This window comes from Marmota flaviventris, chromosome 11 (assembly GCF_047511675.1).
Source record: "Marmota flaviventris isolate mMarFla1 chromosome 11, mMarFla1.hap1, whole genome shotgun sequence".
Taxonomy (NCBI): Eukaryota; Metazoa; Chordata; class Mammalia; order Rodentia; family Sciuridae; genus Marmota; species Marmota flaviventris.
In genome coordinates, this window is record NC_092508.1 from 104,716,850 (window position 1) to 104,788,781 (window position 71,932).

Here is a 71,932-nt window from a genome sequence, read left to right on the forward strand (position 1 = left end):
AATAGACGGGTCCTCAGGGTGCAGAACGCCCCGGGGGAACACTTGATTAACAACTGTGTTATCAAGTTCATGTGAAGTACGATGACTAATTGATGAAGATTTAGAGTCACTGCATGTGGGTTCATGGTGCAGTCAGTGGTGATGAGGTTGCTCTGCGTGACCACGTGCTGAGCTCCCTGTTTGGGTCCAAGAGCCGCCGCTGTGCGCTCCTTATCGTCAGCTGCACATCCCCAGCCCATTTCCTATTCCCCATGGTGACAGCAACGTGGTGATGCCATGTCAACCCACCGTGCTATGGCTTTTTGGAAATGGCATATGCTAAAACCAACAAACCCTTTGCCCCACAGCTCCCCCCTGTTATGTATTTGGTGCTGGTTGTCATTATTCTTGAGACTGTCCCCCGTGGTTCTGGCCTCCAGTACCGACTTCCATGATGTTCTCCGAGTTCTTATCCTGCGGTTACTGATGGTCACATGTGCAAGCCTCGCTCCAGGAGTGCAGGGGATTGTGAATGGCAGTCTCCTGTGGTGCGACATGTACCATTTGGAATTTTGTAGCACGAGTGTCACACGCCCCGTCTTCCACCCACGTCTTCCCTTGAGCTCATCAGGCTGGGGTCACAGTCCCTGCCCCCGCACGTCGCCACCAGCGTGGAGGATCTGAAACAGGTGAAGCAGGGAGGGAGAAGGCTGGTGCGTCTGTGCCGGGAGTGCCCATGCCCCTTCTGGCATGTCGTAAGATGGGCCAGGGGGAGCATGATGTCACCACCCCATCAGCAAGAGACACATCAGTTAGACAAGCTTCGTCTCCAAAGTCCTCTGAGGAGATGAGCACGTCCACCCACAGGGGGTGCCCGACATGGAGCTGGGAAGGGGGAGGTCAGGGCACCATCCCATCCCAGTGGTGGGAAGCGAACAAGGTGCCTGCCACCACCCCTGCCACCCCTGGATGCCACAGACCTGAGGCAACACCATGGTGGACACACTCAGCTGCTTGTGTTGCCCACCAAGGTGGCTCGCGGTCAAGGGCGCAGGGTAGATCCACACGGAGGAAGGGTCTGCGGGCCGCTCAGCCCTGAGTTCCTCCTCTGTTGGGCAAGAGCGAGAGTCCCCCAGGTCAGCTCGGCAGCACTGTTCTGGGGGCCCAGGCTCATGCTATCTAGGGAAAGGAGTGGCGTCCTGGCTAGCAGTGGCGTCCCCTCAGCAAACCGTGCCTGGAATGAGGGCCTGGGCAGGGGACCTGGGTCAGTCCCTGGGCACAAGACCTGGAGCTCCTGCTGCGTCTTGGAGACTTCACATGCAGGGTCGAGGGTCTGAGAGTCCCTGGAAAGGGAGAGGAGTGGACAGAGGCCCGAGCCAGCCCAGGCAAGGGGTGCCCTGCACAGAGAGCTCTGCCCGCCACGGGGGTCTCAAGGCCAGAGGGAGTCCTAGAAAATGTCAAGAGGTGCTTCTGGAAATGGGACCCACGCAGGACCCAATCTGGTCCTAGGATGCTCTGTCTGGGCATATCTCCAGCCCCTGCTGGCCCCAGGTACCCAAGGGATTTTGAGGGAAGCACCGCCAAGTGGGGACTCCCAAGGCACAGGGCCAGCCGGGCCACCCTGTCCAAGAAAATACTGGAGGGGATTTTAAACCTGTGCTGAATGGAAGGCTGAATTATCTGCCTTGCCCGGCATTCAGCCTAATGGCTGTGGGCTGGGCTGGTCTGCAGCCGGGCAAAGGGCTTGGTGAGGGTGGTGATGGCAGTTCCCTAGGGAGGCCACAGCTGCAGAGGTCACTCTACAGCCTGACAATTTAGTGCTTGTCCCTAGACCTTGCTTTCCTGTGACAAGGCAGAGTACACTGGAGTGAACTGGAGGTGGCAAACTCATGCCAGACCAGTTAAATCAGATTCTCTGGAGACTTCTGCATTCAGAAAATGGGCGAAGAGAGAGAATAAGGATAGCAAGGGCTTAGGGATCAGCAGGCCTGAATCCAAATCCTAATTCCTCCACTGACAAACTGTATGACCTTGAGCAAGTTAATTAACCTCTCTGAGATTTAGCTTCTTCCTCTATAAAACAACAGGCTTATGCTTCACAAAACTATCATGAGAGAAGTGATGGGAATTATAGACTGGGAGGTCAGGCAGCTGTGTTTTTGCTCTTAACTAGCTGTGTGACCTTGGGCAAATTACCGAACCTCTCTGAATCCTCATTTGTTTAGGTTTTAAATGAGCAGTTTCAAATACTGAACACAGCACCTAGAACATTACAAGGAATCAAATATGTTTTTTTTTTTTTTTTAAATAAAGATTGTTCACTTGCTTAGAAGAAGTAGATGCTCCAATTTCCCCTTCCAGCTTTTAGCTATCTCCACGGCCGCTCTCCTGTCCCCCCCACCCCCCGCCCTGACAACACAGACCTCATCAATCCTCCTCTCCCCTAACTGCTCCAGTCATATTAATCTTCCTTGTTCTTTCTTATCTCTGAGACTTGGCTCCTGTCAGGTGCGACTGAATGATCCCCCTCTCGTCTCTGCCAAACGGGGACGACCAGCACCTCGTTCACGCCTTTGTCAAATTAAAATTTTTCTCTATGGCAAAGAAATTCCACAAAGGACAAACCAAGGGAATGTGTCCACGACGTCCTCACAGTGGTGCAATGCGAGGGGCTCTTACAAATGAGTGAGAAAGAACAATAACTCAATTTTTCTAAAAAGGGAAATGAACCCATCTAGGCAATTTACAAACGGGGAGGCACACGTGGCCAATAAACATATGAAAAGGAGTCAGCCCGGCTCATCATTAAGAAATGCCATCCAGACAATGAGCTGCCGCCTTGCACAATCATGTTGGCAAAATAATGATGACAAGGTGACAAGATACTACTGTGGCGCGCGCGGGGTGTAGGCATGAGGCTGGGGAGGAGGGTGTGTTCAGGAGGTGGGCCAGGTCAGGCTTTTTGGAACCCTTGAGCAAGATTCAGTGCCTTGAATGCGCGACCCCTTTGAGAGGGCAACAGCCCCTGGGGAGCTATTTCACATCTGTAACCCATACGTGCCTCTATTCATTCAGCAAGTCTGTAGTAAACTCCCACAGTATGCCACACACACTCTCCTCGGCGCTGGGGACGTAATGTGGGGACACAGTGATAAGGTTCCACCAGTATAGGTACTCTATTGCTGCTGTAACAAGTTGCCACAATCCTGGTGACTTTAAACAGTACGCATGTATTCTTTTCCAATTCCGGAGGTCAGCAGTCTTGCGATGAAGCTGTCCGCAGGGCTGAGTTCCTTCTGGAGGCTCTCAGGAAGAATCTATTTCCTTCCCTTTCCCAGCTTCTAGAGACGGCCTGCATTCCTTGGCTTGTGGCCCCTTCATCTTTTCTCTGACATTTCTTCCTATTTGTAGGACCCTGTGATTACATTGGGTCCCCTAGATAATCCAGGATCATCTTCCCACCTCCAAGATCCTTAATCATCATATATAAAGGTTCCTTTTGCCATGTAAGGCAACCCATTCACCAGTATGGGGTCCAGGACATGGACACCTTTGGGGTCCATGGTCCTGCCTACCCCTCCTCATGAGTTCATATTGGAGTGATACTGATACCCAAAGGTATTTATGGCAGCATTATTCATAACAAGAAAGGACTTAGAAATTCTAACTGTTCTTTGATAAAGGACTAGTTAAATTGGTTATGATACACTCATTTAGCAGAATATCAGGCCTCCAAGGACCACAGCTGGGTAGAGTAATGAGTAAGTCATAGGCATCAATCTCCCCGATAGGTCATTAAGGGGAAAAGTGATGTGCACCGTGTTATGGTTTAGATGTGAGGTGTCTAAAAGCTCATGTGTGAGAGCAGGCAAGAAGGTTTAGAGGTGAAATGATTGGGTTGGGAGAGCCTTCACCTAATCAATGCATTAACCCCCTGATTGGAGTTAACTGGGTGGTAGCTGAAGGCAGGGAGGGTATGGCTGGCTGGAGGAGGTGCGTCATTAGGGGCCAGGCTTTGGGTATATGTTGTCCCTGGAGAGTGGAGCGTGTTCTCTCTCTCTCTCTCTCTCTCTCTCTCTCTCTCTCTCTCTCTCTCTCTCTCTCCTGATCGTCACATCCCAAGCTGCTTTGCTTCACCACACTCTTCTGCTATGATGACCCGCTTCACCTCAGGCCCAGAACAATGGAGCCTGCTGTCTATGCACTGAGACCTCTGAAACTATGAGCCCCCAATAGACTTTTCCTCTTTTCCAATTGCTCTTGTCAGTTCTTTTGGTCACTTAGATGAAAAAAGCAGACTGCAACAAGCCACGATGATCCAGAAGCTGACAGTGTGTGGAAGGTAAGCACAAGGGCTTTGGTAGGTACAGAATACATTTTGGATGAGACACAGGAAACTGTTCACTGAGACCAGGCATGTGAATCGGGGGGTTTGAGCGACACTTCTCCATATTTTCTGCCCTATTGCTTTCATTTTTCCCCGTGGTTGATAATATATATATATATTTTTTCAAAATGGAAGTGAGGCCTCTGGAGACTTTACTGCAACCCCATCATGTCCCAGAGACTCTATTCCAACTCTCTTCCTACCTGACGTCCCCTCCCAGGGGCCCTGAGGCCGGGGCAGGTTGCTGCCCAGGCTTGAAGCAACAGATGCCCCCTCTGGGAGGGCTTCCTACAGAACCAAGGGTTCTTAGGTCTCTGGGCCAAGGTGGCCAGCAGAGCTCAGAGGCAGTGTCTGAAGGAAGGGAGGCCAGGCCAGGAAAAGTCATTCATGCCACCACTACAGACAGGAAGCCGCCGCGTGCAGGCCCTGACGTGAAGAGCCTGACATGGTCCTGAGGTCATGGGGGGCATTTGCTGGAGCCCCACCACTTAAGGTCCCCAGATCTCACTGAGGGTCCCGGAGCATTTGTGGGATGCCCGCTCTGCCTGGTCCTGGGCTGGGCCAAGAGAAGGAGGAGGGTAGATTTTAACTGAGAAAACCCTTGGGCCTGCAGGGAAGCTGAGACCCCGCAAAGGGCAAGAAGTACGGCAGGGGACAAGCTGGAGGCTGGCTGGGGTGGGAGGGGACAGAGGACTGGATTAAGACCATAACCACTGGGAAATCAGAGAGGGTCTGAGGGGCACTGGGGGAACCGGACGAAGCCCCTTTGCTGGCTCTCTGAGAGACCACACGACTGGTGGCATCTGCCTCCACAGGAAAGGCAGAATGCGCTGGTGGGTGGGACGTGGGGAAGTCCCTAGATTGGGACTGTTGGCTTGAAGACATTTGTGGGGCGTCCAGAGAAAGAAGAGGGTGCAGCAGAGAGCAAGGGGGCCGGGGAGGCAGGAGGGAGGGCAGCAACCGTGATGCTGGGAGGCCACGGTTGGCTGGAGGCTGTGTGGGGGACGTGGCTCAGTCCTCAGGTGACATCAACAGCAAGGCACTCTTCAGCAGATGCACTTGCTCAAGCCTAGCTGAAGCAGGAGAAGCCACATGCCTGGCTAATCTTTTTCCTCTCCTCCTCTTTCATCATCATCTGCTTTGAGGGGAAGCAGGGAGAAAGTTGGGGATGACCCCCTCCTTCCCCTCCCTGGGGCGTCATCCCTGCTAGGCTACAGGACGGTGAAGAAATAGGAGCGTGCCCATCAATCTTTAGGGGCAAGAAAGGAGTCAGGACAGAGGGTTGAGGGGAGGCTGGGAGGCAGGGGATGAGAGGGCAAGAGCCACCCCAAAACATGGGGGTATATTTCAAATGCACGTGATCCATTGTGCATGGGAAATCGTTTGGTTTTTAAAGGGAGCAATGGTGAACACTGTCACATACCTCCTCTCTCTCTCCATCCATCTATCCGTATCTATTATCTATCTGTCTATTTATCTATCTACCTATCTGTCCTATCTATCTATCTATCTATCTATCTATCTATCTATCTATCTATCTAATCTACTTATCTATCAATCTATCTAATCTATATCTATCTTATCTATCTAATCTATCTATATCCTATCTCATCTATATCTATCCTATCTTATCTATCTATCCATCTAGCTATCTAATCTATCTATAACTATCCTATCTATCTTATCTATATCTATCCTATCTTATCTGTCTATCTATCTATATCTATCATATCTATCTAATCTATCTATATTACCTATCTATCTATTTCTATCATATCTATCTATCTATCTATCTATCTATCTATCTATCTATCTATCATCTATTCATCTAATGTCTATCTTTCATCTATTTATCCATCCTACCTAAAAATTGCTATCTATAAATTTATTAAATTATAAATTCATCTATCTATCTTGTACCTATTTAATTTCTATCTTTTATCTACTTATCTGTCCATCTGTCTTTCATCTACCTTACTATCAGTTATCTATCTATGAATCATTTAACTATTAATTCATCTACTTACCAATCTACCTACCTCCCTATGTGCTGGCATCTGCAGGCCTTGCTCGATGCAGCTTACACTTTATTCAGGTGAAAACTGAATGAGCTATAAAATATTTAAATAACAGCTTAACCCTGAAGCCACAAAGGAAAAGACTGATAAAATCAACTACACAAAAAATTAAAAGCCTTTGTAAAGAGGGGAGGGGATGCTTCAGGACAAACTGTAAAGGTATTTGCAATGCACATGAGAGATGAGAGCCCAATTTCCTTAATTTATGTTGAGAGAATCATTGAGGAAAAAAAAATATCTCAAATGAGCAGATGTGAACAGGAAGTTCTTAAAAATATGAAAGCGAGTATGAAAATACCTTCATCCTAACTCATAATGATAGAAAGGTAATTCAAAACACCAATGGGACTTCATTAGTCACATCTCAGATGGGCAAATATTAAAGTGCTCATTATTACCCAGGGCTGTCCAAGGTGTGGGGACATAGGCACTTCTTGGTGCAGCTGGGAGTCAACGGGTATAACCTTTTCAGAAGGTAATTTAGCAATAGGTCGGCATTTCAAATCCATATACCATTTAACCCAGTGGTTCCTCCAGCAGCAAGAAGCGGCCCAGGAGACTTTTTAAGGTGTCCTGGAGGGGACACTCATGGCAGTTCCGTAGGGAATGGCAAAGACTGCAGAGGACCTGATGCTCCCCATCCAGGGCTGGGGTCAGTGATTATGCTGCTCCTGTGCTGGGGAAGAGCACGCAGCATTGGGATGGATGAGGAGGGACTCATGCACCTGGCGCAGCAGAGGACGTGTTTAGCATGCTGCCGTTCATGTTAATAAGAAGCCCGTATACTGTATATGGGTTATGCTAAATGATTTTTGCAGGGAGGATACATGTGAAACTAGCTACCATTTCTAGCTTGAGATGCTTATGAATGGTTGAAGTGAGATAAGGAATGCAAGAGCAGGTCTTTGGGTAGAAATAATGCGTCTGGCTTTTGACTGTTGAGTTTAAAGAATGTCTGGGAGGTGGAGGGAGCAGGGCTCAGTGTGGCAGGAAGGCTGGGATTGTGTGTTTTATGGTCCCCAGTGCCCTTTGAACTTTTTACTCAGATGAATGTAGTAGTTTTTATAAGAAATATTAAATTATTTTAAATAAAATTTGTTGAATGGAGTTGCTGGCCCACGTATGAGAAAGATCTGGCTTAGCCACTAAAGGCCAGGGAGTCTCTCTGGCTACCCCTGTGGGCCGCATTATTTGTGTAGTTTGTGAAATCCTTTTGTCACTGCATCTATTCATGGAGGCCCTTAGGAAGTCCTCCGGTCAGGTACCACCACCAGCCCTCCCCCATCTTGCCCCCAGCCGCGGCCATGGCAGGAGTTAGTTCTGAGCAATTTCTGTTTCATTATTTTTTTTTATAAATTATAGATAATTTGCAACTTTTTAATATTTATTTTTTAGGTGTAGATGGACACAACACAATGCCTCTATTTTTATGTGGTGCTGAGGATCGAACCCAGGTCCCACCAGTGCTAGGCAAGCGCTCTACCACTGAGCCACAATCCCAGCCCAATTTCTGTTTCATTATGATCACAAAATATCACTGTGTTGCCCAAAGATAGAAAAATCACTAATTTGGGCAAATTTCTGTGCGTGTGTGATGTGTGTCTCCTAGAAAGTGCAACACAGCCCAGTAGGGTGAAGGAACCCTGGGATAGGAAACCAGGTGACCTGAGTTTCAGTACAGCCCAGCAGTCGATCTGGTATTTTGGGCAAATCTCTGGACTTCAGTTGTCTCTACAGTGAGGGACCCCAACTCAAGTCATGACCTTCAATAATCTTCCCCAGTCCGATTTCTATTTTTCTATATTTCTTCCCAGCCCCCAATTCAAGACTTGGCTACATTTCCTTCCATTTCTTCAGTTTACTGGTGGTGCCTCCTGGAGGGCTGAGCCTGCAGAGAACTGGAGCAGGTGGCACTGTGGGTGGAGAGTTTGGGCCCTGGAGTCAGATATCCATTGGCCTGAACCCCATTTCCATTCTTTTCCAGCTCTGGTCTAGAACCAGCCAGTTATGCTTTCTGGGTCTTGGTTTCTCCCTCTTTGAAGTGCCTTCTAGGTGGTGCCACAAAGAAAAGATGCTTCATCTCAGGGACTCAGCATATAGTAGGTGGTCAAGAAAAAGGGAACTTCTTATGAATGCACCAAAAAGTATGTTAGGATAGTACCTCATGCTTACCCTCCCTTCCTTCTAGTCTTCTCCAATGTTCATCCTCTGGGCATTTGTGTCACTATCATTATCATATGTCAATGATAATGGCTGATTAAAACTGTCTGCTGATGCCTCTGTCTCTCCCACCAGATTACAATCTCCCTGGGTGCCTGGTCCTGCCCTCTACCCTGGGATCCAGCACCTGGCATCGTGCCTGGCACCAAGGAGCTGCTCCGTGGACTTGGCTGGTGTGTGGTGCCTCCACATGGTGTCCTGCCTCGGTGAGCCCTGAGTGGCCTGTAAGTTTGGGAAGGGAGCTTTGCCTCTGGGCCTCTGTGTCTTCTGCCCCACACATCTCAGCTTTGATTGAGCTAAGGCTTCCACAAGGGCATGGATGGGAGTGGGAGACTCTTGGGACAACCTGATGCAAGCAGTGACCCCTTGGTCCCCTTGCCCAGCGAGGATTGAGCCTGAGGCTGCTGGGCCATCTACCATGAGATTCTCGGAGAGCCAAGTCCATTCATCCAGGAGATAAACAGCCATCAGCCAAGACCGGGGAGTGTCAGTAAACGCAGCTGCCAGGGGAGGAGGCTCATTTTTAATTAATTGCAGCCTCTTTTATCAATGACAGCAGGGGCCACAATCAGCGTCACTGAATTGCTTTAATTGCCTCTGAGAACGCTCCACTCCCTAGGTGCCCTGGGAAAGCCTCCTCGGCTGGCTGGGCAGCCCCACGGGTCCGTCCCGTCCATGCAGTTGGACAGCTCTTCTCAGGTGCACAGGCCAAACCCAAGCTCATCTCATCCAGAATCCTCCTGGATTCTCTGTGCAGTAAATAGTGCCACACACGCCTGGGAACCCCAGCCAGGCACCTGGCAATCAACCTAGACATCCCCCTGCACTCTGCACGGAGGGTCCCTGCCCTCCTATGCCCCTGTCCCTGTCTCAGCACTCACCCTGCCCTAGCTGGACTACATTGCTGACCTCCTCCACACCCAGCGTGTATGATTGCTCTTCCTATAGGATCTGCCCTCTCCCCTCCTGGATATTACTCATCTACCCTGCTCAGGTGGGCTCCCATGGAAAACGTCCCATGTCCTCCACCAGTGTGTGGGTCCCCTGTCCTCCTTTGTGACCCTGGACTCCATATTGATCTGCTGTCTGTTGGTGGCTCCATCACCCTAACTGGGCCAAGAGAGTTCCTTGAGCGACTGACTGGCACAGGCCAGGTCCTCCATGTCCAGCCCCTACCCAGGGCCTGGAGCTGAGAATGAGTCTGGGTAGGGTTTCTGAAGGGGCATGAAACTGGAAACTCTCACAGGAGAAGGACCAAGACCATCCAAGACCTCAAACCAGTATTTAACCCAATAAGAACAAGAATTCCATTCCGTTCCCCTCACTTCTTTGAAGCTGCTCTACTGTAGAATCCCCCACCCCAGGATCCCCAAACTCATCAAACACCACCCCCCATCAAAAGCGCTGGAGAAGCCACCTCCTCCTGCCCAGAGGCCTCACCCCGGGGGAGGGAGCATGGGAAGGGGGTGGCAGGTAGGAGATCATGGACCACCGGCACCTGCTCGCCAGCTCATGCTGTGGCCCCAGGTGATTTAACTTAACTTGTCTGAGCTTCGGTTTTCTTCGTGGTAAATGGGAGGTATAGACTCTCATGGGATTGTTCTGAGGAATTATGTCGACGGTCCAAGGAGGGTTTGGCAGACGGCCTGTGCTTATCTGCGGACGAAGGAGGCTATTTCTTCCGAAGTGGGCTGGGTCAGAGTCTTGCAGTCAGCCCCTCCAGGTCGGGATGCAGACCGACAAGCCTGGCCATGAGGGAGGCTGGCGCCTGGCAGGCTGAGCACGGCCTGCAGCGCCCCCTGGCGACCTCCCACCGCGGCCGGATCTGCAGGTAACTCCCAAGTCTTCTGTCTCCAAGGAAATCCAGGCTCCAGGGCGCAAGCAGCCCAGATTATGTTTATGGGGCCAGGGACCGGAAACCAATGCAGCCCAGGACTGTCCTTTAGTCTTCTGCCCTGAAACTACCGGTCACGACCAGTCATCTTCCAGGGTCTACCAAGTTCTTACCAGGAGTCAATTCTCTAACCCATATCAAGCACCTACTGTGCACCGGGGTTCGCCTGCTATGTGTCTCCCAGCCCCCACCAAGAAGGGCAGAGAAGACGATTCAGCAGAGGACTGTAGTCAGGAAATCCAGAAAAGTGCTGTTTGCACATGCAAATTTCATGTTTTCTTTAGTAATATTTTGATGAAGTACCATAAAGCAGTTTTGTGATTGTGTTCGTTAAGGTTTGACAATATGGATTAGGCAGTGGGGTCAAGGGGAAGCATTCCCATCTGGACCTGGGCTGGTGGGCGTCTGATCACAGGACACATTCTGGGCCAGCCGGAAGCCTGACCTGGTGGCACACAACTGCAATTCTAGCTACTCCAGCAGCTGAAGAAGAAAGATTGCAAGTTCCAGTACAGGCTGGGCAACTTAGATCCTGTCTTAAAATGTAAAAAAAAACTAGGGTTGGGGACAAAGCTCAGAGGTAGAGAGTGTATGCAAGGCCCTGTGTTCAGTCCCTGAGACTGCAAAAGTGAAAGAGAGAGGAGGGCAGGACCATCAGCCCAGAGCCATCCCACCCCATCCCTCTGTCTGTGATGGATCACATTTCCTGGTGCTTCCCAGGGGCCCCCGTCCTGGGGGGTTAGGAACTGAGTCTGTTTCAGCAGCATCCAGTGCAGCACCTCACACATACTAGGCACATGTAAGTCACAAGGGAAGATGCAAGTGTGAGACAGAGTGGGTGGCAAAACAGAAGTGTGCCCCTGATTAAGGGCAGTGAGGGGCCCTTGTGGTGGGAAATTTAAAGGTCCCCAGCCATTGACTTCTTTAGGGCCCCCCAGATTTGCCATTCCTGGTAAATGAGACTTGGCAGGGAGGTTGGCAGTGGCATGAAGTGGTGCCCAGCTGGGTCAAAAGGGGAGGTAGAACATGAAGAGGCAAGCAAGGTGTCTTCTTCAGTCATGTGGAGGACCCTCCGTCCCCTGTCACTGCGTACACCTGGTCTGCCATTCTACCTCTGCCTCTCACCGGCTGTGTGACCTTGGACACACAGCTCCTCATCTATACAATGGCCCTGTGGTATGCACCCTGCAGGCTGTTCTGCAGATTAAATGAGATAGTAAGAGCCTGGCTCAGGGTGAGCACCCAGTGGGTGTCCACCGTACTGCTCTTGACATGCCCAATAAAGGCAGCCACAGACCCCTTCCTACCCCAGAGTCACATGTCTCCCCTGACAACCCCAGCACCTGTTCCTCTCCACTCTGCTCAGCAACTGCCCTTGGCGGCTGCCCTCTGAGAATAGAGAAACAATCAGATGAGAACTCCCTCGTCCCTCACCTCCCCACCCCCAGATCCACTGGCTACCGCATCTTTATTCATAGTTTTGTCTGCTTTCCTGCTATAATGGAAAAACTCTTCCTGCTCCCACCGATTGCTAAGAGTCCTTTGCCCTCTACTCCTCCTAAGGACCTGGCTCCTGAAATGAAGCCCTCTCTTCTGAATTATTAATCTCTCTCCAGGGCCATTGCTATCAACGTATAAACAGGACATTGTATATCTTGTTATAAAATATCAAGTCCTCCTCTGCACCCTACCTGTCTCCCTGCAGTTGAGACCCACTTCTTTTTACAGCCCACTCAGAAGGCTGCCTTGGGACCCTGTGCCTCCCATTCTCTAAAGGAGGGATACACCTCAGATCCAGGGGGACGAGGATGGAGAGTCTGAGCTCAGGAGAGGCAGAGCCTGACCTCTTTGATGATGCATACTATACTTTCATTGTTTAACAAATGGCGTTTTCTTTCCTGCTTCTAAATGTATGGTCATGGTGGGCAAGCCCCAATCCTGGAAAAATATTTTTAAATGAACAAAAAAATCAATCTGCCAAAGACAAACATTCTGGTATGTTTCCTTCTATCCCTTCCAGTAATTTTTTACCCTAGGCTTTCACATTTTCTTAAATAATTCTGAAAATAATTTGAAATAATTCATTTACCCATAGAAATAGAGAAATAGAAAGTTAGGTGGCCCATTTTCAGAATACTGTATCTAGCCTTAATTGGATCCAATTGTAGCCATTTCAATTATAGCTTCTCCCTTTGCCCACCCCAATTTTAAAATTAGCTAATTGCCTAGATCATAACCCTGAGCTCCTCCCATCAGGGCTAGGGGGAGTGCTGTGGTAGGGATATAAGCAGGTAGACCACCTAGGCACATTTGCTGGCCAGGTTAGGTAGCATGCTCTTCTGGCAGAAGTAAGGTTTGCCTTGTCCACCCACTTCTGATCACGTGTTTGATTTCTTGGGGGTACCTGGGTACTTCTCTCTCTCCCTCTCTCTCATACACACACACACACACACACACACACACACATTGCACCATGTATTGTGTTAAAAAATGAGGGTGCAGCAAGACACATCCAGCTTCCACTCTCAGAGCAGAGAGAAGCAATGAGCAGCTCTTCCAGACCTCCACTGGGGCCATCAGGCTGCCACACCCAGGCCTGGGAGGAAGTGGGGCTGACGGGGAGGGAGGTGAAGGATGGTAGCACCGAGTGAGGAACTGAATGAAATTCCCCTGGCTGCAGTCAGTCCTAGCTGGGTGGAAAGCAGCAAAGATGGAGAGATCAGCAGGATTGGGTGACAAGACCTCTTACACTGTGACTGGGAAACTGGGGACTTCCTTGTTATGGCAGTGGGTGGTCTTTGGAGGGTTTTAAATGGGGAAATGACAAGATCTAACCTCACTCTGGCTGTTTGGAGTGAATGGAGACGAGGAAGCAAGACCGAAGGGCGAGAGACCAGTTAAGAGGTGACTAACTGTAGCTGGGTGGGTAGTGTGCGAGGGTAATTCAGTGACTGGGAGGCTGAGGCAAAAGGCTCATATGTTTGAGGCCAGCCTCAGCAACTCAGCAAGCCCCTGTCCCCATTTTTTTTTAAAGGACTGGGGATATAGCTTTGCGGTAAAGCGCCCCTGAGTTCAACCCTCGGTACCCCTCCCCCACCAAAAAAAATGGTGATTGCAATCATCTAGGCCACTGACAGTGTGACTTAGGCCATAGTGGAGCCTAAGTCAAGTGACTTTACTGTCCAGGTGACAGAGCTGTTGAATGCAGCAGCAGGACTCCAGCCCAGGCATCTGGTTCCAGAACTTTCTTAGCCATGCCTCTAGGGCCAGGGCCAGGGACACACCCTCTGAGTTTGCCCTGCTGGACAGAAGAACCATAGACGGTATCCCATAGAGGGTCCTTTGAGGGTTCTGCTGTCTCTGTCCTTTCCAGCCAGTGTGCTCACACTGTCATCTGTCCTGCAGGCCAGAGTCAAAGCAGTGTCATTCAGAGGTCACGCCCAACTTCTCACAGCCCGAGTCCTGCTCTGCAGTGGCTGAAGTTGGCATTTTGCTGATTTTTATCCGGTTCCTCTGCAGCCCCACAGACCCAGGGAGCTGATACCACGACTGCTACATTGGCCCCTAAACATCTGAAACTTCCTGGGGGCTTGTCCAGGACCCACTGCACAGGTGCCTGGCTACAGCTTCTCTCCTTCCTCTCTTAACCAGACAGACCCAATTGGTCCAGTGCAGCTACAAGTTCAGTCCCAGCTGTGCTCCTTACCAGCTGTGTGTCACTGATGGAGTTAATTTTATCAGCTGGTTACTGCTGTATAACAAGTTGCCTCCAAACTTAGTGGCTTTAAGCTGCAACTACAAGCAATTCCCCGTGAGTTTAAGGGTTGGTGGGACAGCAAGTTCTGCTGTGAGCTGGCCGTGGCTAATCGAGGCTGCGTTCCCTGGTGTCCCTGTGGTTAGCTGTGGGCTGGCTGACAGAGGAGGGCCTTGGTGGCTGCAGCTGAGCCTCTCTCCACCTTGAGGTCCAGACTTGGAGATGGGGCACTTCTGCCACTTTCTATGCCAAAGCAAGCCTTGAGACTAGTCCAGATCCAAGGTGTAGGGAAAAGGACCTTGTTACAGATGGCTGCAAATTCACATAGCAGTGGCCATTACTGTGGTCATCCTCAGTATGGAGGGATGTGACCCCAGGCTCCCTTTGTGGATGCCCAAATCTGCTGATGCTCAATCCCTTACAACAAATGGCATGGTCTTTGCCTAAAACATGCGCGCACCCTCCTGTGTACTTTAAATCATCTCTGGATGACTTATAATGCCTAACACAGTGTCAATCCTATGTAATAGTATTGTACCATTTAAGGAATAATGACAAGGGGAGAAACCCCTGTTCATTTTCAGTACAGATGTGATATTTTCCCCCCAATACGGTTAATCTGCAGTTGGTTAAATCTGTGGATGTGGAACCCAGGGACACGGAGGGCAGCCCATATCAGGGTGGCCCTGTGGAGCCAACGGCGACCACATCATGCACCCTCCCTGAAATGTCGCTTGCTCCTTTGTTAGGTGGGAATAACATGATTGGCCTCGTGTGAGGCCCTAGTATTTCTGTGATATTTTAGGCGATGATTGGTCCAATGCAGCTACAAGAGAGGATGACCAAGTTCATTAAACTCACAGATCCTGGAGAGAGAAGTGCTGCACACTGTGAGGGGCCACTCAGGAGGATGCTCAACCCAGCAGGTGGGGAGCAGGGAGGAGCCAGGTCCCAGGAAGGTGCCTTCACTGGGGTCCAGGTGGGGCATGCAAGCAAAGGGCAGGAAGGATTTCACTGGTGCCCTCAAATGTGTCTGGGTCAAGGTCAGAGGAGGCAAGGAGGGGAACTTAAGGCAGGAGCCGACTTCTTCCCACTGCCCCTGGTGCCTGTGTGGGCTTGACGTGGGAATGTGGAGTCAGCAAAGAAATACGTTTTAAAATTTACCCTCTACGTAGTCAAACTTGGGCGCCCTGATGCTGTTTTGAAAGCTCACCTATAAAACTTAAAAGGCAGAGGAGAAAGCCAATCCTTCAGGCTGGGAATCTGTGAATGGGGACCTTGAGTCAGAAAACATGTAAAGAGAGTGGCACGTGGGACAAGGTCCACTGCCCAGCCGAGGAATGGCTCTGCAGCAGCCCTGGCTCAGAAGGGCTAAGTGCTCTGGTCAACGCCCATTCATTCTTTCATTTGCTCACTTGATCCTTCATGTGTTTAGGAAATCCATCCCCAAATATTTCTCAAGAGGCTGTTGTGTGCGACATTGCTTAAGAGAAAGGGGTGAACAAGGTGCTGGATGTAACAGGAAATGAAAACATTTCTGCCCGCTACAGGACTGGTTTGGGCTAGATGGTCAGGAGCACTTCCTCATGAGCCATGGTGAGAAGTGTGGCTCATACCTAAGGAAATGGGGATCCATGGAAGGCTTTAGAGAGGGCACCTTGGTCATTTTAAAGATCTCTTGTGCTTCTGTGTGGAGGACGATCGTGGAGGAAGGTGGTGGAAGGTGGAGGAGGGAGACTAGTTAGGAGATGTTCAGAGCACCCAGGCCACGGTGCCGTGTCCTGGGCCATCATGACGGCAGAGAAAGAAAGAACTGGGTATACTGGAGAGAGATTTGGGACACAGACTTAGTAGAGCGTGGTGCTTGGTGGGATGAGGGTTGGAGTCGGGGAGGCATGGTGTCTGACACTCAGTTTCCATCTTGGGCATGGGGTGGAGGGAGACAGTCTCCAGGGTGGGGACCCCGAGGGGCCGACAGCGAGGCTGGCTCGAGCTGCTGCTCCTGAGGGACCCAGGTGGAGGTGCAGGGGAGGAGTTGGGTCTCAGAAGGTAGGACTGAAGGTAGGTGAGAAAGTCAGAGAGCGCACCAGCACACCTCGAAGAAGAGTAGCTGACACAAATGTTCTGGAAGGATCCGCGCTCCAGACAGTTTCTTCTTGACACACACTATCCTGCTCCCTTGTTATAAACACAGTAATAGTTTTCCTGTGTTCCTGGGATTAAAATTGAAAAAGAATCCATGGGTTTTGTGAAAGGCACTGCAAGCTGTGGTCCCAACCTCTCCAAATGACTCTGGTGTCCTGCTATGTTCACTTCCCAATCTGTCCTAAGCCACATCAGTCTTTCTTCAGCACATTATTACTCACCCCATTCCTCCTGCCACAGGACCCTTGCGCATGCCAATTCCTTTGCCTGGGACCATCCCTCCTCCTTCGTCTAGCTAACATCAGCCTATCTTCCCGGACCTCCTCTAACCAAGTCCCCTTTCCAGTCATTTGTTTCCAATGGGCCATTGGTGTCTCCTTCCTAGCATTCATCACATTGGTTTGCATTTATTTGTAATTATTTGATTAATTTGGTTTCCTCACTATTCTGAAAGGTCCCTGTGACAGAGAACATGGCTACGATTAACCCTGAGTTTCTCCCAGAGCTGACCACAGCACACAGAGTGTCAGGCCTGGGGCTGCAAATGCTGAGTGTGGGTTACGGGTTCCCTCCCCTGACAGCAAGACGTCCTCAGGAATGAGCCCCCCAGGGTGCAGTAAGGGCAGAATCAGGAGGCTGGTGTCCTTGTCAGGGTCAAAGGTCAAGATAGCATCCCTAGGAATGGAGGAAGGGGTTTTCCCAAGCAGGAACCAATCCCCCACTCCTGTCCATCATTCCTGAAGGAGGCAGATCCTGGGATAGAAAATGAGGATCACGGAGCTGGGCCTGAGCCTGCAGGAAGGACCCTCCCTCTATTCTGCCTCCTCACTCTCCCTTCCCACCATCCACTGGTGGGAGTGAGGGGCTCCCCCAATTCCCGGGCCCTTCTTGCTTGCTCAGCTCAGACTGCCCTCACTTAAACAGCCAGGATCAAGTCGGCCAGGCACGGCTTTTGATGAGCTAAATGCAAAAACTTGGGAGAGTATTTCTACTTTCAACTCTTTCTCTGGCTCTCTCTTCCTCAAGAGACTGAGGAAGTCAGCTCTGAGGTTCAGATGGTATAGATGCTGTTAGATCAGAACGTGTCTGCCCTTTCCTTCTCTTGAACAAAAGCTTCTTGGAACAGGCATCAAGTTTTAAAGGGGAGGTGGGGGCTGATAAGCTGAATTAGCTGTACATTTGCAAAATATGCAGCGAGTCCAGGGACCCACAAAACGGCTTAAAATATCTGTCTTCCTCTCTGACTTACCACTCCCTTGTCCCGTGTGTCCCCCAGAAGTGCACCATTATAGAGGCTTCTGCCATTATAGAGCTCATCAAGGGCCAAACTGTTCCTGTCCCCTGCCACTTTAGCAATGGTGCTAAAATCTAAAAGTGCCATTGAGTTCTGGGGGCTGGATGATGTCTCACACGGAAGAGCCCCAACATGTCCCCGCGGGGGGTACTTTTCACCCTGTACCTGGGTTGCTAAGTGATTGAGAGATGGAGTCATCTCTCTTCCCTTCCTGGTTTCTAACTTGGCTCTGCCATTTGCAATTGTCTTTGGGTAACATCCCCAACGCTCCAAGGCTGAGCTTCCTCACCAGTCAAGAGGTGATGGTGGCCTGGGGTTGTGGCTCAGTGGTGGAGTGTTCACCTAGCACGTGTGGGGCACAGGGTTCGATTCTCAGGGCCACATAAAAAAATAAACATGTAAAATTAAGGTATTGTGTCCCTGTACAACTAAAAAAAGAAAAAAAAAAAGAGGGAATGGTGACTGTGCAGTCACGTGGCACATGCAGTTGGCTCTCCTAGATTCCACCTTCAAATACACTATTGACTCCCAGCAAAAGAGACGGAGAGGCCATGGAATTCCATATGCATCCCTGGGAAGACTGCTGCAGGGGAGGGGAGCCAGGCTCTCAGGGTGAGCTCCTTACCTACTTAGTTTAATTTAGTCATTTATTCAATAAATATTTCCCGAGTCCCTACTGGGGTTGATTAAACAGACCAAAGTCACTGCCTAGATGGAGCTCCCATCCTAATGAGAGCTGATCTCCTGGCTGAAAACCACAGTTCGCGTTGATCGTGCCACCGGGTGCCACCTGCCGGCCAGCCTCTTCATTTGCTGCCTGGCTAAAGACGGGGCAAGGGGGAGGGAGCTCTCGGAGATGTCCATGGCTGAAGGATGGTCGGGACCCATTGCGACAACAGGTGATCTTTTGCAAGGCACCCTCCATGCCTGCCCTCCCCCTAGTGTAAAAATTGAGGCCATCCCCGTGTGCACTGGCCTGTGATAATTCCAGGAAACGGTGTGCATGTTGAGCGGGCACACGACCATCTATCAGTGAGGGATGGATGGTACTACCTCTGGTGTTCACCCACAGCCCACGGCATTGCCAGGTCACCCCTGGAGCTTTATTGATGATCCCTCCCCAGCCAATCCCAGGGAACCATCCAAGTGCTTTTGCTCAGGGCTTCCATCAGCTGCAGTCCACGCCCGCGTCCTCGCTGTGGTTGCAGTTGTGAGAGCCCCAGTTGCTCTTATTGCAGTTCCACAGGGTCAATTCTGAGCCTGTGCAGGCGACATCGTCCAGCCAGATCTTCCCAGTTCCTTGAGACAGAGGAAGCAAGGTGGAGAGGAGAGAGGGATTATGGTCAAAGCAGAGCTTCGTCTGGGGTAGTTGGCCACGTCCTCCACATCAGGTCAGGCCCAACGGGTTCAGAGCTAGTCTGGTCTTTTGTACTGACTTTGATTCCTTTCTTTTCTCTATCTTCGATAGAACCCTCGCTCAGAGCTGTAATCCTTCATCCATTTGAAATCTCCCCTGAGGGTCCCCCAGCCTGCTACGGTCTCCACCTTTCCCAGAGCCTTTTAAACCATGCCATGTCAGAGGTCTGAAGCTTCCACAGCTCTGTCAAACCCTCTCACTTCTGATAAGATTGAAAACAGTTACATTACTTGATTACAGTCATTTACACACTAACGGGACTTTATATAGGTTAATCTATATGAGGAAAATGTGTATTTTAAAGGCATTTTATAGCCAACTGGATCCAGATTAGAAAGCAAGTGTACACTTTGGGGTAGGGTAAAGGCAGAGGGCTTTTGGGGGAGGTGACCAGTCTAGTGTCTGTGCTTAGTCAGCTCCTAGGAGCAAAGAAAGGGGCTCAGCCAAGGGACTTAATTTCTTTGCTGATGATTTCACCTCTGACTATAAAAAAATAAAAAAGACATAAGCTGAGCTGATGTCTAGCACCTCAAGACATCTTCCGTAAATTGATTAGTAAGTCGTTAGGCAAGCACGGAGCTACTCCCAGCCTTCTCAGGTATTCCTTAAAGATGCTCACAGCCAAGATCGCTGGGAATCTGGGTTCTGGACAGACACAGAGAATGTTTTCACCTGGCCTCCATTTTCTCCTTTGTTTGGAGAGTCAGTTCCTGAAAATACCCATGTGGCATTCTGATTCCAGGACCAGATGGACACTGACCCAACCAGCCTTCACTGTCAGGGCTAGGAAAGAGAGGGCATCTTTCCCCTGGGGGGGCGGGGGGGCAAGTCGAAGGAGGTAAGTCCAGAGCAGTGAGCTTCTGCAACTTGAGACAATACTCCTCTCCTAACCCAAGCCACACCGAGTCACCTGAAATCAAAGGTTGTCCACACACCACTGAGCACCTCCAGGAAGAGGCCCCTGCTGGATGATTCACTTACCGCCCCCAAAACTGCCGAGGGCCGTTCCCCTGGAGAAACCCAGCATGCGGCAGAAGACGGTGGCGTCAGAGTTGTCCCAGCTGTCATCACAAATTGTCCCCCAGACGTCGTTATAGTAAACTTCAGCCCGACCACGATTGCTGCTGCCGACGATTCTGGCATGTGTGAAGGATGTGCCTGGGTGAGAAAACACGGGGGGAGAGGTGAAGAACCTCCCAGGGCCTGTGTCAACGCAGGCTTTCCCTGTCCATTTCTGGAAGTCCTCCAGCTATAGAAGAGCAATCCCCCGGCTGGCTGCTGTCAGGAGTCTGGGAAACTCCCCCACACACACATACACACACACACACACACACACACACAATTTTCCAATATGGAACTGACTCCAAAGCATAAAGAAAATGGAAATATCGATTACCTTTTTGACCTTTTTCTCCCTTTTCTCCTTGCGGCCCAGAAGATCCTGTTGCGAGGAGAAAACCCACACAATTTGAAGGAACCACAGAGCCAGGATGCCCTTGCTCTCCTTTGCCGGGAGTGGACTGGAGGATCCAGGGACAAGAGGATGCGGGGAAGTGGGGGCCAGTTCTCTCCTCCAGCTTCACCTGTGACCTGGCATCGTGGGGACTGGGATGTGCCCTCGTACCAATGGTTGAGCAGGGAGAAATGGGCCTGAGCTATGGTAGGAAGGATGGCAGTTGGGTTGTGGAGGGATGTTTGACGGGTATGAGGCATGGGGGTGGGACAGGGGTTACTCCTGCACAGAACCATCCAGTTGGTCATGGATGCTGGGGAGGCCGAGGGCATGGCTGGGCGTGGCTGGAGCGCTCTTGGCAGGTGGGCTGTGTTGTGTCACTGCCCTGTGCTCAGTGCCCAGGGCAACCCCAGCACATAATCCTGCCAATGGACTGAAGAAGCTTCCCCTGCTTGGGTTCTGAAAACCCGTATGCCCTGAAAGCAAGGCCAGTCTCCTAGGAACCCATGAATCACAAGACAAGCCTCACCTTTTTGTCCTGGGCTCCCCGTCAGGCCAGATGGTCCAGGTGGTCCAGGCCGTCCAGGTGGTCCTGCAAGACCTATCGACCCGGTTCTTCCCATTTCTCCCTTTATGCCTGAAGGGCCGAGAGGAGAGAGATCACCCTGTGGATGTCCTGCTCTGCTTCTCCAAGGTGGACCCAAGGATCTTGGTGTTTCATCCACGAGTTACTCTTAACCACCAGGTTCCCCGTGAATGGGCTCCTTGAACATTTAGCCAGTAGCTTAGTCCGGCTGGGGGCTGTTTAGGCTCCCTAATCCTAAATGAATGCTATTGAGAATACGCAGGTGGGAATGGCTGGCCAAGTTCCAGACATTCTGCAGTCCATTCTCAGCAGATGACATAATTTTATAGACATTCTAGTCATTTGGGGAGAATTTGCTAGAACATTCCTAGGCCAGTGTCTCCTTCAGTAAATTAACATAGTCATACAATATATTACTCACGAAGAAGAAAAGTTGCTCTGGAAATTTGTCTGAGAAATTTTGCTTCAGCATTTGTTATGGATTGGATATGGTTTGAGTGCATTCCCCAAGGATTCATGTGTGGGAACTGGGTCCTCAGGGTTAAGAAGACATGGGACCTTTGGGAGCTGGGGCCTAGTGAGGGGTCCTTAGGCCAACTGGGGATACTGCCCCAGACTTTTTTTTCCTGTCTGGAGATATGATCTCTCCATCCCATGTGCACTCTCACCCTTATGATACCATTCGTCATGAGGCCTTCACCAGGGCCAGCAAAATGCCCTTGAACCTCCAGATCTGTGAACTCAACAAACCTCTTTTCTTTATAAAACTGGCCTGGCTCAGGTATTTCATTATAGTAATAAAATGGACTAAACAGCACTCACTAAGGCCAGGCTGTTGAGAAGACTAGAAATACTGCATGGTAAGTACTGAGCTCAGTAACCAACTATAAGCAAGTGCTCAGTATGTAAGGTCGATACTGAAAGCCTAGAAGATGCAGCAGGGGGAGTACAGTGAGGTTTCAGGAGCTGAGAAAAAAGACCAAAGCAGGGGATGTGGAAGCCCCCAACCATGAGTAGGAGACGGAGGTTGCCCAGCTCCATGGGGGCTACACAGGCTGGAGCCAGCACCTGCAACAGCAGCTCACGAGCCACCCTTTGCCACCCTCAGCCCCTGCGCCCCCAGCCCTGACACTGGATTCTGACTTGCTGCCCTTTCCAGGTTTTTCAAGAGAAGAATCAGGGCTTGGATGGCAGAACCTTAGAGTCTCAGCCTCAACTTTGAGGGAAGGTCACAGCTATGCTTTCAAAGTCAGCAAGACTCAACTTGCAAGCACGCAGGACTCACCAGTCATGATTCTGAGAAATTAAAACGAAGCCAGCCCTTTACCTGGGATTCCTGATTCTCCTTTTGTCCCTTTCTGTCCTTGAATTCCTAAGATCAAAACAAAGAAGATAATAAAACTTCGATATTAGACACTTTTAATCTTAGACACTCTCTACCTTTTGTCTGATTAATGCAGATGGAAAGATACATTGGTTCTCCCCGATTGTTGAAAACCTCTTCAGCAGAACATAAAAGAAGACAGGCTGCAGATAAATGGAGTTGGGGGTGTTTGGCGTATAAATAGCAGGGTGCTGGATTAGCAGACCCCAGACTCACCGGCCGGCCTTCCCTGTCCACCAGCACCCTCACTTGGTGTCTCCTCCAATCCCCTTCCTGCTACATTTTATGGAGAGATATTTATTGAAGAGAATTGAGAGAAGATTTGGAAATAAAGTTATCTTCATTTCCAGAAGGCTGTGGAGGGAACTTAGTGACCACCCAGAGGTTGGGGGTGTCCTCACCCATAGTAGATGCTCCCTAAGTACTTATTGGTTTATTCATGGTGGCCTCCAGTATGGGTAAAGATTCATGTGGCTAAAGGTTTTTATGTTCAGAAAAAGGAAAAAATAATAAACACATGGTTGGTGATGGTTCTATTTGTGGTTAATGTGAGAGGTTCCTCCCTCCTTCCTTCCTTCCTCCCTTCTTTCTTTACTTTTCTACCTCCTTCTTTCCCATTCATCCCTTTATTCAATTAACTTTGCAAAAGACCCACTGTCTCCTGCTGGGACCACTTTGTGGATCACAGTTGACTCACTTAGCAATATCGTGGACTCTCCATTTTCAGGGCAAACATTGACTTATTTTGGAGCGCTAGGACTCCGCAGGACAGTTGCACCAACTTGAGGAAATGCAGGTTCATTACCAAGCAGCAGCCCCAGGAGAGTAACAAGGGGACACCAACAGCTATTCACAAGCATCTGTGCTCATGCCGTGCCCTGGACCGGCTTCCCACCCAAGACACGGCCCTCATCACAGGGCGCCCTTCTGATGAGCACCAGAGCCCCCAGGGAGCTCAGTCACCCTCTTTGCAGTTTCTGGGGGACCTTCTTACCTGCCCTGCTCCTGTTGCCAACTTACTACTGAATTTCCTGAGCACTGTGGTGTGTGCTGGTCAGCCTGTAGGCCTCTTGAGAACTGCTTCTAGGGATGAGCCAGAGAAATCTTGGTTCCCAGCAGCATCTCAGAAGACGCCCAAGAGGCCTGGTGCTGCCTGAGGAGGGGCATTTAGAGCCAGGAGCAGCAGAAAGCCCTGGCAGGTTCCCAGAGGGCAGCCACTCCACCCCTCAGGCTAGGGATGGGAACAGAACTGAGGCAGAGAGAGGTTCTGGGTGCCTTTGAGGTCAGTCGCTGGCAGACAGGCCCTAGCTGTCCTGACCCAGTGGTCATGCAGCCTGGTTGAGTCCGTCTCTGCCCTCTCCTGGCTCTGTGACCTTGAACCGGATGACCCTGCTTGGAGTCTGTTTCTTCTCTCATTCTCCCCATTGCCCCGTGAAGCCGTTGTGAAGCCCCAAGTGGAGTCATGTTTGTTTGCTAAGGGCGGAGGTGAATGTCAGGCCAGTGCTAAAGAAATGGTGTCATGAGGACCCCACAGACCCTGTACACGCCTGTCTTCCCTCCAGGAGCCAAGTGTCTCTGTGTCTGGCACTGCGGTGGAGGCTCTGAATAGGCACAGGGAAATCTTTGCAGTTGACCTCAAAGTACTGAGCTGAGGCCACCTGAAGAGGCGGCCAATGTCTCTATTTTGCTTACTTACCTCTGAATAGCATAGTTCTTGACCAGGGGGGTCATTAAGTAGGAAAATGGTCCACATCTCAACTCTGGCATGTTCTGTCCCCATCCTGGAGGGCACCATATTGCAGCAATCTCTACCTCAAAGAGCCTGTCACTAGAAGCAAGTCTCGGGGACCCTGGAGTACTGTAACCTCCCCTATTGTCTGCACTCAAAGACGTACACCTCTCCAGCTGTCCTTTAAAACACTGTACAACAAAGGACCTCTTGAAGCTGGGAGCTACAGAGGAGTCCCTGTTCATTAGGCCCATCTGATGACCCCCCACTCTGTTCCCCACAATCTTCCTTCCCGGTCCCTGACCTCCAGGGGGCTCAGCATTAGCTGCTGACTGCATTGTACCAGGCACGGTGCCAGGGGCTTTACCCATGCCACCCCCTTCCATCTTTCACCTACCCCACATGGTAGTGTTATTTCCTTTCCTTACAGAGGAGGAAACTGACATTCAGAGATGCCAAGTGATTTATCCAACAGGACTTCATGGTGAAGTCCCGCTGCATGGCCTCCCATTGTACCCTGCGCTTGCCTTTGCTCCACCAGCATGCCAGCTTCACCCCTTGCTGAAGTTTCACTCAGGCTGTCCTTTGGTCCCTGAGATACCTCCAGATTCCTTTGGGCCATCCCTTTCCCCTAAGAGAGGTGAAGTAACCTAGAGTGTGCATCAGAATCACCTGGATGGGACTTGTTGAAAAACAACATAATACACCACCCAGAGTGGCTGAGTCAGTGGCACTGAGCTGAGGATCTGAGAATCTGCATTTCTTAAGCTCCCAGGGCATGCTGATGCTGCTGGTCCAGGGACCACACTTTGAGTAGCACTGCCCTAAGCAAATCTTACTCATTCTTTCTTTCTTTCTTTTTAAGTTTTTGATGGACACAATATATTTATTTTTATGTGGTTCTGAGCTTCAAACCCAGTACCTCACATATGCTAGGCTAGTGCTCTACCACTGAGCTACAACCCCAGTCCCTCAATCTCATTCATTCTGTAGGGACCAGTTCATAGCCTACCTCTTCAGAGCAGCCTTCCTATCCCTGTAGGATATGCCATCCCCACCCGATCCTGGGCTCTCATGGGTACCACAGTTCACAAGACAAGAGTTTGGTCCTTGATTACATGCCTTCTGAGATGCGTTTAATGAGTGTCAATTTAGTCTTCAAAGCTCTTCCTTCAAGGGGAAGAAATCAGAATTTTGTTTTGTGTGATTTCTCTCTGGGCCTTGCTGGCTAAGTAGATGTTGGTAGACTGACTAAATGATCATGGGACAGTAATCACTTCACTATCCACCAACACAGTGTCCGTACTAGATTGGCTACGACACGTAGGTGCAAGGAATGGTTGAGCTGAAAGGTAGATCTAGAACTGCATGCTCTGAAATCACAGATACCAGCTCTTCCTTTTCAACCACAGAACGGGTATAAACCCCAGCAAACTGGAAATCACACACTTATAAAGCTGAGAAGCCCAAAGGTTTATTTGCAAAGTATTTTTAGGGAAATGATCCCCCCATCTCTAGAGAATGGTTAGAGCATGCATATTCCCTTTGCTTAGTGTTCCACAGATGCTCTGATGGAAGTCAGCTTCTCTCTGCTCTGAGGGGAAATAGCTATTCCACACTCAGAGTGCTGTCCAGCTGGTGGGGACTGGTACACTCTATACTAATCCTATGCCACCAAAGAAGAAACCTATGCCCAGTGAGATTAAGTCCTGGCCCACAGTTACCCAGCTAGTCAGGGGCAAGCCCAAGTGGAAGGTCAGGTCTCCTGATTCTGAGTTAAATGTAGAAGTGCCCAATACATTAAGAAATTTCCTTAAATACCATCTTGACTTACAGTCTGTGTGCAGCCTGACAACGTTAGGATTAATCTAATACGTGAAAAATTGAGCTGTGTGTTAAGAAGTGATATGTTGGACAGGTGACCTACAACTTGGATGTGTGTAGACTTCTCAGATGTCTCTAAGAAACATAGAGGAAAATTAGGAGGACTTTTTAAATGACCATTTAGTAATCTGACTTGGTCAAATTTAATAAGTTCTTGAACTACCTGAGTATTCAGTTATGAGGAATGGAATAAACTGAGAAATATGTTCAGGATATAGGGCTTAATTGTTATGGATTATCTTTGTTGCTTATCTTTATGGTAAAACATCTTAACATGCCAATGAGAAAACAGATTTCAAGTTATTTGCACTTTGGCTTTGTCTCAATGTGAAAATGGAAGGTCCTAGAAGATTCTCATTGTTATGTGTTGGACATAAATCCATTGAGATGAAAAATTTCTGATTGGGTTGGTGTTTTGGAGCTCAAATGACTTGACTTCTTCTAAAGTCATTTCATAGAAGGGAGATGGCAGAAAGAGTCATGTCATGACTTCAAGTCAAAACTGAGTCCTGCCTTGTTTCCAAACTAGACGTTTCAAAGTAGCTCAGGGATGTAGAGCTAAAGTTCAGTTATTATCATTATTTTTTTTGCAATCTTTTGAAAGAGAAAAATCTGGAAGTTGGGGGTTTGGATGGGAGCCTGTTACAGTCAGGTGAAGGAAATTAACGTTAGAGAAAATTCCGCTGGGAATAATGTCTTACTTAATAAAATATGGAGTTTATCTTCCCAGCAGAAAAAAAATGGAATTTCCTGTTTTTTTCTTTAATCAGACAGAGATGGCTTATCTCCCTCAAGAGGTACAAATAAGCGGGAACATTCCACCTTCCCAGGCTGAGTGTGGAATGGAATAAACTGAGAAATATGTTCAGGATATAGGGCTTAAATGTTATTATGGATTATCTTTATTGCTTATCTTTATGGTAAAACATCTTAACATGCTGACGAGAAAATAGACCTCAAGTTATTTGCACTTTGGCTTTGCCTCAATATGAAAATGAAATGTCCTAGAAGATTCTAATTGTTATGTGTTGGACATAAATCCATTGAGATGCAGATGAGAAAATAGGTAGGAAAGAGGTCTGGCGACTGAGCCAGGATTTACCTATCATAGGATGAAATGTTCAGGAAGAACTCAAGGCTCTTCTGTTCAACAAATTAGAATAACGGTGTGCCATTTGACACAACAAAATCTAGAAAAGCACAATTTTGTAATCAGATTTTAGGATTAACTCCGAGAGTCAATGCATGCTAATCATGAGCCCTTGAGCAAAGGCCTTACCCTCTTTGAGCCTTTGCTTCCTTGGCTGCAAAGTAGGAAGGCTAACACTCAAGTGTGCGGATTAGATGAACTAAGATCGTAGGAGTCAAGTTCTGCACACAGTGCCTGGCCCAGAGGCACTGTTCATAATAAATGGAGCTCTTATTAGTCATAATTAATGCACAATAATGAAATCTAGCTGTCACCTAGGTCAAACCAACACACTCTAATTTCTCTGTTTTCATCCAAAATACCTAGATATTCTCTTGAGAGATTAATGATCTTATTTACAAAATGGGAAATACATCAGTTTGAAAACCTGGCTTGATGCATCAAAATGGGACAATCACCATGGTAACTTTAGTTTGGGGAATACCAGCATCCTGACATTGACAAGTGTACATTGTCTTTCATGTTGGGAAGATCTGACTCCCCCTCCCCTCCACTCCTCCTTCTACTGCTTCAGAAATCAGCACATCTAATCTCTCCAGAAATTCAGTAGCCTTGGACTCAGACATGATATACAGACCAGATATTCCTCTCTTGGAATTCCCCTCTGAGAGGTCCACAGAGATGATCTGTCCCTTGATCAAGGCCACCTTTCTGATTTTATATATATGGTCATTATCATGTGTCCTAAATTGAAATCAAAATTCATCGTGTTTACCTGAACAGTCAGAATTAGGGGGTGACCCCTAGAGTTTGGCTGGCTGATATTTATCACTAGGGATGATTAGTGACGAACCCATAAAGATACTCAACAGACACACAAGGACTTGATCCTCAGACTGTGGCATCTTACGTTAACGTTGGCATGGGTGAACCATGTAGGGCCCTAGAGCTTTAGGTCTCCTCTTAAGATTGGGAAAAGCTACTACTGCTTTTGTTCTGATCCTTTCTGAACTAGAATGAAGGGGGAAGGTGACACTGTCAGAGTCTCCTGGTGGAAACTGTTGGAGAGGAAGACCGCAGGATGGAGTGGCGTGGATAAGACCACAAGCTTCCAATCAGCACAGCCTAGATTCCAACCATGGGTGCCCATCTTAACTGGCTGCTTGCCTTTGAGCAATTTACCATAAAACAGCACTAAATAGAGTGCTTAGTTGGTAGGGTTGTCATGGAAATGCTCAATATCATGGGCCACTCTTATCGTACACACGGTCCCAGGATGCAGCATTCAGGGTGGGATTCCCTGCTTCAGACAGTGGGAGACCCAGACATGGGGTCTCGGGGTGAGCACAGTGCCTCAGTGAGTAAAGTCATGTTGTTGCTCAATATTCTGGCTTAGCCAAGAGCTCTGGGTCTGGCCATGGATCAGGAGCAGAGAGTGACCACTACTTTAATGGAGGGAGGAAAACCAGTCTTCCTCAGGAAGCCACACAGAAAACCTAGGGAAAGAGAGCTTCAGGCCCCAAGTCAGATGGACCCAAAGAGAGGGGACCAGAGAAGGTGGAACTGTAAGATCAGAAAGGACAGTCAAGAAGTGAGGGACATCTGACAGAGGGAGATTTTCTCAAGGTGAGAACTTGTTAGTGGCCTTCTGGTGGCATCTACATGGGATACCACCTGGCAGGGCCCTGTCCACACCAACACACAGTCCATGAAGGAGATAATGGCTCTGAGGCTGGATGGAGTAGAAGGACAGAGAAGGTGTCCTTGTCATGGCTCCCAATAACCTTCAGGAAAAACTCCAAAGATCAAAGGCCCAGAGTCCAAGGCTTCCCATGTAGCAGTGATGAATGCCGGGGGGTGAATGAGTGAATCGCCTACTCCATCAACTAGGACTGTGAAGGGCCAGCCAGATATGGGTCAGAAGCACAGCCTGGGTGAGTCACCAGCTTGCCTCACATAGCACACCTTCTATGCCATCCGCCATCCACAGAACATCCAGCAGACACACGGCCCCTTCTGTCCACCCTGCACCCCCACAGCACCCTCTGCCTGCACCTTGCTTTCCAAATGGCATGCAACAGTTCTCCACGCCAGAGGGCACCTGAAGTCTGTTTTTTGCACCACCTTGTGTATCTGGGGACATCTTGAGTGGCCACCACCCAACACAGTGGCCTGGACTTTCTAGGCTAAGTGGACACAATGCAGGAACCTAAACCTAAAGACTGGACAACATTAGTACAGTGGTTTACAAAGTAGACCACACTGGTACAGGGCCTATGGCCAAGACTAAATTGGCATGAATACCCTTCCATGACAGTACATAACCTTGACCAAAGTTGGCATGAGGTTACGGAAGGCCAGCATGCTCCAGCATCCCCGGGAGAAGATGCCAATAAGGGTGTCTTGATCCTCCTGCCCGAATTCAGTGAGCCTTGCTGAAGTTCAGCAGGCAGGAGTGGACACTGTGTGGGATGCCCCCCAGGGCAACGCGCCCTCCCTCTTCGGGAGGCTGGAGTCTGGTCATGACACTCAAGGCCCTCTGGGAACTCTGGACAGAGGAAGAATAGCCCAGGGACCTTGAGCGCCAGGGGTTCTGACCCCCTAAATCAGGGGTCCCCAGGGGTCAGGGCTCAGATGACCCTCTGTCTCTTTCCATGGAGGACTCTTCCAGCAGTGTCCCCACTGACACCCAGAAACCCCCCACCTCCCCACCCCATCTTACCTGTGTCTCCCTTGCTTCCTTTCATACCCTGGTCTCCTGGTCTCCCGGGACTCCCCTGTGGTCCTAGACAACACACCCCACAGAGAACATGAGGGCTGGGCTGGGTGTGTGCTTGGACACCCCCCCACCCCATGCCCACCATGGGCTGCACGACCTCACCTGTTACTCCAGGTGAGCCAGTTCTGCCAGGTTCACCTTTGGGACCCGATGGTCCAGCTACACCGGGATGGCCTGGAACACCTTGCGGTCCAAGTTCTCCTGGAAGTTAAGTGGTGACCACAAGGCTGGGGGTGGTTGGCAGAGGGTCTGGCTGCCCCCACCCCTCATGCCTGAGTTCTCAGCAGTGGGACATGCAACTCCTAACCCCTGAGAGCTCCCTCTGCAGCTCTAACCATCTGGGGCCAGCGAATGCCTTTTTCCATTCACTGTCGTGGAGTCTGGGACTTGTGGATGTGCTAGGGACTCCGAGTTCCAGCACATGCCCTGTGTGGCAGAGTGGGGTGAAGCTCTAACCAGGACGAGAGCAAGGAAGCCAGCCCTTCGCTGGCTCCTCTATTCCTCATAGGAAGAGCTTGGTGTTGAGAACCCCCAGGTCCCCGGGGTTCACAGTCTGGCCCTCGATGGGACTCGGCCCAGGCACCAACGCAGCCAGAATGACTGCCCCAGCTCCAGCCGGTCCACACGCCACAGTCCTCACCTTTATCACCCTTGTCTCCAAGAGGTCCAGGTGGACCTAAAACAAAGAAGGACTCTCAGGAATTGTCTCCCTTTGGCTCAGCCTGCTGAGGAAAAGGGGAATACACACCTACAGGTCAGTGGCCCTGACCACACGCCTCTTACCTTGTGGGCCTGAGTTCCCAGAGTCACCTTTACTCCCCGGGGGCCCAGGGGGTCCCATGAGCCCTGTATCTCCTTTCATGCCCATGTCTCCTTTGCTTCCTGGAAAGAAAAGGGTCAAGGTCAGGCATGATGAAGCCAGCCAGGAGGTCCAATTCAGATACTGCCACCCCACACAAATTCCAAACTCAAAACCCCTTGACCTCCTACTTGGTGATCAGAGATAGAAAACATGACTGCACACCACCTTTCCCCAGAGGCAAGACACACACTCATGAAGGGCTGGAAAGTTACCTGGCATGGCCAGTGGTGGGCAGAGGGCCCTGCAGCCAGCTCTCAGGACTTGAATCAGAGCCCTGGTTCCCCAGGGGAGGACACAGCCCAGGCTTAACCAGCAGTTTTGCATTTGGGGAATTATTTTTTACACCCTCTCAAACTGCAACCTGAATGTTCTAGAAAGCAGATCCCAAATGCTGAGAATCACAACTCTGGGGCATTGTTGATGGAGAGAAAGAACATTGCCCCAGCTCCTATTCCCGCCAGCACACCAGACACAGGCTTTCCTGGTACTCAAGATTCCAAATTTTCCACTTGCTATCAGCATTCGGGGCTCATCCACCCTGTCCTCTCCTGAGTCCTCCATCGCTCCCTCCTCCTTTCCTGGAAGTGCCTGGTGCATATCAATCAAGGCTGGCTCCTCACAGGAGCAGGTCTCTGTGACTGCTTCCCAAAGTGCCTTTTGGTTGGGAAGAGAGCCACGCAGCCCTCCCTGGTCACACCACATAGGGCCACTGGATGGCTAGTGTTTATTAAGTTGCTGACATTCCCTTGTCAGCAAGTGGGATGTCCAGCTTCACGCCCCTGGGACAGAGTGGGATGAAGGTCTAAGGAAGACAACATCACCCCAAAACAATCTTTTAGGATCTCAAATAGACACTTGGGAGGAGATTTTGTTTAAAAAAAAACTCTGTTTTATCATTTTGGTAAGATGGCTCTGGAGAGGTCTCAAGGAGGATTCCAACCTTCCCTCCAGTGAATTAAGATCAGGGACACCATTGCTACCAAGAGAAGAGAAAGAGCTGGCCTTGCTGGGCCTGGGTTTGGAGTGAAGTGCAAGACTTGGAATTTAAATTCTTTGAGATAGTTGGACACTTAGAAGAATGCTTGATGCTTGATGGGAGATAAGTCCATCATAAAGGACGTGGCACATGGACACAGAGACACAGCTAGTGAGGAGGAAAGCATCCAGGGCACTGTCACACAGCATGGGGATGAGTGGTGTAAATCAGAAAAGCTAGAAAAAAGGAATTTTAATGTTCTCATCCCCAAGAAAGGATAAACATTTGAGAAGATGGGTAACCTAAACACCCTGAATTGTACCCAGATATCATACTGTACCCCATAAACATGCACATATTTGTCAATTAAAAATGAATTAATTAATGTAAAAAGAAACTTGGTTTCAGTTGAGATCTTTCATAGCAGCCTAAGGTGCAAACAGCAGAGAAGGCAGTTCTTGACCATTCATGGTGAATGGAGAAGGGTCCAATGGCACCTATTAGAGGGGACTGGGATTATTTCCATGTGGGGAATTTGTTGGTGCCTATTGATCTGGACCACGTCCATCAGGTTAGAGTATTCTGCTGCCTGTATGTAATTCTCCAATATGGTGTGGACCAACAGCTGTGTTGCAAGGACTTCAAAATTCACCCAGGCGACGGTTCTGATCTACTGGGGTGAAGAAGGGAGGTGAAACCTCAGTGTCACTAGGGGCTGGTCTCACTAGGTGGACTGCGCAGGCACTGAGAAAGCAAAAGCTAGCGATCTGGAGAGAGGGGTTCAGGGTAAGCAGGAGGGGGCAGAGGGCGACTTCCTGAGGACTGAGGTCGCTGTTTCCTTTCCGAACCCACTGCCACGATTTCAGGCCTGGGTCTGGGTGGGGGTTCCCAGGGAAACCAGGTGGATCAGACAAGGGCGAGCGGGCAAAGGCCTGGCTGTCACCCCTCCGGCGATGTTCTGGAGCCACCCTAGATTCTCTGAGGTTCCCTTTCCCATCTGCAAAGAGAAGCGTGCAGCAACGCTCCGAGCCCACGTGGGTCCCACAGGAAGGAGTGAGCAGCCCTTCCTCCCTCCCCAGTGGGGGGCTGCCTGCTAGACCTGTGAGAGCCCAGTTCATCAGAGTCAGCCCCTTACCTCTGCATAATTAATCGGTTCTCCTGAAACTTTGGCTCATTGGTCCTCATTCTTCTGCTGGTCACCCCCGAGAGCCAAATCTATGTTCCCCCTTCCACTGCCTTTCAAACATTTGAAGATGGCTAACAGGGTTTTCTTTTTGAAGTCAAGCTTTTTTTTTTTTTTTTTTTTAAATAAAGTCAATCATTGCTATCTGCCAGGTACAGTGTTACCTATCTTATATGTATTATATTCTTTTTTTAGTTAATCCTTATGAAAGGTCAGTATTATCCTCCTTTGTTAGGTAACTTGAGGCTCAAAGAGGTTAAGCCATTTGCCCAAGATCACACAGCTAGTGACCACATCAGAAACTAGGTCTGTCTGATCTTGGAACGGAAGCCCTTCCCTTTCTGTTACTGGATAACTGCTTCTACTACTAATTTATTATTATTTATTTAGTGCCTACCATGTGGCAGACAGCTTGAAAACATGATCTCTAGCCCTTAAAGCTGCTCTGAAAGGTGTTTATAATTTAATTGTTATTTTAATTGAATGATCATCATTCTCTGAAATGAGGAAATTGGATGTCAGAAGGGTTAAGGAAGGTGCCTAGTCACCCAGGTGAGCAGGTGCAGAGCAGGGATGGAAACCAAGCCTGCCCGGCTCCCCCACAGCACCCAGAGACCCCTGAGGAGGCTGTAGGAGGCCAGAGATGAGGAGCAGGAAGGTTCTCTGTCAAGTCCAGAGCCCTGGAGCAACACTTCTCCAACTGTGGTCCCAGACCTTCAAGGTCAGAATCACCTGGGGGCATTTAAATGAGGCTCTTGGGCCCAACTTGCACTTAGAGCAAGTACCTGAGTGCTTCCCACACGTGGCCATGCCTGAGAATCGCTGCTCTGGAGACAGTACCTGCTGTCGATGGGGGTTGCTAACCACTTGTGTCCCCTCTCCTGGAATCAAATCCTGTGCCCTCACCGCCAGTCTGCCCTTTTCTCAAGTCCCCTCCCAGGCCCACCTCTCGACGTCCTCCCTGAGCTCCCAGCCTGGCTCTCCCCCCCCCCCCCCCGGGTGTACCTGGACTGGCAGAGTCCTCCCTCTCCCATGGTACCCTGTCTTTTCTCCCCAGTGTGCAGGGGCGCCTATAGGCAGAGGCCTCCCCAGGGGGCAGTGAGTAGATGGAGTGTCACAGAACTTGGGCCCTAGCTCCCTCTGGCCCCCCCTGAGCATCAACACCCCAGCGTGCCCTTACCTGGGGCGCCCAGGTCTCCTTTGTCCCCCTTAGCGCCGGTGTCCCCCTTGGGGCCCATGACACCCTCGCTGCCTTGGCTGCCCTTCTGTCCTTGGGGTCCTGGGGACCCTGCAAAAGAAGGGTCGGTGAGGTGGGCTCAGAGTGTCCTCCTAGGGATGGGCTCCTGGTGAAAGAAGCAGGGAGCATTTGGAGGAAAGGGGAAAGGGGTCCCCAGAGACAGCCAGGAGTGGTCTTGATACGGTGAATCGAGACTCAAAGGATAGGACTGTGGGGAAGGCATTAACCCTCTGGGGCCCTCTGGAGAGAGGACTTTGGGGGCAACTGCCTCAGGACTCAGGCACGGATCCCTGATCCCATGCAGGGGAAGCACGAGTTACCAGTGGCTCCTTGCTCCCCAGGCTCGCCCTTGGGTCCTTGGAGGCCTGTGGAGAGGGAGGGAGAGCTCAAGGTCAGTCAGTGCCCTCAGGGATCTTCAGTCAGCTGACATTCTGCTGCCCCTGAGGTGGGCAGGGCGCCCAGCAAGAGACCCCCCAACCACACACACACACACACACACAAATGCATGAATGTATATGGCCGAGTCCTGGGAGGGTCTGGAAAATATCTGCTCTCTTCCCAAAGGCTGGACAGTGCCTGGGCGTGTGTCTCAAATGGCGGCGGAAGAAAGGCTATAAAGGAAGGCAAGTTTATTGGAGTTGTAGCTCCAACACCCAGCAAGCTGGATGACTGTGGAAAAACCATTTAAGTAGTCTGCACCTCAATTTATTCATCTGTAAAATGGGGCTGCTAATGACTGGGTTCTTAGTAGGTGTGTAGTTAGTGCTCCAGTGCTCGGGATGACAGTGGAACTGAGAAATGGTGGTCCCTTCCTGCGTGGTCCAGAGATCCTAGGTCAGCATGTGGGGTGTTAGGTGTTCCTGGAGGAGGGGGGGGGGGCTCTGTGCCGGGAGGGGCAGGGGCAGGACCCTGAGGATGGGTTGGAAATCGAGGGATCCAGGAGGGAGACTGAGAAAGGAAGAGAGTGAGGGCAGAGACTAGGTGGGGAGGGAGAGGCCCTGAGCAAGTAGCTGATTCTCCTCCTCTCCCTGGGGGGAGCAGCAGCACCTGTGGGAAGACGCAGGCGAGCTTGGGCTCCCACTCTCCCTGGCACCACTAAAGTTACTTCTTTAAGCTGTTTTACGCAGGGGGTTCCCTGGAGGAATGGGGCCAGAGAAGGGTTGCCTGGTTTTATTAAGATCACAGAAGCTGGGTGCAGTGGCGCACGCCTGTGAGCCCATCGACTCAGGAGGCCCAGGCAGGAGGATTGCAAGTTCGAGGCAAGTCTCAGCAACTTAGCAAGACCCTGTCTCAAAATAAAAAGTAAGACGGTTGGTGGGGATGGGGGGTGTGAGGTAGAGCACACCCTGTTGTTGACCTCAGTCGGGGGAGCTCTGTAACCCAACCCATGTCCTTCTCCCATTTGTCCTCTCTGGGAGGGGAGAGGAGGCCAGAAACTTTCCTCCCTATTGTTTAAACCCCATTAGGGACTTAGAATAATAGTTCTGTGGCTCCCAGGTATTCAATTCCTTCCACAAGTCAGTCCCTCTGAGCTTCCTTAGGGCCTGCTGGGTTTTCTTTCTGCCTCAGTGGCCTGGAGGCTTGCAGACCTTTATTGACTTCCCTCTTCCGCCTCTGCTCTCTGCTGGGAAAGGTCTTACTGACTTTGCATCTTCACATCTCAGAGGCCTCAGGCCTTTGGGAATTTGGAACTGGAGGGTCTGAGTAGAGTGGAGAGGGCTGAAACCCTCACCAGGCTCAGGGTCAGGTCTCTTCCCTGGGGAGGGACATCTCTGTCCCTGCAGTCTCTGACCCAGCCTTGCTGTTACGGCTGAGATCTGAAATGCCCTCCTGCTCCAAAGCTTATGTGTTGAAGGCTTTGTCCCCAAGGCAGCAGTGCACAGAGGTAGGCCCTTCAGGAAGTAACTGGATCGTGAGGGCTCTGAGCTCATCAGTGGATTAAGCCATGGATGGATTCATAACCCAGTGGGCTATTTGGAGGTGGTGGAACCTTTAGAAAGAGGGTCCTGCATGGATGATGTAGGTCCCTGAAGGCATGATCTTGAAGGGTATATTTTGTCCCTGTCCCTAAGCAGCTTTGCTCCTGCTTGCTCTTCCCTGCTATGATGTTCTGCCTCCCAACGGGCCTAGTGGAAACAATGCAGCAAGCGACCATGGGCTGAAATTCCAAGTCAGACTTTCTCTGGTTAAATTGTTGACCTCAGGCTATTTGTTACAGTGATGGAACACTGACAGACACACCTGCCATGCCGTGTAAGACCTGGAGCCCAGTACTTTCCCAGCAGCAGTCACGGGTGTATATCATTATCCCAAATCCCTTGGCAAGCCCTGGAGTCCTCTCAACCCACTTTTACAAACAAAAAACTGAGACTCGGATAGTTAAGGTGACATTGCCAAGCCCATAGAAGGACACACAGCAGACTCTTAAGTTCCTGCTGAACCAGGGAGCTTGACTTTCCCCAGTGATACTCACAGGCTCAGACTCACAGCACAGAGGACAAGGAGAAGCATCCACACCCCTCCAGCTCCGCCCAGGCTGAGGCCCCACTGTCTGTACCCCGCCCCCAGGGCTGCTGCCCAGCCCTGCCCTCCCTCCATGCCTCCTGGCCTCAGCCCAGCCAAGATGTCCTGCCAGCCACATCCCCTGTACAGACCCCTCCAGGACATCAGACTCTGGCATGAGTCCCTGTCTGTAGCCCAGTGTCACTGAGAAAGATGGCCATGCGCCCCTCTGCACCCTGGCCCTACTCACCTGCCTCTCCCTTGATGCCTGGTGGGCCCTGGGGTCCCCGGAGACCTGGAGGGAAAGGGAATTCAGAGCGTGGCCCAGAGAAGGCAGGAAAAAAAGGTGACCAGGCCAGGAAACTCATACCTGGGGTTCCATCTCGTCCTGGGGCCCCTGTGGCTCCCTTCTCAGCTGGTGGCCCCGGCGGGCCAGGCATACCTGGGGATCCCTTTTGACCTGGAAGACCAGAAGAAGAGGCACAGGTGTCAGTGAGGTGAGCACGTGGGACGGCAATGCCACGCTCTCCATTCACCCAAGAACTTTCCCGAAGCCCCAGGGACAAGCTAAACTTTATGGAGGGTAAAACAGGAAAGAGGAGAAACCTTCATCTGAGAAGCTTGTGGCCACAAAGGCCAAAAAAAAAAAAAAAAAAAGGAAAAAAATGTTGAGATGGAGCCTAAGATCCAGAGGGCTGTGTCCTCATGTATATACAAGGCAGGGGGCCAGAAGGAAGGAGCAGAACCGGGGACTAGACCCCTCACTTTGGGTCAGGGTCCCTGTTGATGTGTCTCAGGAAAAAGAATCCATCCAGGGTTCGACAGGCAGCTCCCACTCACCAGCTGGGGGACCTGAATAAGTGTCTCCACTTGGCCCAGTCTCCGTTTCCTCACTTGTGACATGGGAATAGCAATCCCGACCTGACAGTGTCCTCAGGAGGACTAAAAGGGGCTGTGGAACCCTGTGGATCCTACTGAAAGTGGGTGCTCACTCTGTTCTAATTAGCAGCAGGCAGAGTCAAGACGTTCAAAGGCCTCACAGGGCATCAGGGATATCAGGCCCCTGCAGAGGGGTCACTCCTACAGGCAGATCAAGGCTGGAGGTTTCTGCCCCTGGCCTTTCTGGGGAAAGTGACCACTTCCTACAAGCTCAGCCCAGGCCTCAAGGAGGGGCTTTCCAGGGTGACCCCCCCCCAGGAGCCCACATGCATCAGTGTGACTCTCCCCACCCACTCTCAGGCAGTGCAATCTGTCCCTGCTCCCCTGTGGCTCAGGAGTCTAACTCAGTTCCTCCAAATCGGTCTGTATCATCTTTAGCAAGTCAGTGTATTTATGAACCTCATCTGTGAAATGGGGATAACAACCAATAATGGCTCAGAGGTAGTTTGAGGGGTCTGCAGAGCATAGAGGGAAAGTGCCTTGAACTTTTCCAGAGGGCCCCTTCCACTTCACTCCTCCCTGGACCTGCCTAGTCCCTGTCCCTGCCCAACCCCTTACCCCATCTCTGCTCTTTTGCACCAGGGCTCCAAATACACAGACATTCCTTCTTTGCATTCTGTAACTCACCAAGCTCCCTTCTCACCCCAGGGCCTTTGTACAGGAGGCCCTCTCTGCCTAGGATCGCTTTTCCTGGCAACCTTCTATTCACCCAGCTGAAAGGCATTTCCTCCAGAGCCTTCCCTGGTCTGGGAGAGCCATTCCCTCTCTGCTTCCTTACAGAGAGATCTGCTCCAACCTGTGGAGCAGTCACTAGGGCTGTGACCATATAGAGCTGCGCCTATAACAGTGTCTCTTTTTCCTAAATTAATACTTGTTGGGAGCAAGCATCCAGGTCTGGAGTGGAGAGGGGAGGGGGAGAGAGACAAGTGGCTAAGGAGCCACTTCCCCTCAGTGACCAGGAAGGCTAAGGAGCCACTTCCCCTCAGTGACCAGGAAGGCTGAGGAGCCACTTCCCCTCAGTGACCAGGAAGCCTAGGGCAGAGCTGCCACTGTCTGAGCTCCACACCCAGCTCCCCCCTCTTGGCTTGATGTTGAGAGCCACAGCCGAAGGGGCCCCAGCAAACTTCCAGCTGACTGGCTCACAGCAGCCCCAGCAAACTTCCAGCTGCCAGCTGATTGGCTCCTCTGGGGTGATAGAAAGGTGTCAGTAGCAGTCTCCTGTTGTAACTTTCCCCCTGATGGCTTTTTCTGCTCTAAACTTTCTTCCTCTGTCTGACTAGCTCGAGAGACCTTCTCTTTTACTTGAATTTTTTCCTCTGTCTGACTAACTTGAGAGACCTTCTCTTTTACTTGAATCAATATGTCTTCTCCTTCCTCTACCTTTGGCTGAACTGAAGGCTTTGGACTAAGCAAACAAGATACGAATGTCCACAATGGCAATGTGCCAACTGGCAGAGTCCCTGGGCTTTTCTTTTCTATTCTTTTTAAATCTTCACCATGATGGTTCCATTGTGATATATTTAACAACTCCTCCTTAAAAAGCCATGGGCTACATTTTTGTATTGTATCAAGGTATGCTATGACTGTTCTTGATTTTTCTGGGGTGCCTCCTTCCTCTAACAATTTACTTAACACTCTGGCTGGGCACAATTCACGAGCCACTTATCAAGCAGAAATGAACTCTACTTTTAGAACACACACGCAGCACCACAGGAGCTCTTCAGGAATTCCCTCAGAGCCCAACTGCCACCACCAGCTTCCCACAAGCCTCTCAACCCCCCAACTCCTCCTGCTCTTGAGGCCGATTGGCTGGGTCGCATGGGCGGAGCCAAAAGAGTCCCCCAATGAGCAGCTCCGTGGTCTGAAAGGGCAGGGAAACAGCCCAATGAGCATCACCACAGAGGAGCCAATCATCTGGCAGCTGGAAGTTTGCTGGGGCCACTGTGAGCCAATCAGCTGGAAGTTTGCTGGGGCCCCTTGGCTGTGGCTCTCAACATCTTCCTGTGTGTCTCCAGGAAGTTTTGCCTCAAAACAGACTTTTGGGGAGCCCTGACCAGGCAAGGTGAGCCATGGGGAGGGGAGAGGGACCACAGCCTGCCCTGGGTGGGCCAGAGTGGAGGTGGGGAGACATGAACAAGCAGGTGCCTCCTGAGAAGGAGGCAGATGTTTGTACCCCAGCCCTGGAATGGCAGTGTCCCCACTTTGGTTTTGGGGTTTCAAAAGAGAACAGGGAGAGAAAAGAGAAAAAGAACAAGGAGGAGGAGGAGGGAGAAGGAGGAGAAGAGGGGGAGGGGAAGGGGGGAGGGGAAGGGGGGAGGAGACAGAAAGCAATTGAGAGAGATGGGAGATAGAGTTGGAAATTCTATGCAACCAGCCCTATTTATCGTTGAGTTCTACATCCTCAGATTCAACTAATATTAGATAGAAAAGGTTGGAGGAAAAACTGAAAATGCACTGAACATGTAGACTTTTTTCTTGTCATTATGTCCTAAAAAATCTGTCCACATATTATTATTATTATGCTGAACTACATAAATAGAACTATTACATTTAATACCTAATATAATGTAGAAGCTACATAAATAGAACTACAGTTTCTATAGTAATCTAGAGAAGATTTAAAGAATACAGAAGGATTGTGTAGGTTACTTGCAAATACTGTGGCATTTTTTTTATAGAAGGGATGAGAGCATCTGAGACCTTTTACACCTATGGGGGTCTTGGAACGAATTCCCCAGGGATATAAAAGGACAACTGTATATTCATGCAGAGAGAGGAGAGAGCCTGATTTGTACCCTGAGGGTGGGAAGGCTCCCACTCTGTACCTGGGGTGCTGAGCCGGGGAGGGGGGGGGGTGATGGGGCAGATTTTTAAGGTCAGACTAAGCTAAAGAGATGGAAGTTGCAGGAACATCCCCTCCTTAGATGAGAGGAGCTGCCCACAGAATAACAGCAATGACACTGGCAAAGAAAATAATGACACTATTGAGCACCAGTTCTGAGCTAGGCATGGGACTAAGCCTTTTGTATTTATTGTTTTGTGTCCACACTCAACCTGTCTTTATCCTCATCTTACAGGGGAGGACAAAGCCCAGAAATGTTAAGCAATGTTCTCAAGGTCACCCAGCTTGTGGGGGACAGAGCCTGGGTTGTCCCCAGGTCTGCCAGTCCACGGCCATGCTCCTGCCACCGAGAGGCTGCCCCACAGCTCTCCCTGGCCAGAGATGTGATGTGGGCTATGTCACTGAAGTCACGGGACCAAAGGGTTCTGCTCAAGGACATTATGAATACTTATAGAAATTTCAACCACTCCGTTGGTGGAGTAGTTGGGCTGACAGGGAGCTGTGTGTGTGTGTGTGTGTGTGTGTGTGCGTGTGTGTGTGTGTAGCACAACACACAGGTGGCCTGAGGGAGGAAGAGAAGGCAAATTAGCCCCAGGCCTTGTCCTAAAGAACACTTGCTATTGTTGTATGTTTTATGCCCATTATCTCACTGGCCTCTTATCCTGCAAGGCGAACCATGCGATCTCTGTTATCCTCTATACAGATGAGAGGCTGAGATTCCGGAAAAGTTATAGACCCAAAGTTACACCACTAGTAAGCCACAGACCTGGCATTAGAACTTGCAGGTGCAGGCATGCGTAGGCATGCACACACACACACACACACACACACATTGTTATAGCTCTCTGGGGTCCATGGTGCTGAGCACCATGGACGTTGGCAGAGCATCTCCCAGGATAAGTGGCAGGTAAACCGTACCTTGAAAGGGCACTTGTGGGAGACAACAGGTTCTTGAAAGCTGGGCACCTGGCTGGGGGTTGGGGGTGGGGAGCTAGGCGAACCAACTGGTCTGGAAGATGCTGAGGTTTGGGTGGGTGGAGTGGAGAGGGGAGTCATTTCAGGCAAGAAGCAGGACAGAGGCCCAGGAGCTGGGAGTCCAAGCATGGTCAAGGGGCAGGGAGGCCATTCAGTTGATGAGAACTTGGGACAGTTGGAAGGTAAACTAGGGTCAGATCAGACTTGGCCCCAGAATGGCCCAGGCCAAGGAGCCCTTGAGGGAATGTTTGTGGGTGGAGCAGGATGGGTGGAGAGGGAATGGACTTACCTGGGGCGCCTTGTTCACCTTTAATCCCGAATAGTTCTGCAAAAGAAGGAGAGAAGGCTGCAGACCCAACTCAGGGCCCCCTTTGCTTTATCCCCACATCCCCCAGAGATCTCCTGTGTTCTATAATAGAAAGTGGGACCACCCATGTGGGGAGCAGAAACTTCAACCAGACTAGGGGCGTTTGAGTGAGAAGATCCACACCCTGGATGTGTTCAGGAGAAAGTTCTTGGAAGGAGATGTCGAGTGGACACTCTGCTAGTAGTGTGTATCTTACTTGTAGTCTCCCAGGAAGCAGAACCCTGGGGGGCACAGGAGTGTGGAAAGGGGTACTCTGCCCCAAACCAGCTCACAGAGGTTCTTAGGGTCTAGGAAGGGTCGCCTCAGTCAAAACCAGCTCCTTCATGTTTTAAGAAAGAAACTCCCATGGTGTCTGAATGTCCAAACCTGGGCTCCATCCATCTGCCCACTAGCCCCTCCTTACATCCTGACTCAGCCTTCATTTTCATTTCCTGGGGAGGCCACAGCATTTATTATGGTGTAGATGTGAGGTGTCCCCCAAAAGCTCATGTGTGAGATAATGCAAGAAGGTTTAGAGGAGAAATGATTGGAAATCCCCTCTCCACTCATAAGAGAGTCTGAACCCAATCAGTGAAATAATCCCCTGATGGGAATTACTGGGTGATAACTGTCAGTGGGTAGGGTGTGGCTGGAGGAGGTGGGAATTGGGGCGTGGCTTTGGGGTATATATTTGCATCTGGCCAGTGGAGTCTCTCCCTGCTTTCCGATCACTGAGTAAACTGCTTCCCTTGGCCACCTTCTTCCACCATGATGTTCAGCCTTGCCTTGAGCCTGAAGGAATGGAGGCTGCTGTCAATGGACTGAGACCTCCGAAACCCTGAGCCCTCAAGTAAACTCTTCCTTCTCTACAGTTTTTCCGATCAGGTCTTTTGGTCACAGCAGTGAAAAAGCTGACTAAAATAGCATCTTACCCTCCTGGACCTTGTGTCCAGGGCACAGTCATGGGGTCACCCTCCTAAGCTCCTGCTTGCTCTTGACACGGGTCCAGAGCTTTGTGTCACAGTGTAACTCTGTGACAGTCAGGTCACACCTAGGCACTTGTTTTGCCCAAACCAGCCAAGGGCAAAGTTCTTCCTGTGGTGGGTCAACCTGAGAGAATAGAGGAGGCCACGCCCCAGATCCAAGAGGACTGAGGGAAGGAGAATCCCTGTCATGTTCACCTTTGGATCCACTTTCTTCTATCGTCTAACCCCCCCTATTTTCCCCAGTAGGTCCCCCTGCCCTCTCCCTTCCCAGGTCCCCACTCTGTCTGGACCAACTTGGAGTCTTCATCCATCTCTCTCCAACTGCAGGTCAAGGTAGGCGGCTGCATGGGAGTGTGCCTGGGAATCGTCCCAGACTGCATCTCACCTATTCTCCTAAATGTTCTGGATCAGTCTGGTAACTCAGAATTGGCCTTGGGATGGTGGCTGCAGTCTGTGGCTCTTGGAGTCTGCCCTTCACCTGGGTTATGCCCTTAGTCCCCTGGTTCCTGACCCCTCTGTCTCCAGAGGCCTATATGCAGCCTCCCAGAAGCCTGTATTTTCATGCTGATCTCACATGGCTCTCACCCCCTGCCTCCTCATCCCCAGAGTCCCAGGTCCTGGAAGCCCGTCTTGCCAGCCTCACTGCATGAAGAAACAGCTCCTCCTTCCCCATCCTTCTCTGAGGAGTCCCAACCAGAGGAGGGAAGGCCAAACCTGGGTTCTGGGTGAAGCTGTCTATCCGCTGAAGAAGCCGCTCCTGGCTGCCGCGAACCTGGACCATCTGGGCCTGCAGGTCCTGCAGCTCGGATACACTCGGAGCCAGGAATATTTGGCGGTGCGCTGAAGGTAGCCAGGAGGTTTGTCTGTCCTCCGCCGTCAGCGTTGTATTGGGAAAGTACGACTCCAGGGCCCACAGGCGCTCCTGCAGATTCAGAACTGGACCCCCACCCCACATCATCCCTTTAGAGACCTCATTAAACCCAATCATTGGAACACAGCCCTGACATTCTTGTGTCATGTGTGTTCTGAAGAAATTCCATGTGCTGTCGAGACCTGGTGTAAGCACAGAGCTTTTTTTTTTTTTTTTTTTTTGTGTGTGTGTGTGTGTACAAGGACACATCTAGAAGTGTCCTCGTACAGTCAGGCATGGCCTTACATACCCAGAACATTCCTGCATGGACTAAGAGTGTGCCCACAGTGTCTACTGTCAATCCCCAACTTTCACTCAGACCCCCTTGAACACTCTGGGTGTCAGTGCATGACAACTAAGTTGGTTGGACCTGAAGACGTACAAGTAGCATTCAAGTGTAACCTTCATGTGTTTGTGACGAGTGTTTATGACAACTGTGCACGTGATATTCTTGAGTGGCTTCAGTGTCTGTGGATGGAATTGCTTTGTGACTTTAACATTTGAAATTGACACTCTGAATGTAAAATCATGTTTAATGGGCACTTAGATCGGCTGGATTTCCAGAGGCTGGGAATCCTCCATGTCAGATGCATGCGGTAAACCCCCAGTGAAGTCAGAACATCTTTCACTGCTCACATACACACAAGTCCCCAACTGCATTCTCACTACCCACCCCCACTACTTTTTCCTCTCCAACAATGTAGTGGCTCAGGGGCTGGGCTCTCTACCCAATGGGCCAGCCAATAGGCAGCAATTGTCCTAGGACTCTTCTCTCAGCCTGAGCCCAGAATCAGAGTAGCCAGTTCACCATCCCAGGAGGGACCCCACAGGACCAAGATGACTTTACCTTGGACCACCAGCAACGCAGCACCTGCCGTGAGCACAATCAAGTAAACGGCCACTATGGCCATGAAGCAGTTCATCCCATTTCTCTTCTTGGGCTTTGAATCTGAAACATAAGCCAGGCAGTTACAGCTGCTGCAGAGAGCAGAGAGCAGAGGACCCAGCCTGTACCAGCCACATTCATGTGAGCAGAGGTCTCCCTAGAAAGTCATGTGGCAAAGATGTGACATCTTCCCCAGGATCCTTATTTTTGCCACAAGGCAAGGGCCACTGTTGGTCACTCACTGGTGTGGCTGAGCATTCAAACTTCCACGCCATGTGTCACCAGCTGGAAGGGATGTTACGCCATCTTGTTCACTGTTAAAGCCCCAGAACCATGTCTAACTCAAATTATGTTCTCAGTGGTGTTTGTGGAATAAATTAATGAATCCATGTGTTTAAATGAAGTGGAAGCAATCTTCCTCCTCCCAGACTTTGGGAATCAAAACACTTCCTCTAAATACAGGACTTTTCCTCCTTCCTGCCACATGACCAGCTTCTGCTCATTCTCTGGGAGCAGAGTGGAGCCTTTTCTGCTTCTAGAGTCTTTCTCTGGTCTCCTGGGCTGGTTGGAACCCTTTCTGCTTCCCCACATCCCTCTTTCTTCCTCTGATATGACACCAATCACCCTGAATTGGGTCATTGTATCTATCCTGAATTGTATATATGTTGGTCTTCCCAAATGGCTGGGAAGCTTCTTTTTCTGTATTCCAGAATCCACATGGTGTCTGGCACACAGGAAGTGCTGGAAGATGAGGACAGAGTGAATAAATGAATGAGTGAGTAAATGAATAGCTGGAGAGCATTGGGTGCTGAACATGTGCCGAGTTGGACACAGCCAGAGTGGAACGTTGGAAAAACATCTGGAATGCAACTCAGAGACTTGGGGAGCCACGTGTCATCATGGTGAGGCAGGTGATGTGAAAGTGACATCTCACATTTGACACAAGATCCTGTCTCATAGATAGTATCTAAACCCAATGAAATGAAGCATGTGGTAAGAATGGACACAGGTATTACAGAGGCTGGGGTGTGGGTGAGAGCAATCATGGAAATCTATTCTAAAACAAGATGGTGGGAGCATAGGGGAAGGCATTTGAATGAAGATAAAGTGAGAGAAAAGAGGAAAGGTAGTATTGTTGGAGTAGTGCATGGCTTTCCACACAGGGTTAGAATGGTTTTACAATTCAGAGCTACCACCTGGCCTCCGAGGAGGCATTTTAGGAACTGGGGACTTGGGATCTGTGGTCATATCCAACTCACTGTGTACAAAGTGGAGGATCTGGTGAAGTCTCCAGCCTCTACACTGATCACTTCATCTCTTTGAGGGTGGAAGAAACCACAAAGGAAGTATCTATGCTGGTTTGGCCAATGAGGAATGGCTGAATGAGATGAGAGAATGAGAATAGCCTGTGGTAAATCAGAATGGGCTTCCCTGGAGTAATCCAGGGGGTCTGGCAGGGATTTTAGGGAAGCAATTTTCAGAAATCTAACAGCTCTATTGTCCGACTCACAATGAAGATATGACTCCAGAGGAAAACAAAAGTATTTCAATCCCATAAAAGATACCGATGCATTAAAAAATGGCTGCCCACTAACTCTAGTCTTCCCAGGCCTGCCATCTCCTCACAGCAGAAGGACCTTGGTAGGTTCTTCTGCCCTAACACACACACACTAGTGGATGTCAAGCTGTCCACCAGTCCACTTGACACTGGGCTGCCTGCTGAGCAGACCCAGAGAAGTGGTGCCTGTCCTAAAGGTGATCTATTCTCCAGCTAATACTACCAGGCATTGTGCAGAACTGCCTTCTGCCTTCAGAAGCAACACCAGCAACGGGTGGGGAAAAAAATGTCAGGGCACCCAGCAAACAGCAGACGTGAATAGCAAGACAGGGCACTGAAACCTAGACTGTCATTGGACCCTCTGCCCATGATAGCAGACCAGAACCTACATAATAAACCTAAACTAAAGATTTAAGTAGGAGCCAAAGTCTCCAACATACTATGCAAAATGCATAGCATACAGTGAAATTTACCCATCATACCAGTAACAGAAGAAATTACAACTCAAATAAGAAAAGGGAATCAACAGCTTTCAGGAATTATTCAACAAGAATTTTAAAGTAGGGCTAGGGATGTGGCTCTAGCGGTAACGCGCTCGCCTGGCATGTGCGGGGCGCTGGGTTCGATCCTCAGCACCACATAAAAATAAAATAAAGATGTTGTGTCCACCAAAAACTAAAAAGTAAATATTAAAAAATTCTCTCTCTCTCCCTCTTAAAAAAAAAGAATTTTAAAGTAGCCATCACTTAATGCTTTAATGAGCAATCATGAATATTCTCAAAACAAAGAAGTACAAGATATATAGAAAAGAAACAAATTGAAAAAAATAAAATTAAAATTTTTTTAACTCACTAAATGAGTTGAATAGCATCATAAATGTGATAGAAGGAACATTAAATGAAGTCAATGAAAGAAGAATAGAAATTACCCAATGTGAAGAAAAAAACAGAGGAAATCAACTGAAAATTCATAAACAGAGCCTCAGAGGCCTTGGGTCAATAACAAAATGCCCAGCATGCACATCACTAAAGTCCAGAAAGAGTGTAGGGATGAAAAGTATTCAAAGAAATAATGGCTTAAAAATTTCCCAAATTCCCTTCTAAATCTACAGATTAAAGAAACTGAGCTGAAGTGGGAAAAAAATACAATATGAAAAAATACAGAGCAATTTGAAAATCTTGAAAGCAGTCAGAGAGAAATGACACATTTCCTATAAATCAATACTGATATGAATGACAGCAGATTTTTCATCTGAAACTATGGAGACTAGACATAAGTGGCACAAAATATTTTGTGTTCTAAGAAAGCAATTGCCAACCATGAATTCCATTGTCAACGAAAATACCCTTCAGGAATGAATGGGAAATAAAGACATTATCATACAGTGAAAAATAAAGAAATTTTATTGCTTACAGATATTACTTTAAAGAAGAATGAAAAAAGTTTTCTAAACAGGAAATGATAACTGAAGAATGCCTAGTATTTCAAAAAAAGAAATAAAATAATAGAATAGTAAAAAGGGATCTATGTTAAGCCATCTTTCTCTTCATGAATTTCTAAAATCACATTGAATGGTGGAAAAAATTACAATATTATCTGATATGGTGTTCAATGTATGCAGAGGAAATAAGATGATCATATTTTAAAAGTGGAAAAAGTTAAAGCACACAAATGAAAATAAGATTTCTACATTTGAAGTGGTAAAATGTTGATAACAATAGACTGTGACACATACTGCATGTCTATTGCAATACCCAGAGAAACTCTTCAGAAAACTATTCAAAGTAATATACTCAAAAATACTACAAATAGGGACTGGGGATATGGCTCAGTTGGTAGAGTGCTTGCCTCGCATGCACAAGGCCCTGGGTTCAATCTCCAGCACCACACACACACACACACACACAAAAAAAAAAAAAAAAAAAAAAAAAAAACTATGAATAAATCAACGTGAAATTAAAAATTGTTCAGATGATCCATTGGAAGCTTAAATAAAGAAAAAAATAAATGAATGAGAAATGGAGGGAAAAAACAGAAATTACAAAATAAGATGACAGATTTAAAACCTATCATATCAGGAATTATATGTAAATGGCCTAAATATTCCAATCAGAAGACAGAGACCAGCAGACTAGATTATAAAACAAGACACACGTATATGTTTTCTCTAAGAAACTTAACAGCAGGACTTCAAAATCCACAACTGCAATTGAAGACTTTTAATATCCTGCTGTCATTATTTGATAGAAAGTTGGCAAAGACACAGAAGAACTGCAGACATTAACCCACAGGCCCTAATGAATGCTAAGAGAACACTTCAGGGAGTAACAGCAGAACACATATTCTTTTCAAGCACACCCATAACATTCACCAAGATAGATGTGAATATAAAACAAACATTGACAAGATGAGGGGGGAGACCAAGGCCCTACAGAGTATATACTCTTTTACAATAAAATAATAAAAGGCTACTCTATAACGGATATACAAGAGGAAAACCTCCACATATTTGGAAATTTCAAAAAGTACTTTTAAATAAAATGTGAGTCCTAGAGAAAGTCTCAAAGAAAATTTTAATGAAAACTACAATAGATCAAAGTTTATGTGGCTAAAGTTGCACTAAAAAGGAAATGAGTAGCATGAATCGCTTACATTAAAAGTGAAAAAGGCCTCACATCAACAGATTAAGTTTTTACCTTAAAAAACTAGGAAAGAAGAACAAAGTAAACCCTTATAATCCAAGGGAAAAATCTTAAAGATAAAACAGATATCAGTTAATTTTAAATAGAAAGACAAAAAGAAAAGCAATGAAACAAAAACGAGTTTCTTTGAACAAAATCACTAAAATTGACAAACCTTGTGCGAGATTCACAAAGATAGCAAAGAAAAAAGACACAAATCTTTAATACAAAAAATGAGATGGAATTTTACTACAGACCATGTTGCCATTAATAAAAAGTAGGAGCATACTAATACTAACTTTGTGCTTAAGTTAAAGGAAATTGTCCAATTCTTCAAAAGTCAAAAACTACCAAACTATAACCAAGATAAAAATAGATAATTCAAATATCTATAACCACTAAATAAATTTAATTTTTAATTCATAAGCTCCTCAAAAAGAAATATTTAGATCCAGATGGTTTTTCTTGAGTGTCCTAATAACCATTTAAAAAAAGAATTAGGATCTATTCTATACATATAGTATAGAAATGAAAGAGGAAGGAATACTTCCCAAATCATTTTGTGAAGTCAGAATTATTCTGATATGAAAATCAAACAAGGCAGTACACAAAAAAAAAGTCCTCAGAAAGCTAAATACCAATATGACTCATGGACTTTGACATAAAAAATATTAGCAAAATATTAATAAATCATAGTAAGCAATGTTTAAAAGGAATTATATGTCATTACCAAGTGGGATCTCTTCAGATATGCAAGGATAGTTCAATATTTGAGAATCAGTCAAAACAATATGCCAGATCAACAAGTTAAGATGAAAAACCATAAAGAAAAAGCAGAAAAGGCACTTGACAAAATATAAGTCATAGCAAAACTCACATGATTCATACACATAATACATAAAAATAGCCTCATATTGAAAACTCTCAGGGGCTGGGGTTGTGGCTTAGTGATAGAGTGCTGGCCTCACACATGTGGGCACTGGGTTTGATCCTCAGCACCACATAAAAGTGAATTAACAAAGATATTGTGGGTCCATGAATAACTAAAAAAAAAAACCTCCTAGAGAACTTGACTACAAACTTTCAACAGACTCTCAACTTAAAAAGAAAAATAGCATGTACAAAATATCTAAAGCTAACATTAGACTTAATTATGAAAGGCAGAATATAATCTTTTCCCTTCATATTGGGAGCAAGCTAAGCATGTCCATTCTTTCCATCTTACTATAATATAGTACTGGAAAATTCTAGCCAGTGCAAAAAGTAAAAAAAAAAAGATATTGGAAAGAACAAATAAATAAGTATATTCTTATCTGCAAGAGATGTGACTATATAGATAATCCAAAAGAACTACAAAAACCTCCTAAAAAGAAATAAATTCACCAAAGTTGTAAGATTAGGATCAGCATATAAAAGTCAATCCTTTTTCTATATACTAACAAAATATAAGTGAAAACCAAAATCAAAACACAGTAGCATTGATAATTACTCCAAAGAAAATAAAATATTGAGATGTAAATCTAAGAAAACATATATAGGATCTGAATACGGAAAATTACAAAATTCTGGTTAAAAAAATCAAAATCAAAGACTTAAATAAATGAAGAGACATATGGACTAGGTCTTAATGGATTCAAGCCTGAATATTGTAAAGATGTCAATTCTCCCTACATTTACACATAGATGTAGTAGTGCAATTCCTACTAAAATTCCAGAAAGGTTTTTTGTTGGTACAGAAAAGTTGATATTAAAAATTATATGGAAAGGCCAGGCCCTGGAATAACTAAAACAACCTTGAAAATAAAAAGAATAAAACATGAGGAATAAATCCACCTGACATCAAGTCTTATAAGCACACTAATCAAAACAGTTGATAATGGGACGGAGATAGTCACATAGGTCAATGGAACAAAAGAAAGAAACCAGAAATAAACTCACATAAATTTGCCCAATTGATTTTTTAAAATTACAAAATTCTGACTTAAAAAAGAAGCAAAAATACTTAAATAAATGAAGAGACATTCTATGTTCATGGATAAAAGCATGAACATAGTAAAGATGCCAGTTAGCCCTAAGTCAACCTACAGGTGTAACACAATTTCTATCAAAATCCCAGAGAGATGAAAATGCAATTCAATGTGGGGAAGAACAGCCTTTTCAACCTATGATGCTGAAACAACTGGGCATCCACTGGCAAGAAAACAAACACAAAAATTAAAAACAACAACAAAAAAACCCCTCATATCTCGTGAAAAACAACTCGAGATGGATCATAGATTTAATTTTAAGAAGTAAAACTATAAAAATTTTAGAATGCAACATAGAAGAAAATCAGCACTAGGGCTAGGTGAAAAGTTCTCAGATTGGACCAAAAGCACAAACTACAAATGGAAGATTGTTAAATTGGATGGGCCTCATCAGAATTAAAGATGCTTGCTGTGCAAAAGACCCTGTTAAGAAGATAAAATCACAAGTTATAGACGGGAGAAACTATCTACAGACCAAATATCTGGCAAAGGATTCGTATCTAAACTGCATCAAGGACTCTTAGAGCTGTGGATTCATCTCTGTGGCAGAGCCATTGCCTAGCATGTGTGAGACCCTGGGTTGTGATCCCCAACACTGGAAAAAGCACACAGACCTAAACTGAACAACAAAAACCCAAATGATCCAATTAAAACACAGGCAAAAGACACAAAAAGACATTTCAATGAAGAGAGTGTACGAATGGCAAATACGCACCTGAAACAAGATTCAACATTAAAACTAGAATGAGAAATCACTGCGTATCTATGGGAATGGATAAAATTTTAAAAATAGAATGCCAAATGCTGGGCTTGTGAAGACCCTGGATCAGCTTTACATTGCAGGTAGGAAGGTAAAATGGTCCAGTTGTACTGGAAAACACATTGACTGGTTTTTGTAAAACCAGACATACACTTAGAACCCAGCAACATACTTTTGGACATTTATCCTAGAGAAATGAAAATTCATGTTCACACAAAAACTTTTCCATAAATGGCTGTTGCTATCTTATCTATAATAGCCCCAAACTGGAAACATCCTAAGTGTCCTTTGATGAATGAGCAGTCATACTGTGGAACATTCCTGTCATAGCATGTATCCTCATTAATTTTTTTTAAAAAACCTATATTGATACCCAACAAATTGAATGGATCTCAAGGGAATTATGCTATGTGTAAAAAAAACTTATCAATCTTTGAAAAGTTATATACTGTGCAATTTGTTTATATACCATTTTTAACATAGCAAAATTATAGAGATGAGAAATTGATTAGTAGTTGCTGGGGTTAATAATTGCTATGTAGGACTGAGAGGTATGTGTGGTCATAAAGCACAGAGATGCATGGAACTTCAGACATACACACAAACAGCGAGGAGAAACTGAATCACAGCAATTTCCTGGCTGTGACATACTAAAGCTATATAAGATGCTACTGCTGAAGGAAATTGGGTGAAGGTCATTAAGACCTTCCTTTAAGTATTTTGCAACATTCTGTGAATTGGTGTAATTATTTCACAATGAAAAGTTTAAAAAAAGAGTATGTGGTAAAATCAGATATTTAAAAGATGATGAGAAATAGTAACATGGCAAACGAGGTCAGAATTATTACATGAAGTGGCAGCAGTCACATTAGCAGAACAGAACCCGTCTGGACTTGAGGACTAGGATGTCTTAGGGGAATGTTTAAAAGTGTCCTTGGATCATCTTTAGAGCAGAAAGAAGGGCCAGCTATATGCCCGGCTGGGACCCAATAAATAATACCAATGATAGCAAACAATGAAGCCTTGATTTTTCTACTGATATTTTGTTGGAGTCTTCTTTGCTGACAAAACAAAAAGTTCTTCTTTAGACTGAAATGGGTGGGGGAATAATACTGTGAAAAAGGACGGGAAGCTTAAAGTTGGTGAGAAATCCTGTGTTCCGTGTGCTAGACTCACAAGAGCCCACAGATGTGGAAAAGTCTCTTGTGGTTTAGATATGAGGTGTCCTCCAAAGGCTCACGTGCAAGAATGCAAGAATGTTCAGAGGTGAAATGATGGGGTCATGAGAGCCTTCACCTAATCAGAGCATTCAACTGCTGATAGGGATTAATTAGGTGGTGACTGCAGGAGGCTGGAGTTAGGGGGTGATGGAGGCGTCCATCAAGATTTTAATGGAAGGCCTGAGAGGCTAGGCAAAGTGTAGCAGGGTCAGAGTCTGCAGGAACCTTCTGAAGGGGTGATGTAGAGATGTGAGGAAGAAGCTGAAGCTACTATAGAGACCCCCAAGATGAAGACATACCAGTACTGCAGAATGTCTGCCTAGAAAAGCTGCAGGAATTGAGCCAAGAGAATTGAGAGGCCATGTGGGTTGCTACCCGCAAAGCCATAGGGGTGGAGCTACCCAAGCTCTTTGGAGAGGATGTCAGGATGCCCTGCGCCCCGGATGCTGAACGTGGAGCTACGGGACTTGCTTGTCCAGCTGGATTTTGATCTTGCTTTGGTCTCCTCCTTTCTTTCTGTGCCCCTATTTCTCCCATGTGGAAGGGAAATGTTTACTCTGTACCTTTGTGTATTGGATACATGTAACTTGCTTCTGATTTTTACAGGAGCTCATGCTGAGAGTCTGCCTTGATTTTCAAAAGAGACTTTGAACTTGGATTTGGGGGCACTCCTGGAACAGCTGACTATGGGGACTCTTGAAAATGGACTAAATATTTTTTGCATTGTGAGACACACATGAGCTTTGAGGGACAAGGGTGGAATATTATGGTTGAGATGTGAGGTGTCCCCCCAAAGCTCATGTGTGAGACAATGCATGAGGGTTCAGAGGGGAAAAGACTGTTATGAGAACCTTAACCCAATTGGAGAATTAATCCCCTGGTAGGGGGAGGTAGGTTGTGGTTGGAGGAGGTGGGTGACTGGGGACACGTTTGGGGTTTATATTTTGTCCTGGTGAGGAGAGGTCTCTCTCTCTCTCTCTCTGCTTCCTGGTGCCATGTCCCCAGCCACTTTCCTCCACCACACTCTTCCGCCAAAGGAATGGAATTGGCTGCCTATGGACTGAGATCTCTGAAACCATGAGCCTCCAAATAAACTTTTATTCCTCTAATTGTTATTTTCAGGTCTTTTGGTCACGGTGGTGAAAAATCTGATTGAAACACAGTCCTCCTCGAGGTACAGACACAGTAGGAGGATCAGGAAGACCCAAGCTAGACAAATGTTCTTAATTTTCAAAAATGTAGAAACAGGTACATCCCAGAAAGATATATAGTCCACAGACATAAATAGAAATCTCTCATTCCAACTCAAATGCTCCGTGGTTGAGGTGGGAGATGGGGCAGAACACTAGACCCAGAAAGGACCTGGGTTTCTGTTAAACCCTAAGTGCGACGAGAGCCACAGGAATGTCTGGTCCCCTCAGGTACCAAAGCAATCATTGTGTGATCATTTCACAATGTATATCAAATCATCGCAGTTATACTGTAAACCTATACAATTTTTGTTTTTCAATTCTATCACATAAAGTTGGTAAGGCTGGGCATGGTGGCGCACACCTGTAATCCCAGCGGCTTATGAGGCTGAGGCAGGAGGATCGCAAGTTCAAAGCCAGCCTCAGCAAAGGTGAGGTGCTAAGCAACTCAGTGAGACCCTGTCTCCAAATAAAATATAAAATAGTGCTGGGTATGTGGCTCAGTGGTTGAGTGCCCCTGAGTTCAATCCGAAGTACCAAAAAAAAAAAAAGTTGGTAAGAACAACAAAAAAAGAGCACCCTGCTTGCAGAGGTGATAAAGGAACAGAGTGGGGCTTGCTACTACTGGGCAGCTTGGAGGGAGAAGGTGTGATGTCACACAATGGCCAGAGGGAGGGAGACAGACTATTTTGCTTAAAAAATAACCTGCAAAATTCATACTCATTGCCATTTTTAGATTAATTTTAGATAAAATGATTACATTTCAAAAGTTTCTGAAGCTTCTTTCTAAAAGTTGCTTCAGAGTATGTATAAAACACCCCTCATGGTATTGTTGAGTTGTTAAAAAAAGTTTTATGTGTTTTCAAGCAGGGGAAGGTAATCGTTTATATTTCAACACCAGCAAGAATGGACAAAAATAAATGAGAACATGATATGGCCAATGTTTTCCAGTGATGTTTTTGGTGAACTCTGGGTGAAGAAGCAAACACACAATCAAACAACTATATTGGTAGAAAAGAGAAAGAAAAAAGGAAAGAAGGGAGCGAGGATGGGGGGAGAGAGAGAAACAGAAAGGAGAAAAAGAAGAAAGAAAAAAGCAGGAAAGATCTTTAGCAGGCTAAACAGAAATAAAGTTGTTGGGAGCATCAGTAATGAAACAAGTCATCTTAATCAATGTGATGAACCCTGAGGGGTCACTGTGTTTCAGAGCCCCACAGTCATTACAGCTCATAATGATACTCATCTGGAAAGTTCCATATGTTCCATGAACTTTGAATTAGAAGGCAGGAAGTTATTCACATGATAGGAAAATGTTCCATGCATAACGGAGGGGTGTTGGTATTTTGGTCCGATTTTTAGTTCATGGCACCCGCAACCCAGGTCAGCTATCTGGGATGTGCTCCTGACTTGCATTTCCCTCACCTCCCTGTAGAGGGCCCCCACCACCACCCCATGCATGATCTGACTTCTAATATTTCTCCAGGACATTCTCCCTTTTCCTTCCATAAAGCCCCTGCCCCTCATCATCTCTTGCTGCCATGATCCTCTCTGTCCTCACCTCTTTCCAGCCTGTCCCCCAGTCTCCCATCTACCACAGCGAGCAACTCAGATGCAAACCAGGGCTTCTTAGCCCCATGTCAACCTCCTCCATCTTCTCAGGGTAAAGTCTATATTCCTTGGTCCCTGCCTCAATTCCACTGAGCTTCTCCACCCAAATTTGGCCCCATAGTATAGAGCCATTTGTATTTCTTATTATATATAGACATGTGGCTCCCACCCCTGCCCCAGACACTCCCCTCTCTGTAACTAACCTCCTTTTCCCTTTTAACTTTAGAAGTGACTCTACTTCTAGGCCCCATACCAGGTAGCTCCTTCCACAATGTCCTGTAAAAATCTTTGTCACAGCTGGTGACAAACTGTATGGAAAAGGTCAGCTTATGGAGAGCCCTCACGCCACCACCACCAAGTGTGGACTCCTCAAAGCCAATGGTCCTGTTCATTCATGTCTCTTGCCTGCGTGCTGCACGTGGTGCCCAGGGGGTAGCATGTTTGATTAGCTGATTTTTCTAAAACACTTTCTATACCCTATAAAGCCACATATCCAGGACTCTATATTCTGAAAAGTTCTGAACAGCTAACAGTGATTACAGTGACACACACACATGCCTTTCTCTGCATTTTACCATAAATTCCTTAAGAAAGCACCCCAACCCTTCATCTTCCTGCATCCACCAATTCCAGACCAGGCCAAGGGACAGACCAGGGCTGTTATTTCCACACACCCAAAGTCCAGAAAAACCTGGAAGTGGGAATGCCTAATCACCTTGGAAGATGATTCCAGGAGAATGTTCTAGAATGGGAAAAATCAAGAGACTGACTGTGGGAAGCAAACCCACCCCTGACTTAAAAATGCTACAGATTCTAGGAGATTAAAAAAAAAACAACACATCACCTGGGTAACACTGAGGGAGAAAATAGAGACAACAGGGTGGAATGAATTTTTAAAACCTGTGTTCAATATAGGACAAACTAATTCTGAAGCTATGAACATATCCTGACCAACATGAAATGAAGACTGTGTTTCTGGATCAACACCTCAGTCACAACAGAATCTGTCGAAGAATTTTAAAGGAATTGCACCAAAAAACATGTGGTGCTTGGCTTCAGCACAGTAGAAGTTTTTGACCTCCTCAGTTCTGCACATTAATTTAACATACAACCTGTGTATCAGAATAAGATACTCATTAAAAAGTGGGCATTTAATAAGCACTAGCATTTATTCAAGGCAAAAATATTTAATTAAGATTTAAGAATGGCAAAGCTTAAGAAAAAAAACCTTAAATGCTAAAGATATAACATCTATTATATAGCATTCCAGAGATTCCAGTCTGATACATTCCAGACTTGCATAGTGAGAGTCAGATGCAAAACCCAATAAGGGTGCAAATCTAGATTTTCTATCGACTGGTCTCCTTATAGCTCAACAACAGAAAGACTGAATTACCAGATAATTCTGTTATTAGGAGCGGGTACTTTACCATAGATTTCAAAGGTCTCTATCCCAGGAAACATGATTTGGTCAGAAGCTGCTTCTTCTTCAGTGTTCCCCAAGAATGCTTCCTCCTTGAAGGATGCCTTATTTTCCATTACTAAGCTTTATAGGTGGACAAAGTCCTGGAGCCAGCAGAAATGTTCCCCTAAGAGGAACCACTCGTTCCCATGTAACGGCTGTAGCTACTGGTAGACCACATAGGACTTCCCTTTGGCTCTGATTTCTGAATTTGCAAAATGTTTTCTGACATGATCGGGACAGGGTATTTCTCAAATACAGGTCATTCACATGTGGAGCTTCTGCTTACTGCAGTTTACTGTTAAGGGCGATCCAGGAACTTTGGGACACTCCCTTGTTCCCAGACCTCTGGATGACCCTTGCAAGGATGGAAGGATGGTTCTCTTCCTCCCCTCTGCCTGGAGCAGGCTAGCTGTCCCAGGACCTCTCCAGACCACACTGAAATCTCCCTTTTCTGACCTACTTCAATGCTTAGAGAGCTCATCCTTTGCTACTCAAAGTGTGGTCCCTGGACCATCGACATCAACATCACTTGGGAATTTGTGAGACGTGCATCGTCTTGGCTCCTCCTTTATAGAGATGGAATCCAAATACATTTAAATAAGATTCCCAAGTGACTCATATGCACATTAAAGTTTGAAAAGCATTATTCTGTAGCACACATTTTAGCACCTGGTTAGAGTTCTTCTTGTAGTTTTCCCATGTTCTGTGTGAATGGGTGTGCATATGTGTTCTTGCTCCGGCAGCCCTGGTGAGATCTGAGCTCCTCGAGGGGAGGATGCTTTCCCTCTCGGTCTCCTGTCACCATCCCTACCAAGAATCTTGTATACAGCATGGTGGTTAAGACGCAAATGCTAAGAACTAGAATACCTGCTTCAAATTCTCTCTCTTCTCCATAGGAGCTGTGTGACCAGGGCAATTCACTCAAGCTTTCGGCCTCACTTTCCTCATTTGTAAAATAAGGAAAATGCTGATGAATGTTGTATTGACTGAATTAAATCATGTAAGGTGGCTATGCATGCACCTGGTATGTAATAAACACTATGGCCATATTGCTGTCTTCCCTGGAGAAGCTGCAAAGCTGCAGGTACCAGAGAGATGAAGGTGTGCCTTTGCCTTAACAACGCTCACAGTCCAGTATGAAAGATGGACACGGACACGGATGAAATTGCAGAAAGTTGCTGTGCAGTGAGCAATGACAGATGTCGCTGAGAGGACAGTCCTGGGTGCAGGGGAGGCAAGGATGGTGGGCCTATCAGAAAAAGCTTCACTACCTAAATCAAGGAGGTGCTGTTAGAGGGATGACGGGGATGGATCTGGAGATCAAGAAAAGGCAAGGGCTTCCCAAGTAGGAAACAGAAGAAGTCTAAACTCACTGAGGCAGGGCAGCTGGTGAGATTTGGAGTCTCTTTGGGACAGAAAAGGTAAAGAGAGTGGACAGCAGATGAGGCCAGAGCCAAGGTGGGTCACTCTCTTTGGCTTGTGGCATGGCAGAAAGTGAAAGGGGAATGGAATTCAGAAAAGTGTACTACTGGAAGTCCCCTGCAAGGCAGGCATCCCTGGTGGCGCCCACAATTTCAACACAAGGAGGTCACTGGTTTTGGCAGAGGGCCAGGAACAGAAGCTGGGAATGAGAAGACTGAAGGAGAGAATTGGGATGAGGAAGTTGAGGCAGCTGGCCAGAAGTCTGGGGCAGAGAGTGCCCCATAATAGAGGACTTCCCCCTCGGGAGGGAAACCCCCAGGCAAATAAACCTGCTCACTCTTGATCCCAGTACCTCCCCTCTGCCTCTGCCTCTGACACTTCCTCCTCGGCTTAGTGCTGATGCTCATGGGGGTGGGGTGGGGCTCATTAGAAAATGCTATGGGCATGATATTCTCCAGTTTCATCCATTTACCGCAAATGCCATGATTTCATTCTTCTTTATGACTCAGTAATATTCCAATGTGTATTTATACCATATTCTCTTTATCCATTCATCCATTGAAGAACACCTAGGTTGTTTCCATAGCTTGGTAGGTGAAATAAGCTCATCCCCCCCAAAAAAACAAAGGCCAAATGTTCCCTCTGATTTATGGATGCTAACCCCAAACAAGGAAGGTGGGGAGGTGAAATAATAGAAATATTGGATTAGATAAAGGGAAATGGAGGGAAAGAAGGAAGGATGGGAATAGGAAAGAGAGTAGAACAAATTGGACGTAACTTTCCTGTCCTTATATATGAATACACGACCAATGAAACCACTTCATGTAGATCTGCAAGAGTGGGATCCTAAATAGAATAAGTTGTGCTCTGCCAAAATACATTCTACTGCCATGTATAACTAAAAAAAGACATTTTTTTAAAATGCTATGGGATAATTATCAAGTACCTCTTTATTTTTGGAGGGATTATTTAGTGGATGTCAAATACTTTTAAGTTCTGGCTCTGGGGCTAGATGCACCTGAGTCTTGAACTCAGCTCTTCCATGAATTTGCGGTGTGGAATTGGTTAAATGACTTCATTTCTCTGAACCTCAGCACAAACTCATAGCTGCTGGAGCATGGAGTGTTACTTAGGATCTGTCGTTACTTATCCGCAAGGCATAAAATAGCCAACACTCGCAACTTAGCTTTCTTGGATGATGCAGTTAGAAAGGATTGGCATTAAAATTCGAATCCAGGACATCTTGCCTCTGTAACCTGGTTTAATTCTGATTTAATCCAGGAGCTCCAATCCAGAGGTTTGCACCAGAGGAACTTCTCGAAAACACACATGCCAGCTTCCCACTTTCTGCCTTAAGAGAGGTGTTAATAAGTGACTCTAATGTGCAGTCAGGGTGAGGACATCTGAAATGTCCACTTACAGCACAGAGATGGGGGAGCCCTTAACCTCATCTTGGGGGAATCCATTTAGGCTGAACTATATGAAATTACTGATGTTCATCCCTTTTTCACATGCAATAAATCGAGATTTATGTGATTCAAACTAATCTTTCCATGCCACAGGGCCTGAGACTAAGAGCCTGGCCCAGAATAGCCTTGTGAAGATGCAGTTCTCAAGATAAATAGTTTAACAAAGTAAATGTTTTTTTTTTTAATCAAAATTAATACAAAAATTCTTTGATCAGATAAATAGCAACATTTAAAATAAAGCCAGCATCCCAATGCACTTATAACAATGCTGCTCACACACTCACCCTGGCCCTGGCCCTCTCATTAGCCCTAGGTCTCAGTGTTCCCATTGCAGGGAAGAGCACGACTGTGCCCACAGGGTGACTGGGAGGACCAAGGGAAGTGACAAGTTGAGTAAGCACATTTGTAAACAAAAGGGCTCTGTGCTGAGTGGCACTCAATACCAGGTCAGCATCAATGTGACACCCTGAAAAACCCCTTAAACCTTCCATCAAGCATAAATCACACAACTGTACCACATTTCCTAATTTCCTCCTATATTCTTATCTCCTAGAACACAGATCTGGCTGCTTCTTCCCCAGACAAAGTAGTTGATTTGCATTTGGGAACCAGGTTGCTCAAGAAATGCAGTGTTTGGCTTTATTTTTCTAGCAGAGTGAACATAATTGGATTGGAGTATTTAAATGTATATTCGAAGAGGCCGCAATACACTTACATCAACTTCTCATGTTCTCTGAAGTGACAGCCAAGTGGCTCTCGGTGCTTTATTAGACAAGAGAAATGGGGGTGGGGCCCCCATGTGAGTCTGACCCACTCTCAGAAGCCTCTGCAGAACTCGATTTTGCAGTAACTAGTGGGTCCCAAATTAGTTCAGTGAGTGATTTGCCTGGAAAATCAGCAAGAAGGACCCTTGAGTAACCGCATTCCAGCTCAAAACTGGGGAAACCATGTTATTGCATGATATAAAAATCACCCACACCAACCTAAGAGTCCAAAGCAAAACTCACTGCAAACAGGCAAACCAAGTCTCCACATCTCTTCCGGCCTCCCTGCCATCCCTGACTCACAGTGGGGTCATGGATGCTCTTGTCCACCTGAACACCCCAGCACAGTCGATGAGATATGTTTTATATAGGGGACAAATGTTTGAAAATGTTCTATCAACTAACTATTTTTCCTTCCAGTATGAGTGACAGTGGTGGTCACACAGCATCCTCAGGACCAGCTCAGTGTCTGGTGCATAAGAAGTCCGAGGACTAATGATTAATTCTAAAAATTAAGAATCAACAGCACAAATTACCTAGACAGGTGAATAAATTGTGATATAGCCATACAATGGGACAATAATCATCAGCCATAACAAGAAATCAGCCACGACATGCATGACTCTAAAAATTCCTTTATGTTGAGCAAAAGAGGTCAGACCTCAAAGAGGATATCACATGTGATTCTGTTTATATATGTTTCAGAACTAGCAAAACTCACCTGTAGGGTCATTAAATAGCCATGATAGTCTGTGATTGAGGGGGACTGACTACAGTAAAGCACAGAGGAAATTTCTGGGGGATGGAAATTTCTGTATCTTTGCCGCAGTCTGGCTGGGCACAATCAGGAGCCACTTGTCAAAAGAAACTAACTTTATTTTTAGAACCAAACACGCCAAACAAACAGCCTCTCAGGAAAAACCCCTCAGAGCCTCAACTGCCACCACCGGCTTTCCACAAGCCTGTCTCTTCCCCCCCACAAGCTTCTCTCCACCTCCCACAATCCTCCTGCTCTTGAGGCCGATTGGCTGGGTCACGTGGGCAGAGCCAAAAAGTCCCCCAATGAGCAGCTCCGTGGTCTGAAAGGGCAGGGAAACAGTCCAATGAGCATCACCGCAGAGGAGCCAATCAGCTAGATGTTGCTGGGGCCGAGGAGCCAATCAGCTAGATGTTGCTGGGGCCGCTGTGAGCCAATCATCAGCCGGCAGCTGGATTGCTGGCAGCTGGAAGTTTGCTGGGGCCCCTTCGGCTGTGGCTCTCAACATCTCCCCCTCTCTGTTTAAACAACAAGCATGTGGCTTAGGGACCGTGCCTGTTAGGCAGTCCAATTCAACATATGGTCCTTACCCGTCATCGGATGAACTGACCTCTAGGCGTCAGCCTCCTGTCTTAGGTTGGTACCACTGCAATTGGATCATACCTGTCACTGACTACCGGTCCAGCATACAGCTATACTTGTGGATAGGCCTTTGCACCAGTGGGGGGGTGAGGTTCTTTGCCTCACCTCTGTTGGCCCCCAAATTTTAGACCATCACTAGTAGAGGAGGATGCAAAATGCCATGACATTAAGCCAATTGAGGGCTCCTTTGAAAAATTGTACCACCGGTGACATCATCAGCAAAAATACCCCAACACTACCACAAGTCGCTGCACCAACAGATAGTTCAAAATGCATACAGGTGAGCTCACAATGTGTCCAGGCAAGTTCTGCAAGCAGTTCAGTGATGGCTATTGTAGAAGCTGTAGATTGGTTTTATCTTTGACTTCACCAGCACTGGGATGAAGATAGGAATTCTGGCAATAATGGCTAAAGAAAAAATTATGTAACATTACAGAAGGCACTAAAAGAAAACAATTTTCTTAACAATTTACATTATCTTTAAGAGAATTATTAAATATAATGAAAAGGAAAGGTGAAAGTAAACAAACAGATCTGTTAACCTTCTTTTTTGTTTACATATTAAAACAATCCTCAACAGTTGTTTACCCAATTTAAATTAAACCATATAAATCACGTGAAAAAAAAATATTTGGATCCATTTTATCATGAGCGCTCATCATATATGATATATGGACATACATACATTCAAACATATAACACAAAACACAAGTGTGCACACATAATATAATACATACAACACATAACATTATAGTAAAGGCCTTATAACTTTTTACAGGTGAAATCTCCATTGCAATGTTTAAAAACTCTATAGTCAAAAAATAGAACTGATCAGCAAAACATTAACCTAGGTCTGTATGAGCTCAAAAAACAAAATAGAACTTCATGATATGGCAAAGGGCAATAATAAAATAGATATTGAAAAAAGCATCCTGGTTCTGTTGCAGATACAGCCAAACTGGAGTTTTGGATATCAGTTGTTATGGATTTGAGCCAAATCATCTTCTTTTTGGTCTGTAGAAATCGCTTTAGTTAATCTTTCTGGAATCCAAATCGGCTGCTGTTCTCCCTGTGGAAACACACAAACAGACCCCCGACTCCAGACAATTACTGGGTCAGGACCTTTCCATTGTCCTGTTAGAATATCCTTCCAAAGTACCTTGGGCTTATGTACATTTTTTGGACACATATGCCTTTCCGCAGCACTAAGTCCTGATGAATCCAAATTTAAAAAGTTTAGAGTAAAAAGGGTTATTTTAAGTTTATCTTTGGGGAATATATACCCCTTCCCAATTCCTTCTTTTTGCTTTAATAAGTACATTTTAATAGTTTGATGAGCTCTTTCAACTATGCCTTGTCCCTGTGGATTGTATGGGATTCCTGTTATATGAGTAATGCCAAATGTTGAGCAAAATTGTTTAAAAGAGGTAGAAGTATAACCAGGGGCATTATCTGTTTTTAACTGTTTTGGAACACCCACAGTGGCAAAATTTTGTAAGCAATGAGCTATAACATCTTTAGTTTTTTCTCCGGCATGAAGGGAGCCCATCAAAAATCCAGAAGAAGTATCAACTGTAACATGCAAATATTTTAATTTTCCAAATTCTGGCAAGTGTGTGACGTCCATCTGCCAAATATGGTTAGGTATCAATCCTCTAGGATTGACTCCAAGATTAACTTGTGGTAAAAAGGTCACACAATTTTGACATTGTTTTATTATTTGTCTAGCTTGTTCCTTAGTTATTTTAAAACGCTTTTGTAAAGTATTAGCATTGACATGGAACTTTTTATGAAAATTTATAGCTTCTTCTAGTGTAGAGAAAATATGTATGTCATGTGTAGTTTTATCTGCTAAATCATTGCCCAAACTAAGGGCTCCAGGCAATCCTGTATGTGCCCTGATATGTCCTATAAAGAATGGATCTTTTCTGTCCCAGATTAGACTTTGTATAGTGGAAAGCAAAGAGAAAACAGTAGAAGAAGGGGAAATCCTACCAGCATCTTCAAGAGATACTATAGCATTAACTACATACTGACTATCAGAAAATAAATTAAATACAGAATCTTTAAACATCACAAAAGCTTGTAAAACTGCATTAAGCTCTACCTTTTGAGCTGATTGTTTGGGTACTAAAAATGTAAAAGTTTGATCAGGGGTAACTACTGCTGCTGTAGCATTATTTGACCCATCAGTGAATATATTTGGAGCATTCATGATAGGTGTTTTTCTTGTCATTTTTGGAAAAATTACAGGATGCAATGACCAAAAAGACAATAAAGGATTAGATGGTAAGTGGTTATCAAATGAAACATTAGATTTGCACATGATTATTGCCCAAGTATTTAACTCATTAGCTAACTCATCAATTTGATTCATAGTATATGGAGTAATAATTTTATTGGGAGAAATTCCAAACACTCCCTTTGCTGCTTTTATTCCTTTGAGTATTAATTGTCCTACAGCCTCAGGATACCTAGTAAGAATAGTGTTAGGAGAATAAGATAAATGTATCCATAATAATGGACCTTCTTGCCAAAATACTCCTGTAGGAATATTTTTTGTTGGTAGTACAATAAATAATAAAGGCAAACTTATATCAATTCTATCCAAATGCATATTTTCCATATATGTTTCAATGATTTTTAATGCCTTTCTTGCTTCAGGCGTTAGCATTCGGGGTGAATTTGGATCTGATGGACCTTTTAGGATATCAAATAAAGGTCCCAACTCTCCTGTTGGTATACCTAAATAAGGCCTTATCCAATTTATGTCTCCTAATAACTTTTGAAAGTCATTAAGTGATTTGAGTTGATCTACTCGTATTTGAATTTTTGGTGGACGGACCATGGTTGAGGATAATAGAACTCCTAAATAATTAATTGGAAAATTTAATTGTACTTTATCTATTGCTATCTCTAGATTATAATTTTTTAATAAGTTTGTAAGTGTGGCATAACATTCTAGCAATGTGTTTTTATCTTTGTGTGCTAATAATACATCATCCATATAGTGAAATATTTGTAGTTCAGGATTTTGATTTCTAAGTGGCTGGATTGCTTTGTTAACATAAATTTGACACATAGTTGGGCTGTTAGCCATCCCTTGAGGGAGTACTTTCCATTCATATCTCTGATCAGGACCTTCATGATTCAGTGCAGAGATAGTAAATGCAAAACGTGGACTATCCTCAGGATGAATTGGAATTGAAAAAAAACAATCTTTAATATCTATAACTAAAACATACCAGGTTTTTGGCAAAGCAGACAACTGAGGAATCCCCGATTGAGCAGGTCCCATAATAACCATCTCATTATTAATGGCTCTTAAATCTTGCAATAATCTCCATTTACCAGATTTCTTTTTGATGACAAAAATGGGAGTATTATGGGGAGATACAGAAGGTTGTATATGTCCTTCCGCTAATTGTTGTTTGACCAGGTCATGGGCTGCTTGTATCTTTTCTTTAGTCAGGGGCCACTGAGGAACCCATACTGGTCTTTCTGATTTCCAAGTAATTTTTATTGTCTCAGTGGCCCTTTCTGAAAATCCAACCCATGTCTTTCTGTTCCTTGATCTATTTGTATTGGTGCTGCTATACCTTGTTCTTGTTTTTCTAATCTTTTTCCTTTCCTAAAACCTTGTCTAGTCATAATAGTGGGTGCATTTTGGTTGATGTTATTTGTTAATGTCAAACCTAATTGATCTAGGACATCTCGTCCCCATAAATTTACGGGAAGATGATCCAATACATATGGCTGTATAGTTCCTTCACATCCTTCAGGATCCTTCCAATCTAATACCATTGCACTTCTATGGGGATTAGTCGCCACTCCTAGGCCTCGAAGCGTTTGAGTGGCTTGTTGTAATGGCCAATGTTTTGGCCATTCTTGACGAGAGATGATGCTAAGGTCTGCACCTGTATCCAGTAGCCCATTAAATTCATGTCCTTGAATATTTAGTTTTAGCATGGGGCGAGAATCTAAATTTAAAGAAAGCATAGCCCAATCTACACCTGTGGAACCTAATCCCTTGGAACCTCTTTCTACAGTACGACTGGAAAATTTATCATGTAGGCTGGGTATTATTAGTAACTGTGCTATTCTATCTCCTGGTGAAATTACTGATATACCCTTTGGAGAACTGGCTATAATTTTTATTTCACCTTCATAATCGGGATCAATTACCCCAGGACTTATCATAAGTCCTTTTAGAGTAGAAGAGCTGCGTCCCAATAATAAGCCTACTGTTCCTTTGGGAAGAGGTCCTTTCACCCCTGTGGGAATGATTTGAACTCCCATCTCTGGAGTTAGTACTGCTCTGGCGGAGGCGCAGATGTCCAACCCTGCGCTCCCTCTGGTTTGTCTGATGAGGGATCTGATGGACAATGTGTCCTGGGCACTACCCTGATGGGGTTGCTGGGTTCCTCCAGTGCTCCGTATATTTGTGGTTTTGGGCCCCGGAGCATTGGGCCCTCCTGTCCGTTTTTTGGCAATGGAGCCCGATGCCTTTCTCCACGATATCGTGGATAAACACCTGGTCCTTGTTCATTTTTTGATAATGGAGTACCCTCTATTGTGGTTTGAGAATGGCATTCATTAGCCCAATGTCTCCCTCTACGGCATCGTGGGCAAATACCTGGTATTCTACTCCTTTGATACCTAGTTTTGTTAAACCCTCCTCCAATGGGGCAATTCCTTTTAAAATGTCCTGTTTGTTCACAATTGTAGCATGTTCTTGGCCTGGCATCTAAAGCCTGTTTTACTGCAGCTGCCACAATTTGCCCTTGTTCATTAATGTCTCTGGCATCTAAAGCCTGTTTTACTGCAGCTGCCACGACTTGCTCTTGTTCATTAATGTCTCTACATAATTTAATATATGTGTTTAAATCTTCATGTTTCCATGGTCTAATGATATCTCTGCACCAACGATTCGCTTGCTCATAAGCCAGGTGTTTTAGTAATGGCATTGCTTGTTCTGTATTCCCAAAAACTCTGGTAGCTGTTTGAATAAGCCTATCTACAAATTCAGCATAAGGTTCATTAGCTCCTTGTATTACCTTAGATAATTGACCTTGTAAACCTCCATGTCCTTGTAAAGTCTTCCATGCCTTAATTGCATCTGCAGCAATTTGTGCGTATACGCCAGGATCATATGCAATTTGTTGCTGCTGATCCTCATAAGGTCCCTTTCCTAACAACATATCTAGATTTCTCTGAGGATAACCAGCTGCTGCATTTCGCCTAGCCGTCTCCTTGCAAAATTCCTCATTGGCAACCTTCCATAACAGGTATTGTCCTCCATTTAGCACAGCTTTACACATATTAGCCCAATCTGCTGGCGTCATGTTCAAGTTGTTAATGGATTCGACCAAGCTTACAGTGAAGGGTGCTTGAGGACCATAGGTTGTTACAGCCTCTTTTAGCTGCTTCACTGTTTTGAAATTTAAAACTTGGTAAAATCGCTGCCCTCCTGCCTCAAATACAGGGCATGTTAATATTTGAGATCTTGTCTCAGGATCCCAACTATCAACTGTGGGGGTTGGGGACCTCCCAGCATATGGAGGTGGCCTTGTTAGTTGGACACTTACGTCCTCTGGTGATAGAAAGGTGTTAGTAGCAGTCTCCTGTAGAGGTGGTGCTGTTGGTTGGACACTTACACCCTCTGGTGATAGAAAGGTGTTAGTAGCAATCTCCTGTTGTAACTTTCCCCCTGATGGCTTTTTCTGTTTTACACTTTCTTTCTCTGTCTGACTAACTTGAGAGGCCTTCTCTTTTACTTGAATCTTTTCCTCTGTCTGACTAACTTGAGAGACCTTCTTTTTTACTTGAATCTTTTCCTCTGTCTGACTAACTTGAGAGACCTTCTCTTTTACTTGAATCATTATGTCTTCTCCTTCCTCTACCATTGTCTGAACTGAAGGCTTTGGACTAAGCAAACAAGATACGAACGTCCACAATGGCAATGTGCCAACTGGCAGAGTCCCTGGGCTTTTCTTTTCTATTCTTTTTAAATCTTCACCATGATGGTTCCATTGTGATATATTTAACAACTCCTCCTTAAAAAGCCATGGGCTACATTTTTGTATTGTATCAACGTATGCCCTGACTGTTCTTGATTTTACTGAGATGCCTCCTTCCTCTAACAATTTACTTAACACTCTTTCAGTTTGTTTTTTACTAATTTCTGATCCCGTATTTCTACTATAATACAACCCAACAAGATGACGCCAAACAAAACCGAGACAGAATGAGATAAAAAGGGAACAACAAAAAGTCATTATAGCCTTTCTCTCCTCCTGACATGTGCATCCGTCCTTTCTCCCTATCTGTTCCTCAGACGTAAATAGTTTTTCCTCAGATGTGAGCGGTTTTTCTTCCGTCTCACTCATCTCCAGGGACAGGCAACTTAAAACAAAAGTGAAACAAAATAACAAAAGAAGAATCTTAAAATGGCTACCCATCCTCTCGCCCTGCCCTCAGGGGCGAGCAGTTTCACTTACCCTCAGTCGCTCCCCGTGCGAGCCACCAAATGCCGCAGTCTGGCTGGGCACAATCAGGAGCCACTTGTCAAAAGAAACTAACTTTATTTTTAGAACCAAACACGCCAAACAAACAGCCTCTCAGGAAAAACCCCTCAGAGCCTCAACTGCCACCACCGGCTTTCCACAAGCCTGTCTCTTCCCCCCCACAAGCTTCTCTCCACCTCCCACAATCCTCCTGCTCTTGAGGCCGATTGGCTGGGTCACGTGGGCAGAGCCAAAAAGTCCCCCAATGAGCAGCTCCGTGGTCTGAAAGGGCAGGGAAACAGTCCAATGAGCATCACCGCAGAGGAGCCAATCAGCTAGATGTTGCTGGGGCCGCTGTGAGCCAATCATCAGCCGGCAGCTGGATTGCTGGCAGCTGGAAGTTTGCTGGGGCCCCTTCGGCTGTGGCTCTCAACATATCTTGATTCTGTGTTAGTTATAAAACTCATTCAACTCCACGTTTGCAATATGTACATTTTACAGTATGTAACTTACACTTCAATAAAGTTAATTAAAAGATACATTAAGGAAAAGCGATGTAAGAATCATTACTGTTAGACTTAGCTCAATACACATCTTTCATCTTTGGAGAACCACTAAAATGGGAGGGGTGACAGGCGTGGGACTGGTCACACAGAGCCTCTCCTGCCTTTGATTAGGACTCACACATTGGAATGGTTGTGTCAGGATTGCAATCTGTGCTCTGAGAATGGAAGAATAGAGAAGCAAATTGATCCACACAGGACAAAATCCAGAAGGCAGTTACCTCCCTGCCCCAACGTTAGGGGCACAAGTTCTCTAGGACCCAGATAACACACCCTGCCTTCTTGGCACCTGAGATGTTTTCACAAGGGATCAAACTTTTGATTCAACTAACTAGCAATCAGATGTAAAAATGCATTCCTTTCTAGGAGAGGAAATGGGGTCTTACACTGATGTGTCAATGAGTAATAGTCTCCCTTTCTCTGAGCAGGTTCAGGGGGTTGAGCAGGTTGGAGGAGATGTGGAACTCAAAATACTGATCCTGGAGGCTCTGCACAAGAAGGTGTCAAAAGAAGCCAAGAGCCACTGTTAGAAACTGCAGTTTTTACAGTTGTATAAGGATCATCTGGGCTCATTATCATTGATCTAAAACAATTTTGCCTGAGCAATCTGGGTTTGAGAGCAAACAGGATAGAACAAAAAATTAATCAGAACTGTTAGGAAGGTGGTGGTTAGTCATTCTCCAGGCATTCACCAAAGGTTAACGGAATGCCCACTGTGTCCCAAGCTCTGTGGATGCAAGAAAAGGAAACGCCCTTCCCCTCCCCAGTGAGCTTGCCACTCATCCTCCCTTACTGCTGTGGTTTGGAGATGGGTAGTCTCCCAAAAGTTCCCGTGTAAGACAATGCAGGTGTGTTCAGAGGTGAAACGATTAGATCGTGAGAGCTGCAACCTAATCTGTGGATTAATCCATTTGACAGATTAATAATTTGGATTAATGGGTGGTAGTAGGCAGGTAGGTCATGGCTGGAGAAAGTAGGTCTCTGGGGGTGTGCCGCTGGGATTCTATTATCCCTGGCTCCTTTCACTCTCTTGCTTTGCTTCTTAGTAGTCATGATCTGGCTGTTTTCCTCTGCCTTGACTTCCTGCCACGGTGTTCTGCCTCACTCAGGCCCGCAGCAATGGAATCAGCCGACCATGGACCACAAGCCAAAATAAACCTTTCCTCCTCTACGTTGTTCTGGTAAGATATTTTGATCATGGACATGAAAACCTGACTAAAACACTGAGCCACATCCTCCTGGGGTCAGGCTTTACCCTGTTATTTTTAGTATCTCAGTCCTTCCCAATTGTTCATCCATTCCACCCGCTGGCTGTGCCTCCTGCCTTTATAGTGCATACTAACTCCAGCAATCCCCTGTTGCTAGGACCTCTGATCTATTTTTCTGCCACTCCCCCAGGGCCCATCATCTACTTCATGTCCTGTCTCCTACTGAATTAGCCTAAATTCCTGGCCAGCCATTATAATCACCTCTTGCACACATCTTCGACTCCTTCATCTTCCTTTCACTTGGTAAAAAAACACAACTGGGGATATAGCTCAATGGTAAAGTTCTTACCTAGTGTGCATGAGGCCCTGGGTTCAATTCCCAGCACCGCAAAAGCAAAAAATAATGACAAAAAAGAAAAGAAAAGAAAACAACCCAAAACCCCCATAACTGTAGCAGATCTGATTCTGCTCTATGCAGTTGAATGTGACTGGGGGAAAAAATGATGTGATCATGCTGATGGTCTCATTTTAATTACATGACACAAACTGTTAATGAAAATTAATCCTGTCTGGTAATTGTATGATAGTTCTTTGTTCAACTCACTCTCCCAAGCAACTCTTGTGTATCTGTCTTCATTTCATTTCCTGTCTTCATTCTCAGCTGCCAACCTTGCCTTCCTCTTTACTGAGAAAACTCCAAGACTCCCAGCACCTCCAGCATCTGCACCAAGGATTCTGCCATCTCCACATGATGCAGATGAAATTTCCAAGCACTGATCAAAAGCCAACCCCTCTATGTGGGTGCTAACCCACAACAAGGGAGGGTGTGTGGTGTGGGTGGGGGGAGAATTGAAGTTCATTGGAGTAAACAAAGGGAAATGAAGGGAAGGGAGGGAGGATGGGAAAAGGAAAGAGAGTAGAATGAATTGGACATAACTCACATCATGTACATCTGCAAGAATGGGATCCTGATTAGAATAAGTTATATTCCATGTAATGTTTAATATGTCAAAATACACTCTGCTGCCATGTGTATCTAAAAACAACAACAAGAACAAAAAGAGCCAGTCCCTCAAGGTAGGCACCAAGTTCCACCCCCTTTCACCTATTCAAGGCCATTTCCCCCAGCAGACGCTTTCTTCCTTCAAATGTACAGCATTGATTTCACAGTCTCCACTAGGGCATGCTCGACTGCTGAGCATACGTATTGCTATTTCTCCCATCCTAACACAATCGCTCTTGACTCCCTTATAACCTACCACCTAGTACTTTACTCTCCTTTCCACTGAACTTCCTCAGGCTCCCTGCCTTCAGT

At 46.7% G+C, this 71,932-nt stretch overlaps 1 protein-coding gene across 1 annotated transcript; it reads right to left on the minus strand.

Moving 5' to 3' along the window:
- Nucleotides 1-18,919: 18,919 nt before the first annotated feature.
- Marco (macrophage receptor with collagenous structure) lies at nt 18,920-57,360 on the minus strand. Its single transcript, XM_071619408.1, has 17 exons — nt 57,252-57,360; nt 44,739-44,840; nt 43,696-43,917; nt 41,939-41,974; nt 37,264-37,353; nt 37,144-37,188; nt 34,712-34,756; nt 34,335-34,442; nt 30,917-31,015; nt 30,774-30,809; nt 30,236-30,334; nt 30,077-30,139; nt 22,535-22,579; nt 21,151-21,258; nt 20,565-20,609; nt 20,150-20,326; nt 18,920-19,050 (listed from the first exon to the last, which is right to left on the minus strand). The coding sequence occupies exons 1-17, from the start codon at nt 57,358-57,360 to the stop codon at nt 18,920-18,922; spliced, it is 1,560 nt and encodes a 519-aa protein (XP_071475509.1).
- Nucleotides 57,361-71,932: the final 14,572 nt, after the last annotated feature.

What these genes read in the sequence shown, in the direction of transcription:
- Marco (XM_071619408.1), bottom strand. Translation starts at nt 57,360, where the DNA reads ATGGAAAATAAGGCATCCTTCAAGGAGGAAGCATTCTTGGGGAACACT. An exon ending in AGGAAGCAAGGGAGACACAG is followed by an intron (nt 22,580 to 30,076) that starts GTAAGATGGGGT and finishes TTTTGATCTTAG; the next exon opens with GAATTCAAGGACAGAAAGGG. An exon ending in AGGAGAATCAGGAATCCCAG is followed by an intron (nt 21,259 to 22,534) that starts GTAAAGGGCTGG and finishes TCGGCCCTTCAG; the next exon opens with GCATAAAGGGAGAAATGGGA.